We start from the raw sequence: 72,089 nt of genomic DNA, 5'->3' as shown, positions 1-72,089 counted from the left end.
TCAGGGTTTTTATGGGCCAAACCCGCGATCTGATTACGTGGCACGCCGTAGTGGGTGGCTCGATATTAATTATGGTCACCTGGGGTTGTTTCTGCATCCAATGCAAGGTTCACCAGCGTTTTTGTATTTCGTCCACATCGGAATGCGGCCGCTGCGGTCGAACTGGCGTCATCGAGATCAGCAGTACAACGTAATGCGCTTGATAAGGACGAACTCGAATTACCATATGACTATTACCGACCGTGCATACGCACACTCCTTAGCATATAAAGCAGGATATCTTTTCAGTTACCAGTATCCTTTCACTAAATTGCGCGGTAATGGGGCACGTCAAGCAATGAAAAGCGGATGAGACCTTTTGTCGTGGGCCTGGATATCAATGGACGGATGCTTTGTTTGTTCGTAGTCTGAGCTTTCACATTATGCATTAGTAAAATAGAATATGTATACAAGTCATGACTTGTATTAGTTGTATATATAACAGCACATACTGTAAACCACTTTTACGCGACAAATATATACCAGACAATCAAGTGTTTTTTTCCCTCAGGTTTTAATTACTGCGCGATCAACCCTCCCATTGTTGCAAATGAATTCGCTTGGTGTGAGTCCTTGTAGAAGAATAGTTATTGATGTCGTGGAATCATTTATAAGATACGATAATGCTGCCTTCGCATCAAACTCTTGCTTCATGTTACCGGCGTTACATTAAAACGGAAGAAAGCGGAGGCACTCGCACCTCAGTCTCCTCTTTGTGTCCGGTTTTCATCTGCGCTATTAATATGAATTGAGAATCCAGTAAATTATTAGTCCATCTATCAGTATTACATCTCACTGAACTGTCACTCCTTCCTCTCTGACAACTAGAAATATGAAGATATCGGATATCATTTCAAAATAGGCACGTACACCCAAGCGGTAAACAGGTTTGCCCTACTGCTCCACGCAAGCAAAATGACAAAATGAAATAGATGCACACGCTGAAAACTTCAAACAATGCACCGCTACGTATCAAAAAACGGTAGGCGACCCTAATCTTTGACTTAGGTGTCTCTTACTGGCACTCGCACTTTGGTGTTTGTGTGCTGTGCATTAGTGCACGGTAATCAGTGATTTCTAATTATGTTTAATTATTCCAGACACTTCAGTAACTCAACTTGTAACTAAAACGATGCTCTGATCTCATGCCTAAAATGCAACCTATTAATTTTGTATTGTTCTATTTATTTCTATGTTTTTCTTAATTTCGGTTCTGGTCGTCTCAGGAGGTGAACCGGAAGTGATGCGCAAGAAACAAGAGTGTCACTCGATGCTCGTGCCACTAATTAAAACAATAAACGCCGTGCGAGCCTGCAGTGAAGCTAATTTTGACAGCAGAATATGGCGGCTGGTGCTTGGATTGCCCCTCCCCCTGCCCCCCCCCCCCCCCAAACATATGAGCGAGCCAAATTCGAGCGACCCGAATTAAAAACCGGCGGGCGGAATATATCGCTATAAGTTGGAGCTATGCTTTCTCTTTTCTTTTTTTTTGACAGTAGTGCTTTTTTTTCTTTTTGAGGCACGTTTGGCAAGTTGCAATCATTATTATTCATTTCTCTGAGGATACTTTGGAACAACCTTGAGGTTTAGGAACATTCTCATAGGCAGAGGGCAGTGTTGGTCTCTTCTGATAGTGGTTGAGGCAGAAAAATTTTCCAATTCATTTGATGTTTGCTTTCAGGAAAACTTGACAGCTGAACGCTCGAAAAAGGATAGCGTCAGTGTTATTATTTTTTTTTCTCGCAGAGATATGTAGATAGTTAGCGTGAGTTTCCTGTAAACTAAGTCTTTCTTTTCGGATTTCGCGAGTTCTGTAGATAACGCTGTACCAGGTTACATACTGGTTATTCTGCAGTCTACTTCAGCTGATTTTAGAAATCACCGGATGGTTGTTCCCGCACGCACGTGTAGAGTACCGCGCATTAGAAGCAGGCTGCACGGATTGCTTTTAGTAATGGTATACTCTACAGATTTCTTTTCTCTTCGACGTATTATGTAAGGGTATGTCTAAGGCTGTGCGTGTCTCGCCCGTGTATCTAGAAGACGGCAGCATTTGAGTTTCATTTAGTGCGTGGAAGTACTTCTAAATAAGCGCGAATCTTCGTGTAGTCTCGAACGCGTAATTCGCGCATTAATTTGTGCGTTAATAACGGATGTAGAGCACGAACCGCCAGTTCATGGCGTTTGTGCCGCATGATATTTCAATTACCATTGATTTGGAGTCATCCTGCAGTGAAGTGGAGCATTATGGTGTTGTATACCTAGACGCGTAATATTCTGCTCGGTCTTATTTTTTTAGTATAGTACGCTGAAGTTATAAGTACGAATCCTCCTCCAGTCCACTACATTTTCAGGCATGGAGTGGCGCCTCACACCGGCAACATATATACATCGCCGAGAGCTAGCTATACTAGTCAAGGTGCCACCAAGTTAGGAAGGCCCACTAAACTTCCACAAAGTCAGTCCCTCACTAGAACAGGAATTGGCCTCCCTGGTGCAGTATTCAGCCGCTACCTTCATAATGACTAACCCAATTTACCCAGGGCCCTCAGTCCCCAGCGGCTGCGGAGGGAGCACCTGACCAAGGCGGCGATCAGACCTGCGACGCGGCAGAGGGTGCTAAGAATCTCTGGGTCCGGACAGGCCACCATTGGAAACTGTAGCTGGCAACGTTGAACACGCGCAGCCTATGGACTGAGGCTAGTTTAGGAGGGCTGTTTGAATAATTATCAGGTATTGCCAGGGATATTATTGGCCTTAGTGAGCAGAGAAGAACTGGTGAGGCTTATACAGTGCTGAATAACCGCCACGTCCTCTCCTACAGAGGTATTCCAGATAGGAGAAAATTCGGAGTAGGATTTCTAGTCCATAAGGACATAGTGGGCAACATTGATGAATTCTACAGCATTAATGAGAGGGTAGCAGTCGTAATAAAGCTGAACAGGAGGTATAGAATGAAGGTTGTACAAGCCTACGCCCCAACCTCCAGTCAGGATGATGAAGAAACAGAACAGTTTTATGAAGATGTTGAATTAGCAATGAGAAAGTTGCAAACTCTGTATACTGTAGTCATGGGCGACATCAATGCAAAAGTGGGGGGAAAGCAGGCGCAAGCAATTGGCAACTACGGCATCGATTCTAGGAACACCAGAGGAGAGATGTTGGTAGAATTCGCGGAAAGGAATATGCTCCGAATAATGAATACCTTCTTCAGGAAGCGCAGCAACAGGAAGTGGACCTGGGAAAGCCCAAATGGAAAAACAAGGAATGTAATGGATTTCATACTCTCTGCTGATCCCAGCATAGTGCAGGATGTAGAAGTGTTAGGGTAAAGTGCAGTGATTATAGGTTAGTGAGGTCTAGGATTTCTCTCAATTTGAAGAGAGACAGAATAAAGTTAGTCGTGAAGAAACAGGCCAACCTAGACGCAGTAAGGGTAAAAGCAAGCCAATTCAGGCTGGTGCTCGCAAGCAAATATGCAGCTTTAGAACAGGAATATAAAGACAACATAGAGGTAATGAATGAAACCGTAACTAGGTTGATCTCAGAAGCAGCAATGGAAGTGGGAGGTAAGGCACCAAGGCAACCAGTAGGTAAGCTCTCCCAAGGAACAAAGGGCCTAATAAAGAAACGGCAAAACATGAAAGTGACAAACTCGAGAGGTCAGATACAATTCGTTGAACTGTCCAAACTAATCAACAAGGAGAAAGTAAGGGATATCTGAAATTATAACATGGAAAAGATTGAGGAAGCAGTAAAATATGGACACAGCATGAAATCAGTGAGAAGAGAACTAGGCATAGGACAACAAAAAGCTGTGCGCATATGTGACCACGTAAACGAACTTGCGCAGCTCAGGTGCAGGTGCATGCACATCAGTACGGAAACGCGGCGAGAGGTATAATGACTGTAATTGCGTTTACATTTAGTAACAAATGGTCTCGAAGAGAATTGCCAGCCTATAAAGTTCGCGAACATGCACCAATATGCACCGTGTGTGGACTACGCGATGGTGACCGAAGATGAGGAACCTAGTATAGTAGTTGTTGCCTATCACGTATGTGGCTCCTACCCACGGTGGGGGATTGGCCAAGAAATGGGTGGATTATTCCAAATTAATATGGAGGATAAGTTTCATAATACCTATGGAATTAGCATTGAATATCGTAGAACTGTGTGTATTAAATAGAAGAAGAAGAAAACGCCTAGTGCCGTGTTGGCATAGTGATTCACCCTATATTTCTTTTTGACCTAACATGCAACCCCATTTGTTCCATTATCTTTATTATAACATTGGGAAAAAGCTATGACACAACTCATTATTTACCCGTTTATTATATGCACCAACCAGCCCAAATTAGCACTATATTAGATACATTGCAGTATACTGCATTGCAACAATGGGGTTTGCCATCCCCAGTATACGAAACCGGACGCTCGTCTGGTTGACCTGCCTGCCTTTCCTCTCCTTGCTTTATGTTTCTCTTTGTACAAAATGCCCTACCTTGTCGGAGAGAAAGCGTTATCCTCTTTCACAGTTAAATTATTTGTCGAGTAATAATTTTAGTCTTCCAGCAACTATAGCATAAACGCATAAACTGGAAAACGAAACTGATTCTGATAAGTTCTCCGTGCTCACACTCCCGCCACCACCCAAGCCGAAAACCCCAAGTTTTGTGCGGGCCCTGCTCTCCCAGAAGCCGCCCGAGCATTCCGAAGAACCCCCGCAGAAGCAACCCAGGCACTCCTCCCCAGAAAAGGTGAGTCCGTCCTTCACTCCTCTGGGTCGCAGTGTTAGCAAACTTCATAACACCACTACACCTTCAACCACACCTACTCCCTCTTGCGCTGGCCTACAGGAATCAGCACCTCCGGGATACTTTCTCGCATATAAAGCCGAGACGGATGCGAGATTAGAAACCATAGAAAGACAACTTAATCTTCTGCAGAAGCAACAAGTCGAAATGCAAACACAGCAAGCAGAGATACTTAAACAACTTGCAGCGCTCGTACAATCGGTTGAACTCCTCCGAACCGCAGCATCTACGCGCAGGCGCGGTACAGCACGTGACGAGTCACACCCATACAAGCAAGTCAATACCAATAATGGCAACGTCGAATAACTCTCAGTGCGTTCCGTCACAGCACACTGCGGGGATAATTGTCTGGCAGTGGAACTGTCGGGGAATTCGCCGTAAACGTAACACCCTCTTACATTTCATCGCGCATTCTTCGCGTAAGCCCGATGTGATAGTTCTCCAGGAACCATTAGCGTGCATCTCGTTACCAGGCTATACAACCTACAGTGCTCCTAGCATCCCAGTAAAACGTAGGCATGGGACTGAACAGGTCACATACCGAATCATGGCAACAACGCTGGTATCGGACCGACACACGGCTGTGCAGGAACACCTCGACCACCTTAATAATGAAAATGAAGAAAGCGTTTTCTTAAAATGCCGATTTTTCCGAGAGTACGACATGAACATCATCAACACATATCGGTTACCTAATACGAAATTTCAACGAACCCCTTGGCACCACCTCCTTAGGCAGCTTGAAAAGTCAGGCTTGCTGTGGACAGGAGACTTTAATAGCCGTCATGCCTACTGGGGTTACCCAGACTCCTCTGCGGCCGGGAGGATCCTTCTCGACTTGGCCCACACACACCAGCTCTCTCTTCTCAATGACATCAGCACACCGACCAGAACGGGAAATTCTGTGCAGCGCGACACGAATCCCGATTTGGCATGGGGCTGGACAAGAAAGACACCTGATTGGAGTAATCTGGGCGAAACATTCGGCAGTGATCACTGCATCCTCGAAATTACCGTTCCCTTACCTAATCGACAAAGAAGTCCCAAGCGTGGTTACTACTCTATTGCCACGGAACTCACAGACTGGGATGCCTTTCGCAAGGTGACTACAAAATTCCAAACGTCTACGCTAGACGCGTGGAATCACTCCCTCCGCACAGCACATAGACAAACCACCAAAACAGTCCAACGCAACGAGGACAACCCACAAATTGATGGACATCTCGTAACGCTCTGGGACAAAAGGCATGCCCTAATCCGGAGATGGAAACGCAACAAACTAAACAAACGTCTCAGAGCCCGCATAGAGGAGATCACGCAAGAAGCTCAAGAGTACGCGGACAAGGTGGCTACCGACAACTGGCTGGATATCTGCGAGAGTGCAGGTAACAACCTACACACGAGCAAAGCGTGGTCTCTCTTTCGCACGCTGCTTGGACAACCCAAACGAAAGAACCACCTAGAGGTTGTACAACTAAAGAAAGGAATTAACTCGAAAACCTTAGCAGAACAAATCGCGGACCACTTCTTCCCAACAGCTACCATCATTGTAGCACACAACCTCTACCTGTATTGGCAGACCACACTCCTTCCGATCTCGACCGCCCCTTCACAATGGGTGAGCTGAGAATTGCCATCAATGCCTGTAAACGGCAGACAGCACCGGGATGGGACGGGATAACTAACAAGATGTTACGAAATTTACCCGACACTCAACTGCAATACCTCCTCGACACCATCAACCAAGTTTGGGACACAGGCAATATACCCTCAGCATGGAAAATGGCCACGATAATTCCCATTCCCAAACCTAATAAGACCCCACACGAAATTGCGAATATCCGCCCCATTTCACTGATGTCGTGTCCAGGAAAACTTATGGAGCGCATGGCACTATCACGACTACTCTGGAAACAGGACATGACATATCCGGTCGACCCACGTGTAATCGGATTCCGGAAACACATGTCAACGCAAGATGTGATGCTTGCTTTGCAGGATGTGTACACTGAATGCAGTACTTCTCAACTGTGCGCCATAGTTGGCCTGGACATCAAGGGTGCTTTTGACCACGTCGCCCACGAAGCGGTTCTCGAAGGCCTTAGAGAGATCCGACCGGGACAGAAGCTATATAACTATGTCCGAAACTTTCTTACTGACCGCGCTGTTTCCGTGAAGGTAAATGAGGTAGAAGCAGACGCACGGTACCTCCAACAAGGGGTGCCGCAAGGGTCGATTCTGTCACCAACCCTCTTCTCCCTCGCTCTCAACGGTCTGACGCGCCATCTCAGAAGCTGTGCCAGACCTTCATTTTACAATATATGCGGACGACATCACCCTCTGGACCTGCAAAGGTTCACCATCAGAAATACAACACACACTACAGTCGGCCGTTGACACCACAGCTCGGTACCTTCATGAAAGAGGGCTCACTCTATCCAATGCCAAATCAGAGTACATCGTCGTCACGAACGGGAAACTTCCAAAGGCTCGGGAAGATCGGCAGCTCATTACACTCTCCATACAGAATGACCCCATTCCTAGGAAGCCCTACATAAAGGTGCTAGGCTTCTGGTTGCAAGACGACGGCAAGTCCAAGGAATGGCTTCAACATACAACCGAACAATTACAACAAGTTCACCGCCTCTTGAAACGCACTACGCGTAAGCTAAGAGGCATCAAAGAACATCAACTCAGGCGCATGACCCTGGCCCTAGCCATACCCCGCGTCATGTATCAATACCCGTATATGGAAATTACTAAGACGCAAAAATCTAAGCTTGAAACCATGCTCCGTCAAATCTCTCGTACAATATTGGGTACCCCACAATACGCCAAGTCCGCAAGGGTTCAAGATACGGCGATTCTTCCTAAACTCGACGAGCTGGCTCAACTTCACCGTGAAGCACAATTTACCCGCTTAAGCTCTCTGCACAAGGACACGCCCTGCTTAGTGAGTTGGGCTACGATATACCTCCACCATCCGCATTCGAAGCAACCCGGCCCCCATGGGCGACGCTCGACCAGATCGCCGTCGAACCTGTACCACGACACATGGACCCAGACAGACAGCCAGGACGACGACAAGCACGAGCCCAACATCTCCACGAAAACACAGAAGAGTGGATCTTGTACACGGACGCATCTCCTTCTCAGAGCTGCGAGGGCTACCGGACAGGGATAGCGTCCGAAGGAGTACCATTGTCCTGGGGCTTCCATTACAACATTAGCACGCAACGCTTGGCAGAAATCACGGCCGTTGTAGAGGCCGTTACCATGCCCAACCCGCATGCCCGTAATATACTGATACGCACAGATAGTCAAGCAGCCTGTCGAGCCCTCGCGACAGGTGACATTCCAGACGCGCATTACAACGCATGAGCTAACCACTTTGATGCCCACCCTTCCATACGTGTGCGGATACAGTGGATACCTGGTCACTCGGGGATTAGAGGGAATGAAGTGGCACATGCCACGTCCCGCGCAAGTCTCCCGGGCCCTCCCCTGTGGTGGCCGGATTCACTGAACCGTACCGAATTACTTGCTCTGGCACGTTCCGATCGGCGCGAAAGATTAGACGAAATGCGTAGCAAATGCAGAGTTTATCCGAATCCACCCCACTCCATGACGCGACGCGAGGCGGCCCTAGTGCGGCGTGCGCAAACACACTCTCTACTGACCCCCCACATACAGCACTACATACAAGGCAATGACGGGCCTCCCACCTGTGTGGCATGCGGTGGTTTCCCGGATAACGCCCACGTTCTGTGGGATTGTCCGGGTGCCCATGCAGCCATGCGCGGGAGCCTCAGTCAAATACCTACTACAAGAAGACCTGCGACCCTGGAGGAGTGGCTGGCGGACTCCTCCCCAGACATTATGAAAGCACTGCTCGTACACCTTAAACTTCTGGGCCTGTCTGAAGATTAGGCCTCGCTCTTTTTGGTGGACCCGGACTGGGGTCTATGTTTTTTTTTTTAAATAAAGTTGTTCTATCTCTCTCTCTCTCCGTGCTCACAGGGCGCGACACCAGGTGGCACCGTGCTACGGTGGCTAGATGGGTAGGTGTGCCGACCGGCGACTCTGGAGCGTAGTTCACCGCTTCTCCGCGTCATGACGCAAAATTGGCGCTGCGGTCAGTAGAACGGTTCCGCAGCTCGCGTCGTCTGCTACAGGGGGCTGGCGGACTGGCGGCGAGCAAAAAAAAAAAATAAAGCCCGTATTGGAATAGTTGTATGTCGTCTGTTCGTGTCAGTTTCAAAGGTGAAGAGTTCCGCATCTCTCGTACTGTTTGTAAGTTCCTAAGCGATGTGGAACGTTCCAGGTAGGAAAAATGACCGGCGAGATTAGCGGCGGCGTTGCTCCACCAATCAAGACCACCAAGGAGACCTACTGCTTCGCTCCGAACTGCAAGTCGGGCTCTAAATTTGTGAGAAAGACTGCGGAATTGTTCCGCTGTCTGACAGCGGAAATATTCGCCCCGAGCTGCTCAGTAGCTTGCTCAGTACCGGTACTGTGGCTAGATTGTATCGGCGACGTTAATGAGCAAGCGGTACACCGAAAAGCGTACGTCCATGAGCTCCTCAACGTTGGAAATTTGTAAGCCGCACATGAGGTGCTCAGCGCCTGCGACATCGAGCACCGCTGCGCTGCTACAGGGAAAAGAAAAGTGATTCTAGGCTGATATTCTATATAGCAGGCTATGTAGCAAGGAAGTTCCTGCAAAGAACCAAGTGCTCCGATTGCTCAGGGACATTACTGAATTCAACAGAATGAGTAGGTCAGGGCTGTTGCTCCCTTTTGAAGCACTAAAAAAACTGGTAGCATCGCTCGAAGACGCCTTCAAGCTGTGCTTCAGTTTAAATGAGTTACGAAGGAACATTGTATCGCCGACTTTGCATCCTTTCTGCAGCTGAATCCCCCGAATTTGATCGGCTGTAAGCGGCACAAGAAAGAGCTCACAAACGATCAGTGGCGTAGCCAAGGGGGGGGGGGGGGGTTCGGGGGGTTCAAACACCCCCCCCCGAAATTTTTTGCACCCCCCCCCCCCACTAACCCACCCTTTTCTCTCGTCGCTTCGCGCTGACATATTTCAAGAAACCGGTGCTACTTTCACACTTTCATTCCTGGGCGCTTCCGTTTGGGTTGGTAATTTACAGCGAATCATGTCTGCATATGGAAAAAAACTGTCACGGTGTTTGTCAAGGCCTTGACACTCTGTGAGGTTTTGGGCGCGAATGTGGCGTCCGCATTCTGAAACAACAAATGCGCAACAAATGAAGCAACAAATGCGGCCGCCGCATTTTAGATGAAGGCGAAAATGCTCGAGTCCCGTTTACTTAGATTTAGGTGCACGTTAAAGTACCCAGGTGGTCGAAATTTCCGGTATACATTTCCGCCGCTTCCCTTCAGGTGCCGGTTAGGCCGCGTTCGCGTAGGAACTTGGTCTCGAAGCTGTCGGAAGCGGCACAATGTTGCAAAAATCCGCCCGCCTAAGCGGCAAAACAGGCATAAAAACAGGCGGCGAGCCAAATTGGTCTCGGACCGATTTTTTCGCCATGGCGAAGCGGAAACGCGGCGGAAAGTCGTTCTGCTCGACCGGAAGCTACACTAGCATGTAAACTTCCGGTCGTAACATTGAACATGGCACCAAAAGTGTAGGCTGTAATGCTGATCGACGCGATCAAGAACCAGCCCTTGCTCTACGACAAGAGTGGCACTCAAACGTACTGTCAGCAATACTCGCGATAGTATTCAACGTCGCGCGACAGGAGGTGCGGCAACGAAGCCTTGGCGTGACCCAACTTCTTACACTTTTGCAAAGCCAGGCGAACCCACCACTGCCGTTTCCGAGGTTTTCTTGTCTTCCGTTTATTCATTGTCGATTTCTAGAAAACAAGTAGGTAGAAGTATAAAAGCCATTTCTTCTTCCACTTCCATGGAAGACAATAGTTAGGCAGATTCCTCGTTGGCGCTCCATAATTCTCCTCGCACGTGCACGGTATGTTGCAGAAGTCGCAGGGTGCTTTTCTCGTCGCGACGATAGATTGGGAGCGTAGGTCTCACGTAGGACGCGCAGGCTTCGGCGAGCCTCAACACAAGGGCCAGCCCGGGTTTTAGCTTTGGTGTTCCCGTTGCCGCTTTCGTGTCCTGGAGGCACCGAAAATAATACGAAATGATGAAATGTTATTACAACTTGTAAATAAAAGCTATTAAAGAAATATAATCACGCCTATAGGCAGCAACCTGTGACACAGCGCTACTGCTCCCGTGTGAGGAGAATTACAGAACGCCAACGAGGAACTTACCGAAGGTCGCAGATGACACGCGAACTTGCGCAAGATGATCACTTTTGATGACGGGTGGGTCAGTGAATGAACATACCGCTCGAAATAATGCGATAATGAGCGCCACCACGCCGACAAACGTACGCAGACTAGATGGATGTGGACGAAAGCGGCAGCGCGGCCGCGGTGGTAGCAAAACAAATGTGAACTTGGACATGCGCGGAAAAGATTTTCCGGCCGCTTTGGCCTCTCCACCCGCTTGCCGCTTCCCAAATGTGAACGTAGCCATAGTCTGCAGCGCAAAACGTCTCTCGTTTGCGATTGCGCCCCTACGGAAGGCTGGTAGTTACTGTTCTGTTGCTGAATCCCAAACCAGCAATTATGAAAGGCTGGTAGTTGCTGTTGTGTTGTGGAATCCCAAACCAGCAATGTACACACGAAAGGGTTGATGCCAGCACTGAAAGTCCACCGACTCGCAACAGAATGCACGAAACAGACAGCCGACAAGCATGGATTACTGCTGTGCGCAGTACAGCGTAAGTAAACTGTTCTTGCAGGCGCTGACAGTTCTCGTCGGAGTTCACGCGTCCTGAGAAATTGATTATGTGCACTATGCACTGAACAAGACCGGAGTTCATTCCTGCATCACTAGTACACCAATCAGTCGAGATTCTGTGAGGTACAAGGCCACTTCCTGTTTGCACCGGCCTAAGTGAAGCAGAAATGACTCGCACGCACTACTTAAAATGCGTACACATGCCATAACTATGCAGTGCGGTGAAATATTCTGTACAATTCTGAATCTGTTGACGTAAAGGCAAATGACGGCTGCACGCTCGCACACAGCGGAAGACACAGCGGCCCATGCACTTGCGGCAGGAAATGCAAGGCGACGAAAGCTTCGTAAAAAAAAAGCATTACTCGTTTTTGCGCGTATTTAAGTTTTCTAGCGCAAAGACGCAGCGAACAAGCTATTGCTATGGGAGTAGGTATAGCCTGGTAACACGTGCATTTTCACATGTATAGCCGTCCTTGACCTGTGAAACGCACTTCGCCCCGACGAGGACGACGCCATCTACGCTTAACGGAGATTAACAATTAATGATGTCTTCTCCGATCGGGCGGGTCGTCTCAATGATGCGTTTTCGAAGACTGGTCCATTCAGTGGCGCGATGAGAGACGGTTGCTCCAAACGACCACTGTACCTGTCGTACTTACTGTATTTTACTGAGCTTACATTACTTTTTACTTAATTTCTTCACAAGCACACAGTGCCACACACACACGCGAGGGGGGGTCCCATGTCTTTGATATACATGCATAGAGTGTGCTTAAACTACCGATACTTATTATCGATCACGTCACGTAGTGGAAAGCAGACGCTTGCCCCCCCCCCCCCCCCCCCCCCCCCCCCGCCGGTCGGGCCGATGAACCCCCCCTGAAAAAAATTTCTGGCTACGCCCCTGCAAACGATGTTGCGAAGTTCTATATACGATTACACGGCTTTACTTTCTTGTAAAGGGCAAGAACATGGCGCGCGAAAGCAACAGGGAGAAGGGGAAGCACCTGAAGATGAGGTGTGTGCTGTGAACAATGCTATGATGTGGTGGACCAACGTTGCGGCCTTGCTGGCGCTAGCTAATTTATGTTGGTGTGTCTGCTGACTCAAGTTACGAGAGCTTTTCTTGTATTTTAAATATATTCACGAATCTAGTCCAAGACATATTGCTTTATTTTATTACAATGAAACAGTGAACCATATATGCACTTAACAACACAATTCTTCTCGCACCAATTTAGATACCGTAACTGACGCAGCAATAAAACCAATAGCTTGATTTCTCGAAATTGAAACATTAGAACTCGCTAAATATCATGTAAACACGGTTCCACATGCCGTATAAAACCATTGCAGTATTGTTTTATGCATGGAAAAAATGCATTTACGTCTTTAATGCAATTGGCTGGAGCGCCGCGTTTATATCAATAAATGTGACCGATTGCCAAGCTAGAAAATTTACTTCAGCATTTCGTTTTTTTCTGACTAGACGACAACAACAAGTTCCTCATTCTGGCCTGGCCTACACTGCTCAGAACGGTATTATAACGCGCACTTCAAAGATACAATCAGAGGCAAGCGATACTATCAGGCAAGCGATACTATCAGGCACGCAGCTCGTCTACACAGCGCAGCCGCCGTTGCGCGCCGCTGAACCATTCTACTGTCCGCAGCGCCAATTTTGCGTCATGATGCGGAGAAGTGGTGAACTACGCTCGGTCGGCACACCTACGGTTGCGCTGCGCTTCCGATTCCGAAAGCATTTGGGTTTAGGGACAGTGAAGGCAAAATAGACTTTAAGCGGGTAGAAATAACCAAACAGAGGTTATCTGATTTGGTGGATAAAATCAAGGCAGGGGTGAAATTTCACCCACCACAAAGTACAAAATATGTTCATAGTCAGGGCTAGGTGGCGTATGACACCGCCCGATTTAAAGGGTTCAGCCTCATCCATCCATCCATCCATCCGATCTCGATAACAAGTGGTTGACGAAGCTGCAACAATGGATCGACCTTGGCTGCAAATCCAAGCAAATCTGTAGCCAGCCGGCTGGCCGGCTTTTATCGTTATGTCTTGATTTCTACTCAAGAGTGGAGCAAGGCAAGTTGGTTCTTTATTCTATGGCAAGGCCCCAAGGAACAGAGATTGACGCATCGGGAGCGAAGAACAGAAGCGATGGATGGTTACGCTACGCTGCTTGACTCTCGGCATGCTCGAATTGGCAAAGTTCCGAATTCGTCGCTGCGTGATGTGCGCTTGTGTGCTCGTAATGTGCCGTCATAGCGCGGGGATATTTGCGCTGAATGTGTTCCACTTGGTCTACAAAACTCTGCACGCAACGGCACCGAAGAAGTTGTCCTGTGTTCAGGTGCACGTATGTGCTTGGATACGCGATAGCCTGCCCTCAACGGATGTTCAACAGTCTGCACGCGCTCGTAACTTGCTCACGAGCTAAGCCCGTTGTAATTTGTTTTTGTTTGTGTTTGCGTAGCGTAGGTGTTAAAATGATGTGTAGTAAGCCGGCGTCGCGATCAGAAATTTTTTTTCAAAAAGGCCATTAAACGGCTTCTTAGGGTAAAAAGCGCGCGTACTTGGGAAAAAGTATCACATATCAATTGAGCTCAATATCTATGGTAGCGCGGTCGGCTCGATCGCGATCGAATTTTCCGTGTGACGATTATAACCTCTTGCTCACTTGCGTTAAAAACGTAGAATAAAAGTGCATTCAGTTGCGCACATGAGAGCATGCTGTATCCGATCATCGAAACAATCGAGCTAATAGTAGTGGTTCACTACGTGCGATGGTTACTTTTCTGCTTGCATGCGCTTTTTTAATGCTATGCAGCTGTGACAAAAAAAAAAAAATGTTAGCTCTGCTGTGTCTTTCTTTGATGCAACTTATTGCGGTGCAGCTTTGAGTGATGCCTGCCCAGTCAAGGCATTCGTGTCAGTAAGCTAGCCGTAAATGTTGTATCAGTTGCAAAAAAAGAAAAAAAAATGACATACCAGTGAGGCGAATGCAATCATCATAGACTATTTTATAAATACTTGAGTTAAATTGCTTAACGGGAGGGTCAATGTGCATGAAAACCAGATGACTGTGTTGATACTTAGCAGGACCAAGGTTACATAACATTACTAATTCATCATTTTCTTTCACTGAAAGGCTACTTGCTGTTGCCCTGCTGAAGCTGAGAAGAGGTCTGCTGCCTGCCAAGTGCCCATGTCTGTCAAGTTGTTGCAGTATTGTTGCCCGCAAAGTGAGGGCATTTTTTTCTCTTAGCTTTTTACTAGCTGGATCACGACATCTACTTAGCTGTGTAGGTGAGCACTGTTCGCGACATTGAAGTGCTGGTGGACAAGCACCTCTTAAATATTACACGCCTGACGGAGTGCAGCTGTGGCAGTATGCAAAGGTGTTGATATATAAGCCAAATTAGGTTCTTTCAGTTAATATATTGGTGTCATTGAATTGTGGTCTAGCAATATAAAATGCCAAATGGGGAGAAATAGCTTTAATTTGCTCTTGGTAGGTTGTGCAAGCAAATCAACTAAGCTGTTACACATGAAATGGGGCATTTGTAGCTGCATTCCGCAACACTCCAGCCCTGTATAACTTGCGAGTTAGGTGCTACCACTATAATTTCTCTGTAACCCATAAAGCGAGGTTCGGCATTGTAGGAGGCTGGCGTGAACAGAGATCTATGTAATGTGAATTTTAAATGTAAAAATGAGGTGTTCCTGTTTGGGTGTCTGTATAGACTTATGCTTTAGTTCCAGTTTCGTATAAGGCATACTTGGATGGGAAAATTGATTTCTTTTGGGCGTATTGGCACAAATGCGTGGGTAATGCTTGTATACATAGACATTACATCGCGATTGCTTAGCCAAGTGGTGTGCCTGCGTGCAAAAATTTAGAAGGCTCAGATTGAAGACTATCAACGTCTGTCGTAAAATTAACACCTTTTATAGTTAGACATGACAATTACTGCATGCCATCATAGTGTGATTATATTTTTGCTGAATGTGCTTCACTTTGTCTATAAAGCCCTGCACACTCTGGCATCATGGAAAATATAATGTGAAACATGCCATGCAACTTACCGATGTGCACGAATATAACGCAGGTTATTTTTTTCTAGAATTTCTGGCCTTGGAAATGCACGTCATGTTATATTCTTGTTCGTGACAGGGCTGTAATGCAGATTCCTTTCTTTATATTTTCTGGCTTTTTAAACTGGCAAGCCAAACCACTGTGCAACAATACTGTGATTGCTACCACGTGTGGACTATGTTCGAACGCACATGAGCAAAAACAGCTTTGCCTTATTCGATTGTGTTGCGGGCACTTCTGTTTCCAATTACCTTGGTGGCATTGAAGTGCTATCCACTTCCATGCATTATTTTCTGTTTTGTTATTGCATAACGTCACATTACAATTGAAATATGTTTTTGTTCTTTCTCTGAGAGCCCCATAGCTCTGAGGTCTTTCTCTGAGAGCCCCCACCCCTTTCCTTGTGTTGTAATTGTGGTTGCATCAATTATGTGCAAAGGATGGTATAGATGACCAGTCCTCCAAATTTCATTTTATCACAAAGTAAGGCACAAGTACCTAGAGAATTCGGTATATTAGAAAACCAAAGTTGAACTGCCAAACACTACCAAGCAGCCTCAGAGTAGTTTGTCTCAAGTAGATAGATTTCATTGGTCATGTAGAGGTGCACAACATACCTCTTTATTACTTGCTGAACACGTAAGCTGTGAGAAAACTGAATATTTTCGTAGCTTGAGCTATGTGCTATCGACTATTGTTTCTACTCTCTTCAGTTGTGTAAGAATACCCAGCATTTCTTTTTCTAACCCATTTCACTTATTACAGAAGGATTACTGTATGTGTGCAGCGAAAACGAATCATGTGGGCAATGATAAGCCAACAATGTGTAAACTTGGAACATTCATTGTGCAGTTTGATGGCTCAGAATAAGTAGAAATACACCATAAACACTTTTAACTTTTGCTTGACACAAGGCTACAGCATACACTAACTGTACTTGCCTGCTGTAGCCCTGTGCCAAGTAAATTTCAATTGCAATTTAGCTTTCCAGTGTATGCTTCTGTTCTTACATCCTGTTGGAGGGCTGGTAACATGTTTCACATTTCTAGCAACCACTTAGCCCCTCTTGTGAAGGTGGTAAAAATGTACCAACTATATTTTTTAACCGATTTGCTAGAATGTGTAGGCAGTTCGCTTGGAAAACTAAAGCAATAGAACCAGCGCAGTGATGTGACTTTCTGTTCGCGTGTCATAGGTTAAGAAAAGCAAGGTGGGAGCTGTTGCCAGTGTTCTGACTAGAAAGTGAAACCAGTATAAACGGGTTACACACCACTGATCTCTACTATAGGGGGCTGGATAGCGCATTGAGCGCCCTCGACTGAAGCCAACCTGTTCCCGGAAGTTGGCTCTTTATGACTTTGCAGTGGCACTACACCTGCATGGGAGGGCACTGCCAAAGCAGGCCAGAGAAGTGTTTTGAGACGTCCAGAATTTTCCATCACAGGTGCCAACAACATTGCTAACATAAGTGCTGAAAACACTGGTGAATCGCATACGGGTACAGATACGGGTAAGAGCTCTTACCAGACATGTAGAGACATCTCCTGAAATGCAAAAAAAAAAAAGCTCGAAGAAAAAAACTGCAATATTATGTTACTGCATGCACTATTACATGCAGCAAACACCATGCTTCAGGGACAAGCCGCTGCATGACACCACATTTCCACTGCCTTCACCTGCGCCTGCCTGGCTTGGCAAGCCGCGAAGCGGCATCCAGCAAAACATAGAAGAGATCAGTGGTGCGCACCATATTTTGTGTTCCCTTTCTCGAAGCCAGCTGAACACGTAACTGTTTCCAAAGCAGAAAAACTAAGGGCAAGGGCTCTGAACACATTGCATTGTAAAGTGGCTGGTGCTGGGGCATAGCAAATACTGTGGCATTGTAGATTTACCTGAGGCAGTGTAGGAGCTCAAACAGCTTGCTGGCTGTTAGGAAATGACCAACATATTCACTTTATCTGCAAGTCATACCTATCTTGAGGAATTGGATGTTGCCTTTAGAGAAATTGTAGAAGCGAGCTTGCTTGCTGAGAGCAGGCATTTGAAAATACAGAATGAGCTCAACACATTAAACACCAGAACAATTTGTTCAGAATTTCAGATCGGGAATCTTCAAAGCATAATTTATTCAGTGGTGTTGAGATTCTGCTCAAAGTTGTTGACAGTTAGGTTCATATTGTGTTCAAGCATTATGGTAAAAACATTCTTTGCTTGGAGTGCTTAGCAAGGCTGTACTCCACATAAGCTTGTGTATTTTTGCTGCACTTTCAAGAACTGTTTTCTTCAATTGAGGTTTTGAAGTTTGCATTGTTGTATGCATGCAAACATGTTGTGTGTGTTGTATGTAACCCATCCTAACCTAACTGAAACATCTGTATAGTGAACACAACTTGACCTTTTTACTTGATTTTCTTGATTGCACACCCCTGTGGCAACATAATTTAATTTGAAAACTGCTTGCACCTTACTGAAAAAAATTATTTGAAACCATAGCCACCAATAACACTAGCATGACACGATTATGAAAATTGTAATATTGTACTTCGATAGCTAATGTTTTTAAACATATGGTGCTCTGCCTGTAGTGTAAATAATTTTTTCCTAACTATGGTGGAAATAGATGTACAGGCGGAGAAATTTCTGTAATTTTTTTTTATAACCTGTACCTGGATTTTGTGTTTCAATAACCTGATTGCATCATTGCACACGCTACCATTGTATTGTCCTAATTTGTAGCCATGTCGTGATTTGTCGCATTGCTACTTGTCGTATTGTTACTCCTGATCTTCATGTAGTGATTACTTCAGCGTTCTGCATTGTACAAATGACTTGATTGTACTTCTTTCGAATTCATATGTATGCCCTCCCTGCTATGATCTCTTGTGAGATCGGCAGTATTGTTAAATAAAAATAAATAAATAAATGGGTTCCTGATATCCAACCCTGATGCAAGATTTCAAAGTATAAACAGAAGCAAGAACGTTTTTCCTACTTTTCTTCCAGAGAAGCTCACAGCAATTTCCATATGTAAAATAACTGGAAAAAAGTTTACTGAGCTGGGGGGGGCAGAGCAGTGGCTCATTTGAATAGTGCCAGATAGAAAGTTACGACAAACTTTTCACTATATTTGATTGCACTTCTATATAAAGCCCTGTCATTTGTTGCAAGCTGAAATAAGAACGGCCACAGCTCAGTCATGAGTATGGTGTTGTGCATTAAAGTAAAATTGGCATTACCCAGAAAGTCACAAAGCTATGAATACAACTTAAATGGACTCTTTTAGAAAAGAGACATCACTAAGAAAATCATCCTTTTTTATGCAGCATGTGGAGACGAGATTTCTTAAACATGGCCATGGCCCTCAAGAAAGTAGCCGAGACCAGAGCCTGCGGATGTTCATTCCTGTTCTGGCAAAGATAGGCCAGCCTTAACCAGCTGGGTTTTCCAAAGCGAACTCATCGCAGCTTGAGTCGCCCCATGTCACAAGCAGTTGTTCCTACAGGGACCGTGAAAAGGTTTTCTGGAGCACAAGTCTAACTCGGTGCCACCACCCTTCTACTGCAGTTTGTTTACCTACTCTGCTAACCAGGTAGGTTAAAGAAGGCGAAGGGAAAGAGAATGAACAATTTCAAGCGTAGAACTTGCTCAAGCTCAATGCAGTTTGAGTGTAAAATTTTCCTGTTATCATTTACAAAAAAAAGGGAAATAAGTAGATGGTATGGTCTTCATACAGTTACCTCTTTCCCACAAAGAATTGGACATGAAAAAAACTGCTTATGAAGGCTTGAATATTGGTTGGTATGATTTGGCGTAGATAGGATAATGATTATGAACATTTCTGGTGAGCTTAAATATAGATTAGAAGAAAAATTTCACTCCACTGCCAGAATTTTAAATCATCCTAATAATTATTGTGTTAATGGTTTGTGCATGTTGAGCGACAGTGCTTCTTGATGCCTGCTTCTTGCTGGCATCATTCTCATGCTGCGTAATCCACCAGTTTACTTCCCTGTTTCTCCAGTTCAATCAAATTTACATTCATCACAAGAAACCTTCTAGATGATTTCTGTAAACTTGCTGATGAGATCAGAGGGTGGCATGCACCCCAGGCTTTCTTAGATATGCGTTCAAGAGCCTCGGATCTTGCGAATGTTAAAAACATACTCTGGCTGAGCAAGTTCTTGGTATCATCTGCAAGATTATTTGCGAACACGAATTTGCCTAAATTGGGGAAGCAGTCAATCTAAAGCATGTCAAGTGATATTGCTGACGAAGCATACACATACCAACTCAAATAAATAAAAATACAGTACCAATTGCAAGAATTGTTGGGGTGATCTCATTCTTGCAGTGGAATGAAATCTCGAAAACGTTTTGCAGCGCAAGAGCAACATGAACATAAAAGAACACATGGGACGGCAGATGAGTGCAAACTACCAACAAAGGTTTATTGACCACCACACGTGTTTATACTGCGTTCATCACCGTTGCACATGCACACAATACCTTCTAAGAAAGGGCAGCTCTTTATCTGAAAAGTGTATAGAAGGTGTGCTGATACAGGCTGAACCTAATAAAGATATCTTTTCAGCCTCTATTATCTCGCGGGTGAGTCTATGATCCCTTCTGCTGACAACAGTACACAGACCATAAAGAGGCCTACATGGACAGGAGCTGCAGTGCATTACTAACCAATCGTGCCATCTTTACATTGAGCGCGTGTTCATTTAGCCTATCATTCAAACATCTCCCTGTTTGCCCTATGATTGCTTTCCGCATGACAGTGGAATACTGTAAACTACATTAGTAGTACGACGAACCAATGGATGTTTGTGCTGCTTCTTGCAACCTCGTTGATCATGAACGTTCCTCTGACAGCAGAGTTTTATGAGCTTATGTGGGGCTTAAAGAAAAAACATTCACTTTCGAGCAGCCAGCAATCTTTTTGATATTATGAGACAGCTTATGAATATATGGAATGACAGCCTCTTTATGACGTGTTGGGAGATGTAACCTGTGACCGGTTAATCTCCATGTGCAATCGGAGCAGATTCTGCAACAGAACACAGCACATGCAACAGGTATCCAGCTTGTAACAATTGCTCAGACTGGTAGCAAAGACTTGATTGCATCTGATGTGAAAACATAATTTTTAACTGCATTCAGGAAACATATAGTGACGATTCCCCTTTTGACCTGTTTAGAAGGTGCCGAGGGATACGGCAAAATCGGCTTATTAATTCGCGGTTTATAGCACCAACAGATTTTGTCCCATCAAAAAACAATCTTAGTGTCAAGAAACTTAAGAGTACTGTTACTAAGCATTTCATATGTCAATTCGAGGGACTTGTCTTTAAACATGTCAAGAACAACAAAAGCATTTTTCCTGCACCTCATCAGTACTCTTCTCAGGGAAAACGATGTATTCATCAACGTCAGGAAAGACTTTTGCCACACTCTTTCCATCCAAACAGTCCAGCACTGTTCTGTCTAATCTGGCCAAAAACAAATCACTCAGAATTGGTGCTATGCATGATCAAATACATATGCCCTTTTTCTGAAGGTACTGCTTCCCTTTCCACTGAATGTCTGTTGACCTTAGAAGCTTAAAAGTTCCAAAAAATCACTAACCTAAATACCAGAGCAGTTCTGAAACCCTATACATCCATTGCAATCTATGCACTCATCTACGGCAACCAGCAGTTCATGAGGTAGAAAATTAAGCAAGTCCTTAACGTCAATAGAAAAGGCACAAAGTTGTTTTTCGCAGTTAGGGTCTAAGAATTATAAGGCTTCATCTGAATTGTTGACAACAAACGGGCCATAATATCAAAAGTTTGCTGGCCGCTCAAAAGTGAATGTTGTGTTTTCGGCCCCACATAAGCTTGTAAAACTCTGCAATCAGGAACATTCGTGATCAACGAGCTTGCAAGAAGCAGCACAAAGATCCATTGGTTCGTTGTACTGCTAATGTAGTTTACAGTATCCCACTGTCATGTGGAAAGCTATATCTAGGGCAAACAGGGAGATGTTTGAACAATAGGTTGAATGAACACGCGCTCAACGTAAAGGACACGGCACGTGATGGTTGGCTAGCAATGCACTGCAGCTCCTGCCCATGAAGGCCTCTTTTTGGTCTGTGTACTGTTGTCACCAGAAGTGATCATAGACTCACCCACGAGATAATATAGGCTGAAAAGATATCTTTATTAGGTACAGCCTGTATCAGCACACCTTCAGAATCAGAATCAGTTTATTCAATGCAAAAACGGGGTTAATTACATGGTAAGTATATACAGGAGGTCCTGTAGTTAAAAATTGACATGGGACCTCCTATGCATGATGACGATAATTATTAATACAAACAATGGCAACATTAAAGTTTACGATAATACAGGTTTTTAAAAGTCAAGGCATAAATGAAATAAAATGCAGCAGTTCAATGCATAAGAACAAGGCTGCAGATTAGTCAATAATAGGAAGAACTGCAAAAGGTCCTTTCCCAAGAAGATGAAAAGAATGCAGGAAATAGAGAAACACAGTTAAAGTTAAAAAAAAGAAAAAAAAACATACTACACTGAAAAATGAGAGTCGGATAAAGCTAAAAGAAAGTGCTTAAGTTCTGTATGAAACCTGTGAGATTTCAACAATTTTAAAGGAAGTGGTAATGTGTTCCAGAGAGAGAAAGCTGAAAAGTGTAATGACTGCTTGCCGTAGTTGGTGCGAACGCTGGGTAAAATAAAGTTCATATTCTCTACAAATTTAGTATTACTTATATTAATAAGAGACGTTGGTACGATGGTTACTGGAATATTATTGTTTATTGCCCTAAAAGTAAAAATGGCGAGGTTGTATTTAACAAGATCAGTCACATTCAAAATATTATGAGCATGTAATAACTCACTAGCGTTAATGCTACGAGATAAAAATGTTATTAGACGAATAGCTCGATTTTGAATGACTTGCAATGACGTTAGGTGACTGCTATAAGTGTTTTCCCATGATTCAATGGTATAGTTGATATGAGAATGAACAAAAGCATAATACAGCGACATTAGAGTAGAAAATGAGAAATATGGCCATGCTTTAATTAGAACGCGTATTCCATATGCCATTTTCTTTTTTACGTTAGCTATGTGAAGGTGAAATTTAAGGTGGCGATCAAATTCCACACCTAAATTGGAGCAATGATGACCTGCAGTGATTAGGTGATTGTTGATGGAAATGGACTGAAGGTGCTCAGGCGATCTCTGATGCGAGGTAAAGACGACAAAGTTGGTCTTATTATGGTTAATCTGCAGCTTATGTTCACACCACGCGGAGATTGACAGAAGATCTTCGTTTAGTTTACTTGTTAGTGTTTTTACACAATTGTCAGAATTAAATATAGTAGTGTCATCAGCGTACAGAATGCACTTCGATGAGGAGAGGCAACTAGGCAGATCATTAATATAAATTAGAAAAAGTAGGGGACCTAATATGGGACCCCTGGGGTACACCTGTATTAGTAGTAGCTTCTTTAGAGTAGTACCGAGCAATGTTGATGACTTGTTTTCTATCTTGTAATTAAATGCGGATTAGAAGTAGTGGCAGACCTGTTATTCCAATGGCTTTGAGCTTAGCGCAAAGAATTGTGTGATCAGTAGTGTCGAAGGCCTTAGGTCAACAAATATGGAGGCTGTAAATTTACCTTCATCAATTGCTTTTTTAAGGTAATCAGTAAGAGCTATAAGTGCTAGATTAGTTGAAAAACCAGAATGAAAGCCAAATTGATGGGGGGAAAGAATACTAAATTTATTTAAGTACTTTGTTTGACGCTTTTCTTATAATTTTTTCAATAACCTTATTAAAAAATGGAAGAACACAAATAGGTCTATAATTCTGCATGAGCGTGGGATCACCTTTTTTGAAAACAGGAATGACTCGACCGCGTTTAAGTTCACGTGGGAAGACACCGGTTTTAAATATGAGGTTAATGATAGCAGAGATAACGTTAGCAATATGTTGTGCAATTATTTTAATATGGTAAGCGTTAATATTATTGAGGCCAGCGCTAGTGGCTGTAAGGGTCCTAATTATTGAAATTACTTCATCAGGTGTGGTTGGAAAAAGGAAAAATTAATGAGGTAGGCGGTTAAATGGCATGTTACAGCATGAAGTGGAATCAGAAGTGGTATTGAAAAAAGCATCAGAAAAGACATTAGTAATATCAAGCGGATTACTGTATTCCCTGTTATTGTGAATGATCCTCGAAATGACAATCTGGGTGTTACGATTTAAAAAGGTGTTAACAATTTCCCACTTTTTCCTAGTGTTATTACCACATTCTGCAACTTTATGTTCGTTATAATTCCTCTTCGCAATTCTCAGCTGAGCAGAAAGTGAGTTAGAAAATTTTTTGTAATGGGCAAGTAGTTTGGCATGAAAAGGTGTTTTTTTTTGTTGTTCTTTTGTACAAATTTTCACAAGACCGCATTGCTTTCAGAAGGCTATCTGTAAGCCATGGGTTTTGCGGTGGTGCTACCTTTTTTCTGCATTTTTGTTTATGAGAATGGGAGTTGAAAAGCGATGAAAGTGTCAACAGAAACTGTGAAAAAGCTGTTTGGGGGTCATTAGTTGATACAACTTCTGACCAGTCAGTTTTAGTTAGACTAATAAGGAAGATTTCTTTGTCAAGTACAATTCTGTAATATGAAGTGTTCTCAAAGGTTGAGTGATTGCGAAAGCATAGAACCATAGGGTAGCAATTGGTAAAGTCGGTGTTAACGACTTTACCGAGTGTTATTCACTTGTCAGATAAAGAGCAGTCGTTTCTTAGAAGGTATTGTGCACATGTGCCACGGTGATGAACACAGTATAAACACATGTGGTGGTCAATAAACCTTTGTTGGTAGATTGCACTCATCTATCGTCCCATGTGCTCTTTTGTGTCAGTGTTGCTCTTGCGCTGCAAAACGTTTCCCAGACCCAAATTGCCACAATTCTGAATTAAATCTGCCTCCTCATGTTAATCTCGAATCCCTGATAATTCAGACAACTAAATACCTCCAAAGGGGTCGCAACATGAATTATGTATGTTGCATTTATTCCGTATTTTATCCATTGATACAGCTTATGTGCAGAATATTGCACTCCACTTCCGTTGTATAAGTTCATTAGAGAGTTTTAACTTGATCTTAATGTATTACAGCTCTGTACCGACACACTGGCGACAGCTTGCAATAACTACAGCTTTTGGAAATATAATTGTAGCTGCCATATTTTATGTACATACTGGTGCATAGGCGTTCGCAACAGCAATGGTTAGGGTACACTAGTTTCTTCGATTCTGGAGTATGCATCCTCCACCAGATTGCAATGTGAAACAGGGTGTCAATGTGGGGTACACTACTACATAAACTTCATCAGCATTTCTCCTTGTCTATGGCACAGGTCATTGTTGCAACGACTGTAAATGCATGGTGCTTGTCTACAGCACCCGTAGAGAACAATATTGGAGAATCAATAATGAACAGTAAACATATTGAATAATCAAATGGTTTTTAGTATTTTTGAACGAATTCAACACTTTCTGCCTTGCATTTTGCTGTTGGCATGTCTGCACAAAGTTTGGCTGCAGGATGTCATTTTACGTGAAAGAGTGTTTGTGTGCATGACACCTCGTCGGCAACGTTCTGCTGCACAGAATGTCATGAGTTTTCCTTTGTGTCGGTCACCATCTCACAAACTGCTCCTTTTGGAGTTGAAATGCAACATTAATGCAATGCGCATTGGATGTTCTAACAAAATGAATCGAGCCCTCTTATCGCCTTATTCTCCTCACTTGATGCCTAGTGTTAAATAGTATGATTGACACCATGAGATTCAATGTGGTGTTCAATTGTGTGTAAGGGGAGGGCAGTACCTTAATTAATTTTAGCAGCTTTTTCCTACAGTGCCACTATCCGGCTTGCAATGAGCTTGCAAGAGCAAGCCCAACGTTTTAGCAGGACGGGTTTCCCCCAACAAATCATCACCTCCGTGCTAGGAGGCCTCCTCATAGAAATGCAGAGGACCAAAAGCAAACTGCTGCATGAATACTCGCCCAGTGGAACCGTCAATATCATTTTCTTTCATTAAAATAAAACTGAAGCTTTGAATAGCATCTGAACTTAGACTTGTTTGAAAAATGAGCCATTTTCTTGAAGACAGAGGTTCAACAGGAAGACAGAAACTTGAAGAAGTATTGTAGAATGCTGTTTGTTTCTTTCAATCATTGCTGCCACACTTCACTTTTGATTGTTGCAACAACTATAATGTAGTTTGGTAGCTCTCCTGCCAACCTATATAATGTGACAACTGTGTTGAAAAAAAAAACACCTAATGGTTTGCCAGGAACTAAGGTCCATTTTTTAAGCTTACACCTGTAGATGATACTGCTGAATGAATACTCACCCAGTAGAACTGTCGATATCATTTTCTTCCATAAAATAAAACTGAAGCTTTGAATAGCATCTGAACTTAGACTTGTTTGGAAAATGAGCCATTTTCTTGAAGACAAAAAAGCTTCAAGAATCAGATGGAACTGTTTGTCCTTGTACCTGCCCAGAACATGTGTGCTGTTAAATATTGGTGTGCAGTCGCATCGCTTTCAATGGACCATTAAAGGGCCCCTAAACCTCCCAAAGGTCGAAATTTAGTTGTGGTGTTGCAGTTGTGCACGAGTCTACAACGAACACGTAGCCGCGAGAATGTTTTGAAATGTTGCCGTAATAGCGGAGTTACACGCGTTTGATGATCGAAAAACGGCCCTCGCTCATTTCGCTCTTTCCTTCGCTTCTCTCCTCGTCTACTGGTCTCCCCTCCTCGCCGAGTGCTGCTCGAAATGTCACGTGACATACGTCATCGCCAACGCGCTTCTCAAAACACTGCCTACTTCCGGTTAAGGCTTGTCCACGCTAGCCATGCTAGCGGCACATATACGGACGACGAACCGGCCTCCAGTCTGCCGTGCGAGAGGTGTCCAAAGTAAACGGCAGTTCGGCCGGCACTCCGCCCGCTGCCCGATCAACGGGCCAATCGACGACCGCGAAGCTGCGTGCCTCCGCCACCAGCAACGAAAACATCAGCTGCAGCTGAGTGCACGGCTACCGACGAGAGACGACCGGCTCGGCTGTGCCCGCATCGCAGCCGACGGCGCCACTAATATCAGCGTATTTTTCTTCTTTGTGTACAATTATTGCGAAGAGCGATAACAACGATAAGAAAATATTGCGGCTTGTGAGCATCAGTAATTTATTTCGAAGCGCCGTCTGCTTTAGCTTTGAAGGGAACCGGAAAAGGCCTAGCGACGATATCGGCGCTGTCGAGCGATCAGTGGCGGTGAGGCTGCCACACAAATGAGTCCCAGTCTCATCCTCTCTACGAACAGCAAGGAAATCTCGTCGCTCGCGAGCAAAACCGCTGTCGAACGGCGGCCCGCGAATGGCAAACGGCGTGCGGCGAGTTAGCGGCATGGTAACGTGGACGTGGACTCGGCGCTTCTCGGCTACCCGCTGTTGCTGTGGTGCCGGCGTGTGTTATGCGAAGCGTGCTGCTATAGAGGCTGTGTTGCGCGCACGTCTATAAAGGCCAACACTGTCGCACTCTGATCGCGCAGCTAATCAGACCGCTAAGCATGACTGTGTTGGAACACGAGCGATTTGGCACTTGCGTTGCGGGCTGTAATTACCGATGCGCAAGCGCGCACAAGCGAGAAACGTGGCAAGGACAAGCAGGGAGCGCGTGTACTTGCTAGCAGACAAACCGGAAGTCGTAGGTTCTTGTTCGACCAATGGACATTGTTTCCGCAGCTGACATCACCAGATTCCCCCTGCTGACGTGACGACTGCTGGGGTTACCGGAAAGGCGAGGAGAGGAGGACGGCATTGTTTTTTTGGTTTTGTGGCACGCCCGTGGCGCGTAGCGCTGCAGCGTTTGGCATTGATCGTAAAGGCATTCTGAACTCGATGCGCGTGTTTACTTGTAATGTTCAAAAAATATCTGAGGTGGTTTGGGGGCCTTTAAGTGACCGTATCCCCCTAGTGCACACGGTGCTTAGTCAATCTGTCATTTACGCAACGACCACTTGGGCCAATGTAGCATTTGCCACATGACAGGGGGATGTAATAAACGACCACAGTACTACACGCCACGAAAGTGGTAGCGTGCTTCGTGCATGCTGGACCTTTGTGCCCTCGGTTGTTTACTGCTTGGCATATGCAAACCAGCTTTTGCGGCGCTGAAAACAGCACAGGGACACCACATTTGGCAGCCCTGCTTTTCAAGCGGTTTGACAGGTATTGCATTAAGGCACAACAACTGGTCATTTATCTGGCCGAGTCCAGGTGCCCGTTTGCTTTTGGTCCTCTGCACTTCTTTGAGGAGGCCTCCTAGCACAGAGATGATGATTTGTTGGGGGAAACCCACCCTGCTAAGACATTGGGCTTGCTCTTGCAAGCTCATTGCCAGCTGGATAGCGGCACTGTAATGTGATTGCTCGCAAATAAATTAATGACGTAATGGGAGTTTTGTACCAAGAAAAGGTCTTCCACACAAAGTGTATCAGCCTTTTTAATTGATCTGGTTGACTGACTTTATTCTGTTCCAAAACCTGATTTACTAAGCTGTGGGAACTTTTATAGAAGAATCTGACCCCAAGCTTTTATTAACTCCACTGGTTTATCTAGACAGTATCCTTGAGCCCTGTGTGGGATCAATAAGAAGTGGTGCAAATTTTTATATGTCGACCACTACATGGTTTTAAATCGGGGGCTCCTAAGGATATTCAGACAATTTACAAGTGTTCTTGAGGCACTTGAGCGATCTACACCAGGTCTCAGTTTTACTCATGAGATGCCTGTCAACGATTGCTTGCAGTTCCTTGACCTGTCTTTCCCTCGGAGAACATGTGTGCTGGAAGTATCAACCAAGATCAAAGGAGTGAATCCTAATTTACAGTTCGGCTCACTCAAAGGTGGTTAAACGTGGCATAGCTGTCTACTGCTTGTGCTCAGCCCTCAATAAGTTGTGCATACACCAGTGGAAATGAGCTTGCAAGAGCAAGGCCAATGTCTTAGCAGGGCAGGTTTCCCCCGACAGATGATCGCCTCTCTGCTAGAATGCCTCCGCGAAGAGGTCAAGTGCAGAGGATTGAAAGCTACCGGACTCTGCCGGATAAAAAACCGGTTGTTGTGCCTTATGTGTGCCACCTGTCGCACCGCTTGAAAAGCGCAGCCACCAAGTGTGGTGTCTGTGTGCTGTTTTCAGCGCCAGAAAACCTGGATCGCATGTCTTGAGCAGTGAATGACCATGGGCCCAAAGGTCAAGCATGCACGAAGAAGCACGCTACCCCTTTCATTGCGTGTTGTACTGAGAGCTTTTACTACATCCCTCTGTCATGTGGCAAATGCTACATCGGCCTGAGCAGTTGTTGCGTTAACAACAGATTGAAAGAGCACCGTGTGCAAGTCCTGGCACTAGCGGGATCCGGTCACATAGCGGACCTTTCTAAACGATGCCACTGCACACGAATAGTTAAGCACACATGTTCTGCGCAGGTAAAAGGATGAAAAGTGCCGTCTTATTCTTGAAGCTTTTTGTATTCAAAAGGGAAGACGATAAATGTGTCAGTACACTTTCTATTGCTCCATTAATAAAAGAATGCGATTATGTGCATCAGAACCTGTCTACCGTGCATCTTTGATAAGTGTCTTCAAGCATGCACTGCCTGCAGGGGCGTCTGCATCAGCAGGCGTTTGGTGTGTTGCGGCACCACGTACCCGAGCAGACGAGGGTTGGACCCTTCTGCGTCTAACCGTGCGCGGCTTAGCCATGTCCGGGGAAAAGGGGATCCTGGGGGTTGAGCTGATGCCGAGTGTTTGGACCTTTAAGGCCCCTCGGCGGAGGCAACACACCCCTTTGGCCTCGGCTTCACGTAGACGGCACCCCCGGACTGACCCACCCGGTGGAAATCGGTAGTTGCCTTTTCCTGTCTCTCTCTCCAATCTTCGTCTTTCTCTCTCGCTTTTTCATCTTTCCTGTCTTCTACTCTATTCTATATTACTTCCGATCTTGGCAGTGAGGGTTAACCCTGTGTGAGTAGCCAACCTAGGTTATTTCATATTCGGTTATAGTGGTGACGTACGGCTCGCGTCTGCAGGACCTGTGCTTACAGGCCGTGCAGCATCCCCTTGTTGGGCTCCATGGTGGGTGGCTGGCGTTGCTGCCAAAAAATCCATATATCCTTATGGCTAGTTCCTTCCCATCACTCCCTGATCGCCGTCTGAAACGAGGGCACACCGAATACGTGTTCCAGTTCTTTGGACAACAAAGAGAAATCTTCCCACGATTCCATGTAATTCACTCCGAAAAAGCAGAAAAACCAGTGCGAACAATTTCACCTTGTCTAGTTTCAAAGTCTCTGGCTGAAGTTTTTGGTACAGATTATAAAGCATCGAGGATGGCGAGCGGTGATCTCCTCGTGGAGCTCCGAGACCAGAAACAAGACGAAAAACTGCCCAATTTAGTATCTTTGGAGATTCCCAAGTAACAGTAACCCCGCATCGTACTATGAATACCACCCGTGGCATTGTCTCAGATGATGATCTGTTGCAGCTGAGTAAAGCTGAACTTCTGGAGGGTTTCAGGGAGGAGAATGTCATCAATGTTAAACGGATTAAAATGAGGCGAGATGGCAAAGAACTCCAGACCAAGCATCTGATACTTACTTTGAACTCAAGTGTTCTGCCTGAGTCCATCGAGGCCGGGTACATCAAGCTTCGGGTTACGCCATACGTGCCAAATCCTCTTCGATGTTTCAAATGCCAGCGGTTTGGCCATAGTTCCGAGAACTCCCGAGGCCGCCAAACTTGTGCGAAATGCAGTGGTCATGAACACTCCTCTGAGTCTTGTGAAAGCTCTTTACATTGTGTGAACTGTGATGGGGAGCATGCCGCATACTCGCGGTCATGCCCATCCTGGAAAAAAGAAAAGGAAATAGTAACTATTATAGTAAAGGAAAACATAACTTTCAAGGAGGCACGCAGGGTATCGTACCTGCCAAAAACCAGCTTTGCTGAAGTGGCGCGTCATGGGGCAGCACCACAACGGCTCCCGGCGGCTGTCTGGCACACGCGTAGTGAGCCGGCGGTGACACCATCTGCCCCCTCGGCGGGTGCAGCCAGTGCTGCTGCTCTGCCATCTAAGAAGGGCCCATCAACCTCCGGGCTGGTGGGCTCCAAGGTCTCGTCTTTTGAGGCGAGGCTCTCAAAGCCAACACAGTGTGCTCTTGCGTGTCCAGCGCCTCGCAAGAGGACATGGGCACAACACCGAGTGTGAGGGCGCAGCCAGTGTCTAAGGAGCGGCGCGATTCCATCGACCACTCCAAAAAAGAAAAATCTCGTGTCACGGCGCCTGGAAAGGGCCCATGAGCTTACTTTGTATTCTTGAACACACAGCATAAAAATCTATCACAATGAACACACAAATCCTACAATGGAATGTGAGAGGACCTCTGCATAATCTCGATGATATCACAGAACTCCATAAATATAAGCCAGAAGTGCTGTGTGTTCAGGAAACACACCTCAAACATACAAAAACAAATTTCCTCAGACAATATGCTATTTTTCGCAAAGACCGTGAGGACACGGTCGTGTCATCCGGTGGTGTGGCTATCATTGTCGACAGAGGTGTTGCCTGTCGGGAAATAAAACTTCGTACACCCCTAGAGGCAGTTGCTGTCCAAGGGGTGCTGTTTGACAAGCTAGTCACTATCAGTTCTATCTACATCCCTCCCAGTTATCAACTCAATAAAACCAAATTTCAAAACTACATAGATGAACTTCCGGCTCCATACATTGTTGTCGGAGATTTAAACGCACATAACACTTTTGGGGAGACTCGCGTTGCGATGCAAGAGGTCGCCTAATTGAAAACTTTCTTTTTTCCTCAGGAGCATCTTTACTTAATAAGAAAGAGCCAACGTACTACACCGTGGCACATAATACATACTCCTCCGTAGATTTAAGTATTGTGTTGAGTACACTAATTCCGTGCCTGGAGTGGTCCGTTCTCAAGAACCCCTTTGGGAGCGACCACTTCCCAATTATATTAAACTTGACGAAACAAGATATATGCTCAACACACATTCCCCGATGGAAGGTTGACGCAGCTAACTGGGAACATTACCGAGAACCTACATATTTAAGCACGGATGATATTGCCTCCATTAATATAGAAGACACTGTGGCGTCTATAACAGGCTTTATAATTGACGCTGTCACGAAATGCATCCGTCAAACCAACGAACTTGCGAAGAAATGTCGCATTCCGTGGTGGAATGAAGAATGTAAACAAGCGCGGAAAAATAAAAATAAAACTTGGGGACGACTTCGCGACTCTCCAACTGCCGAAAACTTGATTAGTTTCAAGCAAATAAAGTCACAGGGTAGAAGAACGCGTCAACGTGCTAAAAGAGAGAGTTGGGAGAAGTACATCTCCAGTATAAATTCTTACATGGATGAGACGAAAGTGTGGAATCAAGTAAATAAGTTAAAAGGCCGGGAGGTGCACCCATTACCCTTAGTCAGTACTCAAGGTGAGAGCCTGGAAGACCAGGCAGGTTGTCTGGACGAACACTTTGAATATGTCACAAACATTTCTCAGGTTCAAAGAACACGCAGAGCGAAAGCCTCTTGATCGAAAATGTTCACGAAATGAAGATTACAACTGCCAATTCAGCCTAGCTGAACTGGAAGCTTTTCTTAATTGCTGCAACAACTCGGCACCAGGCGGCGATCGTGTCATGTATGAAATGATTAGGCCCGTGCATCCTGAAGCACTGAAAACAATCTCGTCTCTTTTCAATGCCATGTTGGCGGCTGGGTATATCCTGTCCTCGTGGAAGGAGGCTATAGTCATCCCTGTGCTTAAACAAGGCAAAAACCCGTCCCTAGCAAGCAGCTACAGGCCAATAGCGCTAACAAGCTGCTTGTGCAAACTATTTGAAAAAATGATAAACAGGCGCCTAATCTATTTCCTTGAAAATAACAAACTACTAGACCCCTTCCAATGTGGTTCCAGGGAAGGTATGTCCACAACAGACCACCTTGGTCGCGTTGAGTCTTATATTAGAGATGCTTTTATACATAAGCAGTTCTGTCTCTGTGTTTCTTGACCTAGAGAAAGCTTACGATACCACAATGGTGCTACGGCATTCTCCGAGACCTTTCGGTAATGGGTATCCGTGGCAACATGTTAAACACAATAGAAAGTTACCTATCTGATCGCACATTCTGCGTAAGAGTGGGTGACGCTTTGTCTAGGTCATTCACCCAAGAGACCGGTGTGCCACAGGTGGGGTGCTTAGCTGCACACTAGTTATTGTAAAAATGAATTCCCTGCACACAGTCATCCCATGCACGATGTTTTATTCTGTTTATGTCGACGATGTCCAGATAGCCTAAAGTCATGCAATATTGCAATCTGCGAATGACAAGTGCAGCTGGGAATAAACCAATTGTCCAAATGGGCAGATGAAAATGGTTTTAAAGTGAACTCCCAAAAGAGCACTTGTGTACTCTTTACAAACAAGAGAGGCGTAACGCCAGTACCAAGTATACAAATCAAAGGAGATTCGCTCTCTGTGAGTAGCGACCATAAGTTTCTAGGAATCATTTTAGATTCCGAGCTTACATTTATTCCTCATATTAGGTATCTGAGGGCAAAATGCCTCAAGGCAATGAACCTTTTAAAGCTTCTGTCGCGTACGATTTGGGGTAGGGATCGAAAGTGTTTGCTTAACTTATACAAAAGTCTTGTCCGCTCACGTCTTGATTACGAAGCCATAATTTTTAATTCTGCAACGCCAAGTTCATTGAAAATACTAGACCCCGTTTACGATCGAGGTATCTGCCTCGCGACTGGTGATTTCCGAACAAGTCCGATCCAGAGCCTCTTTGTAGAGTCCAATCAGTGGTCACTCCATATGCAGCGTTCATTTAGCAGTTTCACATATTTTCTGAGCGTACGCGCGAACACTGAACATCCTTCATATTCAACCATAAACGATTTGACCGCTGCCACACTCTTCCATAACCGACCGGCAGCGAGAAAGCCATTCTCATTGTGTGTAAGAAACCTTAGTGGGGCAATGGGTATTCCAATTCTTGAACAGTCCCCTATGGCTCCAGTGTAACTGTTACATCCGTGGTAGTGGCAGCTCATCGATTTCGACATCATTTATAGAAGTCGCAAAACACGTGCTAGAGGCACACATTAAAATGCCTTTCCTAGAACTCCAATCTAAATACGTACAGAGTACAGAAATACGTAAAACTCTGTACAGAGGTGTACAGAGTTTTACACAGACGCATCCAAGTGACATGCCGGGGTATCTTATGCAGCCATCGGTCCATCCTTTTCGGAATCCGGTGTACTGCACCCGGAGACAAGTATCTTTATGGCTGAGGCCTATGCACTATTATCGGCTGTGAAGTATATAATGAAATCAAAACTTCAAAAGACTATCATATTTGCGGACTCCCAAAGTGTCATGAAAGCATTGAAGTCACTCTGTAAACACAGAAACCCTGTACTTAATGAGCTCTATTCCATTCTGTGTAAAGCGTATATATCTAACCAGCATGTGTTTATCTGCTGGGTGCCAGGCCATAGAGGCATTGAGGGTAATGTTCGAGCAGACCAAATGGCCACATCAGTTACATCTCAGGCATTACATGTCCCTACAGCTGCTGTTCCTGCAACAGATTTGAAGCCTTTCCTGTGATAGAAACTGTGAAGCCACTGGAAATGCTTGTGGGATGTGGAAAGAAATAATAAGCTTCACTTGATAAAACCAGTTAGGTTTCTGGCCCCCCGTAACGAAAACACGATGAACTGATGTCCTGTTTTGTTGTCTAAAAATAGGACATACATATGGCACCCACAATTTTTTGCTTACTGGTGATGAACCACCAACCTGTGGTAGTGGTGAGAGGCTGACCACCCTGCATGTCCTCGTGGAGTGTCGGGAAGCCGAAACACAGAGAAAAAAATATTTTCCTGAAGTGTACCGGTATCATGTCCCTCTTCATCCCATCATGTTTCTTGGGGAAGAACTGCTTTTTAACGCCAAAGCAGTCGTCGATTTCTTAAATGATGTGGTCCTGCATGTTATTAGCCCAATAAGTTCGTAGCGCATCCTCTCTCCAGAGGATGCCGCTGTGATAGTAGTTTTCATAGTACTACATGCCTCCAGGCCCTTGTGGTTCAAGGGCTCTGTTTAGGCAGAAGTGCTTCTTGCCAATTACTGCATCTTAAATATTTTAAATATCGTGTCATTCTTTCTCAATGCATTCTTCATTTCATTGTACACCTCATTACTCACTGTCATGATTTTAGTACATGTATATTTTACGCACTTTACAGGGATTATTTTTAGGCCTCTTTACAGCCACGCTTCATCTACTTCTCAGAAATCATCGCTCCACTGCACACTCAGAAACACTGACATGGCGCTCTTTGGCCATAACTGGCCCTTGCGCCATAAAACACCACACATCATCATCATCAAGCATGCTCTACAATTCATGCTCTGCCGTCTGTTGGCACATGAACAGTGAATGTATATACAGGGTGTCCCAGCTATCAGGCAGCATGATTAAAAAAAAGAGTAACGGCGTTACGCGAAGCAAACCTATTGCGTATTGTTTGCAGTACAGTGGAGTAGCCGCCAGGAATTTTTTTGTTACTGAGATTTAATTAGGTAATTAATTGTTTAACTCGAGAAGTACTGCCCGAATTATCAAAGTGTCAATGAGAAGATTGTAGAGCAACATGAAAAACTCCCAATACAACTTTCTGTTGCTCAATATGTGCTACGTAAGTGTGTTTTTCCGAGCGTGAAAGAAGCCGGCGAATACACGAAATTGCTTCGAGCGGCCAGTCGCGTGGGAATTCTGCGTGTATTCGCGGGCTTCTTTCACGCTCGGAAAAACACATTTATGTAGCAGGTATTGAGCTACAGAATGCTGTATCGGGAGTTTTTCATGTTGCTCTACAATCTTCTCATTGACACTTTCGTAATTAGGACAGTACTTCTCGAATTAGATAATTAATTACAATTACCTAATTAAATATCAGTAATGAAAAATTACTAGCGACTACTCCACTGTACTGGAAACAATACGCACTAGGTTTGCTTCACGTAACGCCTTTCCTCTTTTTTTAAATCGTGCTGCGTGATAGCAGGGACACCCTGTATATACCCGCACCTTTACATGTACTACAATCAGTTGAAAACCAGTGTTCTACCTGTCCTTGCCATCTTTCCTCTTCCCTTATTTTTTCCTATTTCTTTAAAGCACTGAAAATGCATGAGATGTTGATTTTCCAACTAGCCCAGCCGTCTGCTTTAAGTATTGTGCCTGTTTATCGTACTGCCCCATTTTTATTCACCGCCTGTTCTTTTGTTATTTTACGGTCATACCCAGTTTAATTTTGATCTCCTTATTTATTTTATTTGGCCAATATCGTTTTTTTTTCTTTGTCTTTCGAAAAATTTGTAGTCATAATCTGCCTTTATTTTCCATTTCCACTGATCTTAACGAAACACATCTTAATACAAAGTTTATCTTTCTTAATTCTTCGTTGCTTGTTTTCCAAATGTCCAAACAGCTTGCTTTAATTCCTATTTTGATTTCTGGGTAGACTAGGTCTACTGGATTGAATGCTTGCTTACAAGTGTAGATCCTTTTCTGTTCTGGTCACCCCTACTCCTTTTAAAAACTGACAGCAGTGCCCCTACCCGCTCCATTGAAATCACTGGTAAACCGTGCCTTCCCCAACTTTATTTCAACACTTCGGCTTCTCATGACCTATTATGTGCACCAGTATCTCCCCCAATGAGGGTAGGGGTGAGGAAGCTCTGCATACACAAAAATGCTGCCCTCCATCACAATCACGGCTAAACGCTGCCTTCCCAACTTTATTTCAACATCTTCGGCTTCTCTTGACCTACTACGTGCACCAGTATTAGAGCACTGCACGGGCCCGGGCCGGCCCGGCCCGCGGGCCGGGCCGGGCCGTCCGAAGCGTTTGTCGGCGGGCTCGGGCCGGGCCCGGGCTTAAAGCCGCGTTAAAGCCCGGGCCCGGGCCGGGCTCGGGCTTGAAGCCACGGGCCCGGGCCAGACTCGGGCCCGCTCATTGAAGGGCCTAATTAGGCCTTCGAACACACGCGACCGTTATGCATTGCATGTTTCAATGTATTCTGTGCCAAGCTGAAGTGACACGTGCAAGATGACTGTCATCATCATCATCAGCCTATATTTATGTCCACTGCAGAACGAAGGCCTCTCCCTGCGATCTCCAATTAACCCTGTCTTGCGCTAGCTGATTCCAATTTGCGCCTGCGAATTTCCTAACTTCATCACCCCACCTAGTTTTCTGCCGTCCTGGACTGCGCTTCCCTTCTCTTGGTATCCATTCTGTAGCTCTAATGGTCCATCGGTTATCCATCCTACGCATTACATGGCCTGCCCAGCTCCATTTTTTCCTCTTAATGTCAACTAGAATATCGGTTATCCCCGTTTGTTCTCAGATCCACACCGCTCTCTTGACTGTATATCTTATCAGATGACTATCTTATCAAAGAAAATAGTAAAACAGATGAAGTTCTCATTTTTAACAGCGGAGGTGTTTCAGCCGGGTCTAATGTGTCCGCTGAATACAAAAATGTGGGCCGATCCTGGCAGCAGTGCAGAAAGGGTCCAAGCGCAATAGCACATACACCTGTGAACTAGCGAAGCTGAGCCTGGTTAAGTCTAGCTAATAATGGTGGGGACTAATTGCATATCGATAGGAAATTGATAGCCAATCAATAGCTAGTCGATAATCGATCAATAATCAATAAATTCCCGAAAATGCTGGGGATGACTTTAGCCTAGCCCAAATACGTGGCCAATACCTTACGATAGCCAATCGACAGCCAATCAATAGCTAATCGATAATTGATCAATAATCAATAAATTCGGATAAGTTGGTAGTGCTTAACCTATCCCAAATACGTGGCCAATATCTTGCAATAGACAATAGATAGCCAATCAATAGCTAATCGATAATCAATCAATAATAAATCAATTCCGGGAAATGCTGGGGATGACTTGGTAGTGCTTAGCCTAGCCCAGAAGCCAGGACTAGCTAGGTGCCCATCATCTCCGCTGTCTCTTTAGCATTGCGCCGCCAGTGCAAGCTACGCAAATTTTTTTTTCTTTTCCGCAAAAACGAACATTGTTTCCGCGTAAGGAAAAATAAATTATACAAAGAACCACTCCTGAAACCATTTCCATGTTACCGCTTTTGCGATCGCACTATTACCAGTTTTAATACTATGGCATTATTTTAGCGCTAAGGCCAGTTACTTTTGTGCTTCAATGCATAAAACAGCGTTTTCCTCAAAAGGTTAACTGGAACGCCCATGCATTTCGTCGGACACTTTGAAAGTTAGTATATCGAAACTGGTTCAGTCCTGAGAATTCGTTCGAAGTGGATACGCCTTGCGAACTCAGCGGCTATAATTCGTAGATTGAAAGATGTGCCGTAACATAATTAATTAAAAAGTTAATTCGCGTAATTATGTTAAATATTCAATTAGGCCATCAATGTCAGAATTAGCTTGGAACTACATAAAACAATTAGCATCCTTAGAGCGTCGTCGCATTAATGCGAACACAAGAAATCCTGAGATATGGTCCATTCCATACTTCAGAACACTCTATAAGCTTCAGTCGTTAATACATTACCTACCATTCACTTTGAACAGATACAAAAATGGCGGTAATTTCAGTAAGAAAGAACTCAGGCTGACACTTTGGTCGCTTGTAGTGTATCTGATGTGATTATTATTCTGCCTTTGTGTATGGTTCTGAGTATATAATGTAAATCCTGTTTCGTTTTCTTAGCAAATGTTGATCTTGTAAAATTCAGTCTCATGCTATGTTGTATAGGTGGTGTTGCGTTGTTTTGTATAGCTAGTATTGTTATTGTAGTGTTGTTTAAAATGCATTCTGTTAAAAGTTTTTCCAATTCTGTTAACTCGCCGTGACGCAAATATTCTTTGTCTTTCCGTTCATAGCTATTTCGTCTATGAGGAATTCCAGCGATAGCTGGAAATATATGTGAATTATTGTGCATGTGTGCACACTGTTTGCTGTACTATTGCCTTGCCTGGTCTTTTGGGTCACGTCAAGCTACATCATCATCATCATCATCATCAGCCTATTCATGTCCACTGCAGGACGAAGGCCTCTCCCTGTGATCTCCACTTACCCCTGTCTTCCGCTAGCTGTTTTCAACTTGCGCCTGCAAATTTCCTAACTTCATCATCCCATCTGGTTTTCTGCCGACCTCGACTGCGCTTTCCTTCTCTAGGTATCCATTCTGTAACCCTAATGGTCCACCGGTTATCCATCCTACGCATTACATGGCGTGCCCAGCTACATATGTCAAGCTACATATGTAGCTTTTAGTCCAAAATGACCGTCCAGCATGTAAACTGGACAATAAATTGATTTGATTCGATTGATTTCGTCGGACACTTTGAAAATTATTATCTCGAAACTGGTTTAGTCCTGAGAATTCGTTCCAGGTGGATATGCCTTGCGAACTCGGCGGCTATAATTCGTAGATTGAAATATGTGCCATAAAATAATTATTTAAAACGTTAATTAGCATAATAATGTTAATTCTTCAATTAGGCGTTTTGATTTCTCGTGGAAATAATGGCCACCTCATCGAGTAGTTTAGATCAAGGATTATAATTGCGCTATCTGCCACAGGCAATCTTTAAAAATTTGGTTCAGCTAAAATGAAACGCCCTGTATATTTGCATGCTAAATGACATCATAGAACTATATCGTACAAATCAAGGTAAGTGCAGTGCGCACCACCAGAAAAATAGTAGCACAGGCAATGGGCCGGATTACTGATGTTCCCGTGGGAGAAACAAAGATTTCGGCCTTTTATTGCTTATATACTGCAGCTTATTAAACCTCTAGAAGGTGAGGCTGACAGATACGGCACAATCTGTAAGTAAAAAAAAGAATTTTTTTTTTCTTACAGGCCGGGCCTGGTCATGCACACGCGAGCCCTAGCTAAGCTTAGTAATGAACGCCCGGGCCCGGGCCGGGCCCGGGCTCAGTAACACGGGCCCGGGTCAGGCCCGGGCTTGGAACCACAGGCCCGGGCCGGGCCCGGGCTGGTCTCGGTCATGTACGCCCGGGCCCGGGCCGGGCTCGGGCTTTGTATTACGGGCCCGGGCTGGGCTCGGGCCTCGTAAAGCGGGCCCGGGCCGGGCTCGGGCCGAAAAATCAGGCCCGTGCAGTGCTCTAACCAGTATCTCCCCCAATGAGGGTAGCGGTGAGGAAGCTCTGCATACACAAAAATGCTGCCCTCCATCACAATCACGGCTAAACGCTGCCTTCCCCAACTTTATTTCAACACTTCGGCTTCTCATGACCTACTACGTGCACCAGTATCTCCTTCAATGAGGGTAGGGGTGAGGAAGCGTTGCCTACACAAAATATGCTGCCAAGGAAAACAGTTGCTACACTGATTACAAGTATCTTTGTCGCAATGTCTGCTACAGCAACATCCCTTTTTCCAACAATGCTGATCCATGTTTGTTTTTCTAACGCATAAGTTACTGCTTTGTTGTGCTCTATGATTATCCTTTTCTGTCGCTTTCTTAGGATGTAAATTTACCAGTGCTGTTTGTTTCTCCTAACAGCAGCAAGTTTATCCTTGCAAGGCATGTGGGATCAAGAACAACTTTCACCAGGAAAGAGTGCAAGACAAGTGGTTGAACAAAATAAAGTTGTTTCTATGTTCTAAAGAACTTGACAACTGAATTTTTGCACCAATTTGCATATATTATAGGCAATTCATTCATATCACAAAGTGAAAAGTGTTTTGCCTCTTTAGCTATGTCACTTGTTGGCTAGACAATTTCATCAATAGCAACCTGCTACTTTTAGCTGCCTTCACAACATTTGCTTTAACCCTTTGCGGTCCGAAACTTTTACCCACTTTCTGGCCGTCCCGGTCCGAAACTATTTTGCCAGTTTATAGCGCCGCGATGAAAACGACAAACTGTGGATGAAAAACTCATAGGATATTTATTTTTTCTTTTGCATTCTACAGGCAACTCCTCTACCGATATTTGACCAGCGTGTGATACTGCTCGAAGCATTTTTCTGGTTGCAGGCCAGGGTTGTTACTGAAGGTTTTGCTGAAAAACACAGTTTCACTCCTGTCTCAGTTTCTTTTTCGATCGCTACAAACAGCACAGTCTTTGCTATTTCGGCCTGGGAGCTTGTAGATGAAATTGCTCCTCCCATCTAGGCTTTCCTCGCACTAATTCCGCGCAGACGGGCCCCGATTTTTGGCTCTAGCCCTCACGTCACCCACCAGCTGTTAGAAGAGGTTGTGGCGGAACTGCAGGTGTCGCTGTTGTTTCTCAGCATGATTCTGCAGCTGTGTGCACCTCAAGATAAAGCTATTGACAATGGAAACCTCTAGAAACTTTCACTAAATGTGCCACCGTAAAACGCACGCAATGAAAAAGTGGTCATGCCTCTCGGCAAACCGGGCGAACGTGTTGTTCCGCGCGCAAGTGAGAACAGCTCTGGTCTCCAGAAGCCATGCTGAACATTGTGCTGCACCCTAGTGCAAAGAGAAGTAAACTTCAACAAAGTTTATTTATCCCTCAAGAGATGGCGCATCGTGTATACAAAGAACGCGCACGAATCGCAGTGAGAAAAACCGCGAAATTTAACCCCCGTGTCGGGCGGTGCCCGACAGCGGAACGCTACGGCCGTGTTACGTTGTCGGGCCTTCCCGACACCGGACCGCAAAGGGTTAAAGGATATGTACTATCGGAGACAAAAGGGCCCAGGACGCACAAGCGTCGACCAGATTGCATTGCTGCACCATCAGCCGGGTTCAGCCGCGCTATCATTTGTGTTGAAGACCACAGGAAAAACTTCCCGAACGCAGATGTTGGCGTGGCTGAGCAGTGATAAAATTCTGTTGACGCTTGCGCGTTCTAGGCACTTCTGACCCCGATAGTACATTCTTCAAACAATGAATGCTCTGTAAAACGTAATACGGGAAAAGCTTGTAACGGTTGGACTGTATAGTGCAGATTCAGCATACAGCGTCTTCCGTTTATGTTTACAGGAACACCTGTATTTTAACGGATGAACCGTATAGTAGAGATTCAGCGTACAGAGTCTTCCATTTTCTGAACTTGTGAAGCACCTGTATTTTAACGGTTGAACCATAAGATTCAGCTTACAGAGCCTTCCGTTTTATGAATACGGAATGCACCTGTATATTAACGGTTGAACCGTATAGTACAGATTCGGCATACACAGCCCTCCGTCTTCTAAATACGAAAGCTCTCGTATTTTGTATTACGGTCTCTATTGTACGGCTGTCCATTCTACGGAAATAACCGTTCTTTAGTTACGGAAAAGTGTCTGGTCACAATTTACCAGCAGATTTTGCCCTAAACCAGAGGTATATTTTTTGCAGTGTAGCGGGGTTCAGGGTCATAGCGGGTGACAGCAGTCCACTTGTTAGAAAGCACGCATGGAAATTGCCGCTGTTAAGTTGAATCAGGGAGAAACATCTGAAATAAAATCACTTGACGAAGGCAATGAATTTGAATGTGGAGACTGCCTTACGCTGACTTAGCGTTTCTTCGGAGGTAACCCGCCGTGGCTGCTTAGTGGATGTGGTGTTGCGCTGTTAAGCACGAGGTCGCGGGGTTGAATCCCGACCACGACAGCCGCATTTCGATGGCGGCGAAATGTAACAACACGCGAGTACTTAAATTTAGGTGCACGTTAAAGAACGCCTGGTCGTAAAAATAATTCCGGAGTCACCCAATAAGGCCTGCCTCATAATCAGATTGTGGTTTTTGGCATGTAAAACCCCATCATTTGTTGGTTGTTTTTTTTTTATTCGGAGGAAACTGACTTGACAGTCGTCAAAATTGAAGCCTGAATGAAGTGCAAGTGTCGGTGTACAATCTCCCCTGCTACTGAAGACAACCAAGTGCGAGCTTCGTTCTTTAAAAGAGGGCAATCCGCTTCATATACCACGTATGAATCGGACTAAAGTAGGTGTATTAATGTACTGCGCACTATGTAATCTTGTATAACAAAGCCCTTGGTGGGGAAACTTCGACTATATTTATGTATATAATATTTACAGATTTAACGGAACCCTTAACACGTTGTTCTTAAATGTTCTTTTTGTTTTTGACGTTAAGAAGGCCCCACGTAAACCCGGCATCGTGCCGTAGGTCGCCGAAAGAATGCCTCTCATCATTTTCTTGTAAGAGAGGGGCCTGGACTTTACACCTGAAAGACTCCTTGCTTCATTCGCCAGCATTTTGTCTCCATCATCAACGCTTTTCTCATCAATTCATCATCAACATCATCAATCCCATTTCCCTTCGACAATGCAGAGCAGCAGGTGAGATCCTTTATCTAAATCGGCCGCACCGTTTTTTTCTCGTAAAACGTGCTGGACAACTTTCAATGCTCGACAGGGTTCTTAGCATTCACGTAGAAATCTAAAAGTACTCGAGTGTTTCCCGTTTCGACCCCACCAAAACGCAGCCGGCATTCGAATCCGCTACTTTGTGCTCAGCAGCAAAACGCCAAGGCAATGCGTCACTGCGACGGCTGCATAAATATAATGTAAATAATAACGTTTTGTGCGAAAAAAAAAACATTTCACAGTTTTGCCCGAAGGGCGAAGCATTGGTTTGGCGTAAAGCTCGCACATTTCGGACGGTGTTCAAACAAACAATATTCACCCGGGCCACACAGAAGGCAACTGCTTGCTGCTGGACAAAAGGAATAACACCCTGGCAGCAACCAGGCGTCTTGAAGACGCTGGCGCAATGAGGACGGGGGCGGGCGCCGCTACTCGATAGTGGGAGAGACGAGATTGACCGGAAGCCGTCGATGCTAGTCAGCGCCCAGCGAAATATTAGATAGCGTTAGCTGGGCATGGTTTGCTGTCGGTTCAGCTCACACCTGTGCATGCACTAGGCAGCTCGGCAGGAACGCTAGTGTGCTTTATCGGGTGCGTGTGCTAGAGCACTGCACGGGCTCGGGCTTACCCGAAAGGCGCGGCCGGGTAGAGCAGTTTTTTCACGGGCTCGGGCCGGGCTCGGGCTTTCTGGTGGTGCGCATGTAACGTGCAGCGAGTTATTGTCAGGCGTCTCAACTCTGAAAAACATGTATTTTTCGGTCTCGAGCCGGGTTCGGGCCGGGCCGGGTGGGTAACGTAGATTAGTTCCGGGCCCGGGCCGGGCCCGGGTCTCGCCATAAAAGTTTTGATCGCGCTCGGGCGGGCCGCCCAATGTAAAACCCGGCCCGGGCCGCAAAAATCGGCCCGTGCAGTGCTCTAGCGTGTGCACAACGCAAGCAGCGGAAGGCAAGACCGTGCTGTCCCGGCTCCACCACCGAGCCCATTGAGCAGAGCGTTGACGATGCGCCCACTTAGCTGCTCACTTCGTAGCATGCACCGGCAAAAGCCTGACAGTACGATGGGAGCCGGCATCCGTATATCTTCCATCGTAACACCAAATGACAGTGTACCGGCCGCCATTTTTTTATAGGCCACGGTAGAATGCAGCAGCAGGCGATGCTTTACCCATCGCGACATCGTGCCGGTCGCATTGTCACATGCCGTGCCAGCACGCGGCAGAACTGCGCGAGAGAGAGAGGGTAAGCTTTATTGTCGCTCAGTGGATTAAGGAGTTCTATCGCCCCTATTACAGTGTACTATCTATGGTGCCGCGGCTCGCGGCGGGAATGCCCCTTCGACTGTGGAGAGGTTTGGACACGCCGGCCACTGACCCCGCCATGCGAAAAAACAAAAAAGAAAGCACGAGACAGCACGAGCACGTTTTCGGCAGTGGAGTCACCGAAGTGCAAGTTCGCGACGAAGACGACGACGACGTCGATCACGCGCATGCCACCTGTTCTTTTCGCACAGGACGCAGGAAGCTTTTTCCGAATCTCGAGCCTCGCATCGGTTTTTTTGGCAGGACGGCCTCTCTGCCTACAGTGAGGAAGAAATCACTAGGAAAACTACATGGCTCGTCCCTTCTTTTGCCTACCGCCCTACGAGTTTGCGCTCTCCAATTTCCAAGAATATCAACGGGCCAATGAGCTTGACGCGGCGGCTGATTTGACGAGAAAGGCTTACTTCGCCAAGCGCCGGCTGTCGTCGTTGGAGTGCTGTGAAGAGTGGTGCTCGCACTTTTTCGACGCGCGAGACTTCAATGAGCAGCTCATGAGGGCTATGGTGAGTGGAATTCCTCTTTACGTCATCGACGGTGTTGTATGAGCGCGGAATTCAGCTTTGCGGGCGACTTGGGGTATATTTAGCGTGACGAAAGCAACCCCCTTACCGTATAAGCTTCTTAAGTAAACTCAATTCTCGTAGTCACATGTTTCTAATGCGCAATGTATGCACGGGCGCTGAAAACGGTGTCAAGTACCGGACACACCTATTCATATAGTCATGACACCGTCAGAGCGTGTTGTCCACCGTCAGTATGTCCATTTTCCCGTGCATGGTAAAAGTATAATGCCTATAGGTGCTCTCATAAAAGTAAGTTTAATGCGGACGAAATGCGTCGCATTAGCTTCCCAGCACCCAGAAGGCGCGGGCAGTAGTTGTTGGAAGTAGCACTGTGATATCCTTCAGTTTTTTTTAGGAGGCCTTGCCTTCAGGCACCCTAGGCATCCGCCGACTGGGACGCCCCATAGCGGCAGTGACCAAGCGCTGTTGCCGTCACCTGGTGCCATGCTTTTTATACAGGTGTGACCATGATTAAACGGGGATTGTACGAGGGGTTTTTCGTCTGTTCACTTTTCCTTACTTCCATGTAGTCCGCCGCTGGCCTGCAGCGCGATCCCCTTTGTTTTACTGTGGCGCCTCCGCCACCGCCGTCGACGACATAACAATTGGCGATGAGGTACGTGAAAAGGATTTCTACTGCTGCAAGCCACTACTTCCGAACCTACAATATATATACTGCTGCTTCGGGTTTTTCTTTTGCAATGGATGCCAGGGACGTTGCTGCTACTGAGACGCATGCCTGTTCTACTACTGCTGCTGCGACGCGTCCAAGATGTTGCCCATGCTGTCGGTGAAGAACCCCTGATCAATGCCTCCTAAAGAAGACTTTGCCCTGCTATATACTACTGCGACGACCTGCATTACAGACTTCAGACGCTCCTATGCCAACGCGCCCCTACTGCCTGCGACCATTTCTCCGCTCTCAGAACGGCTGAGACGCTAGCCGGGCGCTTACCCTACTTCAAACGCTGCTGCTGCGACACGTCCACTACATCCACGGACCCCAGGTATGCCTCGTCTGCTGCGACGCTACTGCTGATACCCGCTTGTGTCCTTCCTACTATTGCTTCGGACCACGGACGCTGAATGTTACAGCGCATTTCATTGATGCTGACGTGAACTTATAGGGCCCATTCACACTTGCGACTAGGCGAGGTCGCGCGACCAAGTTGGTCGCAAAGCGACCAGTCGCAAGTAGTCGCAAATGGTCGCTTTTCTCGAAATGCGACCGTTTCGGGCCAGTCGCTCACTGCTCGATTTTTCAGTCGCGCGACCACAGTCGCAGAACAGCTGAACCAATCAGATGCGAAGGAACAGGACGTTCGTATACGCAGACGCTTATTTTACGCGGCGATGACATTTCAAGCAGACGTAAACGGCATATCGTGATACATTTCGATTTAGCGACTCGTCGGTCGCATTTGTAAGTGTGAACATCGTTGGTCTTGAGTAGTTTTCTGGTCGCCAGTCGCAATTGGTCGCGCGACCTCGCCTAGTAGCAAGTGTGAATGGGCCCATACACTGCTAAGACACCAACCGCTTGGACTACTGAGGCTTAGGACACTGCAGTCTTACCCACGACCTACTGAACTACAGACCTGCACAGATCTCCCTGCTCCAGCACGCCTGGTCTAGTTCACCCCTTTTGCCGCTAGGGATAGAACGTACGAGCAGAGTGGCGCTAGTTATAACCTGTTCGCTGTAGTGTGCTTCTGCGATCTGTTCCAGCGCTCGTGCCGCTATTTTGGCAGCCACAGATCGTTTACATTGTTTATAAATTCATAAATTCACGAAAATAAAAAAGAAAACAATATTTGCAAATGATTGCTTCTCATTTCAATCACGAGATGCAGTAGGATGAGCGGTGCAAGGAAGGAAAACGAGTACAGCCGGCAGACGACAACATTTCCTCCCGTTGCCTTCGCAGTAGGGGGAAAAAATCTGATTACCAGAAGATTCATAGGATAAAATAGAGTACAATGGAGTAATAAAGAAATACAATAATAAAGAACTTGATATATTGATATGAACAAGGACATATTTAAAAGAATCACGCAGACGATATGTATACGCAGACCACACACAAACTGCGTGAATCTGCAGACGCTGCAGAAGGCATGTAACTTCAGCCTTGGCTACATGCAGCTTGCTTGAGTTAATTACAGATGGGATAACGTAAACGATCACATTATGGTATACTGCTGTGTGCCATCATGTAAAGCAGAACAAAGCAAGGACTCTAGCATCAGTTTTCACAGTTTCATAAAAGCTTTGCGATGCGTATTTGACGGGCCGAACAAACACGTAAACTAACTCGATCAGTTAGTTTTCTTTATTTTTATTTTTTTGGAGCAGCGCGAAATTTCCGCATAATGGCAAACCGAGAAAGAATTCGTGTACCATTTTACGTGTTATTACATACCACTACAATGAGTACACTTAAACAATTTTGACATACTAGCTGTTGTCTTCACAAGAAATTGTCATATATGCTAGCAGCCCGCAACAGAAGAGCAGGCGCACACATTCGAACGCCGCCCAGCCGCCCGCCGAGTAGCAGATGAGCAGGTTATAAAAGCGCCACCTGTGGCCACCGGTTGAACGAAAGTGGTTGCAAGCGGCTCCCGTAGAAGCCGGATATCTGTGCAAGTCTGGAGTTCCAGTAGGTCGTGGTCTTACCTGCGTACCAGTGTACTGCTACTCAGACGCCGACCATGCTTTGTGGAATTCTGCCGCCGCCTTTCTTGCAGACGCCGGGTCCGCCCCCCCACCGTGGGCGAAGTGGCGGCGCGTTTTCGAAGTCTACGTGGAACTGGCCGCAGACGCCAATCCCGATTGCAGAAAAAGGATTCTTCTGACCGCTCTGGGTGTTGAGGGCCTACATACATATTCCGAGCTCCAAGAGGCCCAGACGCAGGCGGGCAAGACCAAACATTCATCGAAATGGGAGTCCACGGACGTGTACAAGGAGGCACTAAAGATGTTGGAGCGACAGTTCGCAACGACATTCAATGAAAAATCAGCGAGGAAGGAGGAGCACAGTGGTCAGAACATGGAGCGATTTGCAACCACGCAGGCGAATTCAACCGGATACCGCTGCCCAGCAGAACGTGATGGTGGTCGACGGCACGAGCGGCCTCCCCGGCTGCAAGCCGGTAGGAGCCAACAAGGCGCCCACCCGGCCCGACCACCCACCACCTGCTACCGCTAAGGGTCCAGGTATCACCTCGCAAATTCACCGTCCTGCCCAGCTCTAGATGCAGTCTGTTTCAGCTGTGGAAAATGGGGACACATAGAAGCCGTGTGCCGTTCCAGTGGACTGGCATAAAGAAAGGGCGAAGTCGGAACGCAAGACACCGGCGCTCGAGAGACGCCTGCAGCGTTTCATGTACACGGCCCCCCTACGAGTGCCGAGCGTCCCGAGGAGACGCATCCGGGTGCCCATTAGACTATGATTATTCTTACGACACCGTCTATTCCGACGCCGCACCCGCCGTGGTTACTCAGTGGCTATGGTGTTGGGCTGCTGAGCACGAGGACGCGGGATCGAATCCCGGCCACTGCGACCGAATTTCGATGGGGGCGAAATGCGAAAACACCTGTGTGCTTAGATTTAGGCGCACGTTAAGGAACCCCAGGTGGTCCAAATTTCCGAAGTCCCCCACTACGGCGTGCCTCATAATCAGATCGTGGTTTTGGCACGTAAAACCCTATAATTTAATTAATTAATTATTCCGACGCTATCTCTTCAGTCTTACTCCAACAAGGCCTACTCCAATGCCTCATACTCCTAAGCCTGCGATGCCTACGCCCGTGAAGAATACTGCTTCAATGCCTACTTCTCCGAAGAATACTTCAATGCCAATAACCTCCATTACTACCTTTAAGGCACATTCCCCAACCATGTTCGCTCAAGGGGGGAGAAGAGGTGACGCAGTGCACTTGGCTGCCGGACTTATTGGGTGCCAGATCAGCCGAGCCAGATGGCGCTCCTGTGGCCTTCTACTGTGCCGGACTTCTACAGACGCCATGCGGTCTTGTACGACGCAGCCATATCCTCCATGCATCCGCCGACTGGGACGCCCCAAAGCGGCAGTGACCAAGCGCTGTTGCCGTCACCTGGTGCCATGCTATTTATACAGGTGTGACCATGATTAAACGGGGATTGTACGAGGAGTTCTTCGACTGTTCCCTTTTCCTTGCTGCCATGTAGTCGGCCGCCACCCTGCGGCGAGATCCCCCTTCTTCTACTGCGGCGCCGCCGCTGCCCGGGTCGCCGTCGACGATATAACAAGCACCGCTACGTTCTTGTCTTGGTTCCTGTCTAGCGTGGCATCTGCTACGGCTGCGGCAACGCGCGTCGCGTTGGCAGTCCGAGATCGCAGCTATGCGGTTTTAGCTAGGGGCAGACTCCGATTTTTTTGTCCCAATACCTGTAAAATGAAGAGATGATGCTTTCTTTTGCAAGCTGTTCGATTAATTTTTGCCACTACGACCGCTTTTTCTCGCCTTCTTCTCACGCAGCCGAACTGTCACTGCCGCCAGTAGCTACCAGACGCAAACGAGAGCGTATTATTTTCCCGCGTAACAGAATTAATCGAAAATCCCGTATTATATAACACCCGTCACGTTACGTTGGCAGCCCACAAACAGCACACGGACAATGGCAGCCCCCCCCCCCCCCCCCCAAAAAAAAAAAAAGAAACATGTAATGAAACGAAACATTGACAGTACATACCTTTTATTTTAAGTCTTTTCAGACTTATATGTTAAAAGTGGCGCAACAGTAACAGAGATCAAACATGAAAGTGATGCAATTTTATTGGTGCTGATGCGCACTACATCCGGAATCGGCCCAGGAAAGAGATTCGGAAAAGTGACGGTGAAGTGGCTAGGAAAGACGTTGGCTTTAATTAATAAGCCTAAATGAAGTTGTCCGATTGCAGGATTCAAACAGAGGACCCCTAGCACAACAGCTTGTTTTTACTTGGTCACCGTACGTTCACTTCAATTCATACTGCCACTACAGCTACGAGTCTTACAATTCGTGTAATATTCTAAAAGGTTGCTATCGCATTCATTCCTTCGCCTTTATGGCGAAACTGTTATATATTTAACAATAAAGGTTTTATCGTCATCATCATCATTATGTAATCCAAAAAGTTAATTTTTGAGTTGGAACAGATCATAGGTGCATGTATAAGCATGCCACGTAGAACATATGATGCGTGACCACTGACAAGACATCAGGTGCAAAGACAATCGGCACTATGCGACCCACTCTACGAGTTTCCATAGCGATGCTCGTGAACAGCACCAATCGCTCTGATAGTAGCTGTATCTGATTTAAAAACTAAGTCAAGTTAACTCGTGCATGGAAGATGAATCTTCTTACTTGTGTGGCTGGTGAATCTTCGAAGGAATGGTAATTGCGCATAGTAAAGAGATGCACAAATCTCATTTCGATTATAGTTTTGATAACACATTTTTCACTTTGCCGTGTAGGTCGTAGTTCTGTTAAAATGAAGACAATATCTTTCTTCCGCCGTCAACAAAACATGTCATTTTTTAAATAAAGTGATCTTAGTTCAATTGAAAGAAATTTTCACAAGTAGAAATTGAAATTTTGCATTTATTTGTTCTTTCACAATATTTTTCAATGTATTCTTTAACTTCCCTAAATGCACCAAACGCAATCAAAATGCAGTCACTGCCCGAGGAAATCTTTCTTCATTCCCATCTATTTATTCGGAGCTTAAGAATATTTTGCACACTTTAGTTTTTTTGTTGTTTTACATATTGTGCCTATGCATGGAATATTGTCACATGTCGCCATCACTCGAAAAGCGCATGCATGTGGTTGCGCCTTTGGAAGTGACATACCTTGGACGTTCGCCAGCTTCAACTGTACAATGGCAACATTTGCCTTAACGGCAATTAAAAAAACGCCGTTCTCGTGTAATTCTGTACAAGAACAATCGGCATGAGGTGCCTTCAGCACAAAACGTAAACACTGATTGAAATGGCTAGTCATAAGGCTTAAAGAGGGGTAAAGCGGAGAAGTGCAGCACTCGCTGAACTAAACAACCGAAAAGTTAGTGATGTTTCACTTCACGAACGCGGGTTACGCGCAAGCGTGTGAACGCCGCGCACATGGACAGCAAGCACCGTGGCGTCGTAACGTAAATGTAATGGGCGTGAACGCGGTGATTCTCTTGTACACCTGCAGGTGCCTTCCTCCTTCGGCACTCGCTTCCCTTACGGCCGATTTGACAGACAGGGCATCTACGCTTGGGCGTAAAAGACGAGAAAGGCGTGAGGGAGCGTTCCTTTGAACCCTTTTTGCTACCTCAAACGCGAGCAAGCTTTCCTTGGCGTCTCGTATACGCTCTCAAACAACACAGCGCTGCCGTAGAGAGCCAAATTGCTGGCAGGCGCTGTCGCGCGTAGTGCGCGTTTGTTCTAACTGCCCGCGCTTCACCGCACCGTACGGAGCGGAACTGAACAACCGAACCCAAGACTGCACAACAGCTCTTGCTAGTTCAAGTGACCGCGCTGTTGGTGTTGCAGTAGGTGGCCGAGCTGTGAGTTTTGTTCTAATAACGCTGCGTTCCATGGTGCAGATTAGTTAGTGGTAGGTATTGCCAGAACTATACCGGGATACCGACCCATTGTATGATGGCGGGTCTTCTGAACGCGAGCGCACAACGCAGTAGAAAATTGGTCGCATTCGTCGAGTCATCGGTTGTGCTAAAGACACGCTATAGCAAATGGCGCGGCGGACGTCATTTTGCAGTGAAGCTATGTCCGCGAGTTTCGCGACAGTTCTTGCGTGACCGCGGCGGCGTGGTCGTTATCGAATGTCAAAGAGCTGGCATGCAGCAAGGCGTTGGTGCACCGAAGCGGCCGAACCACGCGGGCGTCGGTGAGAACGCGCAGTCGGACGCCTTCGTCTCTAAAGCCGGTGCAGCACAGAGAAACACCGTTTGAATAGACTCTCACCTCACATAATAAAGCATTTGCAAAGTCTCGAGCAGATTTGTGGCAGTATAGTAAACCAGGCCACAAATGCACTCGAAGGGTGTAGGAATGCTCTTTTACGCATTTGCGGTATTTATTGTATGAACTTCTTGAATTTGAATACATCTGGGAAGGTTCCTTTTAGTGTATCCCATGGTAGGCTAGGTAGCCCGGTAGAGCTAACAGCCGCAGTGCAGGTTGGAAGGCCCGACGTTCTGCACCGAAGAACTTATTCCACGGCCGCGAACTATATTAATAAGCTCCTGCTAACACCTCTTGCAACGAGAACAATTTTCCGTTTAATTCCGTACTCAAAAAATTCGGCATAGCCTATCTCACGATGGCTGTCGACGGAAATGCCTTTAGCATTGAATCAATCATAGCGATACAAGGTATTGACATCGTATACGAACGAGTTTGTATGAGGCGTGTGCTGCAGCGGGATTCCTCTTTCGCACTTCCTTAAGAACACTCGGCGCCATCAAGCGCTAAGCGTGCGGATTGCCTCCGAAATGCGTAGCGAACGCTGTTCTGTCTGGATGCGCCATCGAGTGCCACTGCCGAGAAGTCCGCCCATGGGCCTCCGAGGCGGGAAGCGTGGCGCACCAGTGCGTCCGAACGCTGACAATTGTTTCCTCGATTGCCGCACACTCAGCGTGGCACATACTCCGTTACCAAAGATGGCGAGAGGTTCATTGAAAAGCAGCACGTACCCAGTGCATTCATGGCGCAGCTCGCTAAAGCGTCGGCGTGAAAGGCGTTCATTGAAAGCGGCACATATCCGATAAATTTAAGAGTTATCTTTAATCATCGTAGAGCAGCACATACCGAGTGGCACATGCGTATATATTTCCTCAAGTTGGCGTCAGAGAAGTTTATTGAACAGAGGCACACAGTGACTCGCACGTATCCAGTGACCTAAGTTGACATCAAAAATGTTCATTGAAGACTAGCACGTACAGAGTGGCACATATCCAGTGCTGCAAGTCGGCGTCAAAACGTTTCAGCGAACAACAGTACTTAGTCAGTCCCGCAGCTGCAGTAACCCAAGTCGGCGTGAGAAAGGTTCATTGAAGAGTGGCACGTGTGTACACATTGACACATATTCAGCGAGCCAAGTTTTTCTGATGGTCAGTAGTTTGCAACTCTCTTACCTGAGCACAGCGGCCTGGTGCATTACCCATTCCACCACGGACTACCCAGGGAGCGAGTAAAGCGGTTACATGCATACATACACACATACATAGCCCCGGAAAGTCCGTGATGTTTAAATATTAAAACGTTACTCAAGTATTATAGCGCAACAAAAGACGCGGACATGAGAGAAGAAGAATGCACACCAAGCGCAAAAGTGTGCGCTTGGTGTGTGTTCTTGTTCTCTCACGTCCGTGTCTTTTGTTGCGCAATAATACTTGAGTAATATTAGGATTGCCAATTTTCCCGGAATGCTGCTCACATTAAAACATAGTGCTTGCCGATGCGCACCTGTCACCAGAATGGCATTATGTGCAATAATGGGCGCGACGACATGCTCAGTGTAATATGATCCGCCTCGTGTGCGGTCCGAAGAGTGTCTCTCTCTCTCTCGACGCGCTGACGCCTGTGCTGCCGTCCTTTTTTGCATTGACAATTTAGCGACGTCGGGGAGACCGAGTGGCTTGCTTTTTCGGAACTCACATTTTCTAACTGGATATAGATGAGGGTATATATTGTCACGTTGTAGTAATTACGAAGAACAAGACAGCAGCAAAACTGTGACCAACAAAAACTAACTTTTTATTAAACGGTGATGCTTGAAAATGGTCACCAGGCAACAAAATGTCCGAGAATGCGCGTGACGACGTGTTTCGGCCAGAGCATAGGGAAACTCCCAGCCACTGTTAAGGTCTCTTGACAGACCTTAGCGTCTTTGCATTATGATCCGCCACCTACGAGGCCCGAAAGGCCCTGCTCTCGCTCAACGGACTTGGGCCAATGGGGTCGCCGTACATTTTTTCATTGACAGTTTAATTGCGTTGCGGAAACAGGAGTGTTGGCTTGTTTACGAACTTACCGCTTTACCTATTCATCCAGTTAACGATCAGTTAAGAATCTCTTGGCCGGCGATGCCAGGTATACCGCTACCATATTTGCCGCTTGCTTATGCTTTTGACATGTGTCGGTATAACACGCAATTGTAAAAACGACAACAGATTAGCGACTTGAAGTAAAAGGGACAATAAACCTCTTGTTATGTCATAGTACTGCAACAGCTTTGAAATTTTGCACTGCAGTTTGCAGCGCCTTATCCTCTAAGAAAAAAATTGCCGGAAGTTAGCTTTCGAGAACGAACTGTTGTTGCAAATGAGAGTCGTCAGCCTAAATACTTTTGCTGCATAATAAACATATTTGTAGAAAACAGTCTTGCCAAACAAAACATGCGTCATGAAGTTAGCGTCGATGAGTGACCGGGTGGTACGTATCAGTAAAGACGGCTGTGATACATAGATCGAGTCTTGACGAACGTTGTCTGCAGCTTTTTGGCTGATACTAGTTGAGCCTATAGCCGTTCACTTCAGTGGGTAATGCCTGATCGGCGTCCATTTCCATGTGCTTGCTTTCGTGCAGTGCAGAGAAGCTCCGACACAGGAAGAAAAAGCAGCTTTCAAACTTGAGAGCCTCTTCAACCACGTCCAGCGGCAGTTCCAGGCAAAACTCCCGGTAGTGCCAAGCAGACTGCAGCCACTACACTCTGCCATCGGTGGAGCAAGGCTGGCAATACTTCTACGGTGCACAAGGACGCAGTGCACAGTGTGCCACCTAGTAGGACACTTGGAGCAAATCAACGACGTCATATGGTTGCTCGACTTCGAAATGAACGAAGTCATGCCAGGCAGGCATGCCATAACCAGTGTCGGAGTGTCCGAGTTTCTGAAGACCTACCAGAACGATATGGTATTCGCATACGCGGCCATGACCTTGCTGCTTCTCCTGCACGCACACAGCTGCATCGAGCGTTTTGAGGTATGGCTTGCTCGTTTTAGGGGCGAGGCTCCTTAGGGTGTGGGTCTGTCCCTCCTCTGTAGTATGTAGTAGTAGTAGTAGTATGTGGTAGTAGTAGTAGTCGTCGTCGTAGTAGTAGGTAGCCACGTCTACTTTTATGAGAAAAAAAATTCCGAAAGTTGTGTCCATAGCGCGGAATCAAACCAGGGACCCCTCGCTTCCGAACGCGCGACGCTAACCACTACGCCACGAAGCGCACATGGACACACGCACCACGATGACAATAAATACCCAACATTAACGAAAGACTGCGCGTTTCTAACGCGTTTGTGCTAGCACGTTACGGCCCGTGTAAGAAGCTGGTGTAAGACGCTGTGGCCTCTCTGCCTTACCCCCGTATTCATAAACGCTCCTCGACTTGAACTTGACTTGCCACCGCCTTGGGCAGCGCGTTCGACACGCGTTGAAGGCGGTGGCAAGTCAAGTTCAAGTCGAGGAGCGTTTATGAATACGGGGGTTATACTCTCTCAGCAGTCATGTGACGGCGTCGGCAAACGCGGTGCACGTTCCGGCATGTCTAAACGGCTGCGTAAGACGCTGTGGCCTCTCCCCTTACTAGAGAGTACTGCACGTTTCTAACGCCTTTGTGCTAGCGTCCCCTTAAACGGGAGATGGTGCAATTATAATGAAGGGCGGTGTTATAAAATAGGAATGACGTCAGATATGGCGCGTGTCATTGGTGGAAGTCAATCGTTCGATTTAGTGCGGCGAGACTGGGCGAATTACACGGAAGATTCATGGTTTAACGATGATTCCCTCCGGAGCTTCGCCCACTCATCATCATTCACCCCGTGGATATGCGGTTTTTTTTTTTTTCATACACGTATTTAGCGTCCCCTTAAACGGGAGATGGTGCAATTATAATGAAGGGCGCTGTTATAAAATAGGAATGACGTCACATATGGCGCGTGTCATTGGTGGAAGTCAATCGTTCGATTTAGTGCGGCGAGACTGGGCGAATTACACGGAAGATTCATGGTTTAACGATGATTCCCTCCGGAGCTTCGCCCACTCATCATCATTCACCCCGTGGATATGCGGTGTTTTTTTTCATACACCCCTTCATATATAAGTCTGCCAATAGAACGCATGAGCATTTCATTTCATGTCTTATCTTTTAGAATGTATCGCTAATGTACTATATTGTGCCCTGAGTCCACGTCAAGAGTTAGAAATTGACAAACCAGTTAGCCTGCCCTCTGTGTCGTACAAATGATAGAATTTTGGATCATAAAACAAGTAGAATGCCTAATTTGCATTAACCTTGAGAATAGGATTGCTTTAATAAATAACTCAAACCATTAACCTATCATTGGTCCTTTACATATTGCGTTATCAACGAAATATAGCCGTCGCTCTATGTGACATTCTAAACGAGCAAAAGGAGTCTTATACTAGTCATGGCGAAAACAAAACGTAGAGGGGCATAAGTGCTTGTGTTGTAGTACGTAATAACAGTTTTTATAGATGTCATACTTGTTCACAGGTGAACTGGTTCACAGGTTGGGCTAAATTACATTTCGTTCTTCAATTGAATGCAGCAGAAATCACTGATCTCTGTTTACTGGAAAGAATGAAGGGCGCAAAACAACAAGGCTTACGTATGCGATTGCGTCGCCCTGGTGAGTGCCATAGAAAACATGACTGAGGGCATACAGCGATAAAGTATAACCCCCGCATTATAGAACGTGGCAACACTCAACATTGCACCTAGACTCCAGGAAATCCATGATAGCGCCGCTCCTAGCCAAGAATAGTCATTGCGCTCAATTAACACCACATGGCAATTCTTGAGAAGAGTTGCGCCTTCTTAGCCGAAGGGCGACGCTTGCTCCACTTGGAGTGGAGGAAGTGCTTTCAGTCGGAGCTCGTATTAGAGTGCGGGGCCAAGGATGCTTGGAAGATGTAAAATACTATAGTAGTGCTGAATACCTGCTCAGTGAACAAGGGTTTACTATTTGTAACGAGACTGCTGAAGCAGTGAACGAATTTACATTTTCATAACAACATTTGCTGTGTGTACATTCCATGCTGCTGACCAGAAGAAAAAAATACTTGCACTAATGATGTGATGTTCCCTGAGATTTAAGCAGCGCTATTGTGACAAACACACAAGTACGTAGCGTTGCCGCCACCGGCGAACAATGGCGGGTACGCTGTTTCGCAAAATTCCATGTGTCCCACGTAACTTGTACTAAGACTTCTAAATATATAATTGTCAAGTGACTGGACAGAATCAATATTGTTAGGCGAAGGACGAGTCAGTAAGACTACCAACTATTTACAGGTTGTATTTACAAGAGCGGTTGCAGCGCTGACCGGTTAGATTCACAGCGCGAGCCCAGCTCCTTCTTCCTGTTCTTTTCTCGAGTGATGGCGCCCGCGCGCCTCGTTCAAACAATCAAATACCACACGCGTGTAGCATAATCTCCCGGCGGCAGAAGCGACGTCCCGGAGCGTCTAAATGTCATCACTGGGAGGGTGATACTGCTTCAGTCGTGTAACGTGCACGATATCACTGGACTGGGAAGCAGATGGGGCGTCAGGGGTGATCTCGTAGGTGACGGGAGTCACAGCACGAAGCACTCGGTAGGGGCCTGTGTAACGAGACAGCAGTTTTTCTGACAGGCCGACCTGACGCGATGGAGACCATAGAAGCACCAAAGAACCAGGCGGGAAGTGCGCGTCGCGGTGTCGCTGGTCGTACAAACACCTTTGACTCTCTTGGAGTACAGAAGGCGGTCACGGGCAATTTCCCTTGCGTGGGCAGCGCGGGCGACGGCGTCAAGTGCATATTCACTGGTGGGTGCTGCGTGAACAGCGAGGGTTGTATCGAGGGGCAGTGCTGGTTCTCGGCCGAACAGAAGGAAAAATGGCGAATAACCGGCTGTGTCGTGGCGCGAGGAATTATACGCAAAGGTGACAAACGGTAGAGCGAGGTCCCAGTCAGTGTGGTCGGAAGACACATACTTCGCGAGCACGTCTGTGAGAGTGCGATTAAGACGCTCCGTGAGGCCGTCGGTTGTTTGCCGTCGGTTGAAACAAGTCAATATACTTTTTTCATATTTTACCTAATTACACAATTACTTATTACAAAATAATCAACTTGATTAAATAGTATATTCAGAGCAAAAGTGTGAATAAGAAGATTGTAGGCCATCCTAGAAAATTCTCGATAAATGTTTCTGCTGCTCAATACGTGCTATAGGAAAGCTTTTTCCAAGCATGAAAGAAAGGCCACAAAACACGAAGAAGCTGCGTAGGACTCGTCATTGATTTATGTACAGGATCGAGCTTATTCAATAGTGATATAAAAGGCAAGAAACATTTCTCATGTGACCACGTCATAACGCTTACGTACAAAAACAATTTAACCCATAAATATTTTGCGCAAATAAATCAAGGGAATTTTTTACCAATTAAAAAAGGGATTCCAGAAATTAAGTTTTGTTTCTAGTGATTGTATGGCGTTTTGCCACTTTCACTAAACTTTCTGGTATAATGCACTCGAACATTGAACTTTTACAAGGACTCTATACAAGACCATATCTTGAAAACAAACTTTTCATATAACGTTCTTGTGAATGGCAAGTGCCGTATCACATTTATATGTGCGTACAAGTACGCATTTATAGATATCACCAGCTGTTGAACAACTAAAGTCTAATAAGCACTGCTACGCTATTTCAGGTCGTCGACCTGTTCGCTGCCGAGGCTGAATTTGACCGGATGCTTTGTGCGAACATCGGAGCGAGCGATTCGCTAACCGGCCTTGGCATGAGCCGATGCGAAGTTGGCGAATCTGCTTCACACACGCTCGGGGAAGCTCTCGGTCATTTGCTGGCGCTCTCTGGTGAGAGGGAGGCGTGGATGAATCCGCTTGCAGAAGGCGTGGCCAAAGCGGAGAATCTTGCCAGGATCAGGATCACGGGTCTCTATATAAACGTGAGTAGTGTTTAAACGGGACATTACGTGCATAAAGCCGACTGTGGCCCAGTGCGCTGTTAGTGCGAGGAGGGACGGCAGTCAGAAATGATCAATGTTCCACGCAGGCCTTATACAGGCGAGGTCCTTCGCTTGCTGCCGCCATACTACTGCGAACAAATACCGCATGTTAAAACTGCATTGCTTGTAAAATCCCAGAAAAAAAATTAGTTTCATGCGTTGTTTCGTTTTAGGGAAAGGTAGAAATTGATCCTTGTTGCTACGAGACACTGCCAGTGAAGCGCGAAAAAATAGGGACACAAGGGGCATGTTTACTACCTAGCGCATGTGGTCCACCCTTTTCGGTCCATTTTATTGCGATAGCAATTATATGGACACTTCAACCGGATTTCTGCCGTCGGCGTCGCCGTCGTCGTTGCCGTCGCCGTCGCCGTGAGGTTCCCTATAGATAAAATCTTCGCCGCGAGCCGTATGCCCGAGCGGAAGCGTGCGGGGACGCGCGCTATCACGGAGAGCGAACGCACTCAATCTCCCACGCGCAAGCAAGGAAGCGGGTAGCCAGCGCCAGAGTGACCGGGGGGGGGGGGGGGGGTTGCGCACTTCCACTAGACTGTACTAGAATATGGTCGAGTGGGACGAGCGGCTGGGGCGGCGCATGCTTTGCAGTGAGGCGCCCGACGTGGAAAAATACTGAGGCGGCGCTGCGGTCGAAGTGGATTGGGCCGCGGCAAGGTCGCGCCGTTGGAAACTGCTGGCGATACTGCTCGGCAGGGTCATTCGCACTACTTCGCGCGCTGGTATTTGCGTTCAGACCGATCAAATGGGGTTCATAATTGCATATGACATGTATTTATGCCTTAAGAATAAATTCCCTTCCTTTCTCTTCTGTATTTATTTTTTATTATTTTCTAATGCCGCACGGTGATTGCGCGTGCATTGCGGCCGCAGTGTCGGCTTTCATTCTACTATGTTATTCTACGGTTCCCTTTAGACAGGCAGACAGACAAAGAACTTTATTAAATAGGTCCTGAGAAGCCCTGCCCTAGGGCAGAGCTGCGGGCCGCTCCCACATGGGGACGGGTAGGCCGAGCCTAACGTGGGCTCTCTGGACAGCCCAAGTTTGTCGTGACAGGTCTGAGCTCTGTATGGCAGAGCTCCATTCTTCTTCCGTGATGCGACTGGGCCCCTGTAACGAGGGGCATCGCCAGAGCATGTGTTCTAGATTGCTAACAGCCGCACAGTCGGGGCAAGTAGAGCTAAAAGCCTCTGGAGTGATCGAATGAAAAAGGGCCAGGTTGGGATAGGACTTAGTCTGAAGCATGCGTAAAGTGGACGACAGAGGCCTAGCGAGTTTTCTATGAGGTGGAGGATAAGTTCTCCTACCCAGGTCCCTTTGGAGAAAAAATATTTTTCTCGTTCGTCAAGCAGCCTGTATCTCTCGTGTGTATTGTTGCGCATATAGTTTTCTATCAGTAGGTCTTGCGAAACGCAGACGGAGAAACACATGTAACCTTCCTGCTTGCCGCTTCAAACAAGTATACAGCATATCTGCCCCATCCGGTGCCTTGTACTCAGATTTACGGCACGCATTGTTATAGATTAAAAAAAAGACTCCGCCTTCCTCGCATGACAGAATGCGGAGTAATTGGTACGGGGTCATTTATTACGGTAGGACCTCGAGCGCCGAAAACAGTTTTAGTAAGTCATTCTATATGCTCATCTTTGATCGTATAAGCCGTACGTGGAAAATTTTCCCCTGTCAATACTTTAAAAAACGAAGGAAAGAGAAAGCTGGCACGGTAGCCTAATCAGTGGCTATATAGTGGATACGGCGTTGGGCTGCTAAACTCCATGGAACTCGCAGGTTCAATCCAGGTCATGGAATTCGACGGGAGCGAGATGAAAAAACACTCGTGTACTTCTATTTAGGTGCACGTTAAAGAACCCCAGGTGGCGAAAACTAAACCGGGTGCTTCATAATGATATCGTGGTTTTGCCACTTAAAACCCAAGAATTTGCTTATATGAAAAAAAGCAAAAGAAAAAAAGCAGGTGGCTGCGTTCTTCGGCTTATTTCTGAGAAAAACATGTTACTCTGATTTCCGACTCTGATTTCCGAGAAAAACATGTTACGCTTATCCTATATTTCATGCGTAAATGTAATGTCGTTCCCAAATGTATGACCGTTCAACTCTGCCGCTTGTATATTATAAACGGCTCCGTTCAGTTATCCGGTGCACTATCATAACGACCATAATGAAACAATTAAAGAAACGGCATGTCTCACATACACGTAGAGATATGTGCAGATCTGTTGCGTTCGTTGAAGAAGATAAGTGTGGTACCACATGGGGCACTCAGTTTTGATGGGTTGCAAACATGGTGAGACTGTCAGAAGTTCTTGTCTGAATCAAGTTAGTAGACTTAAAGGCTGCCCCCAAACGGGGCGTTTATATTGAATTAGAGTTAGGAACTTGTTAAGCAGGTCTTATTAACACCCGTGTGTTAATTCTCTCAGGAACGAGATCTCCGGCAGTCATGACTCTCCGGCCGCAAAATCATTCGGAATAACAGTCCTCACTTGCATGCAGTCACTCACCTTTGAGATTTCGATAGTGCTGTTATGGGTTACATTCGAACGGAAGTGACTATTCGGTGTCGTACAGTATATCACTAACACTTACACACACACACACACACACCACACGCACACGCACACGCACACGCACACGCACACACACACACACACACACACACACACACACACACACACACACACACACACACACGCACGCACACACACACACACACACGCACGCACGCACGCACGCACACACACACACACACACACACACACGTATATATATATATATATATATATATATATATATATATATATATAAGATGGTTTTGCCTGCTATGAATATTATTTCTGCGAATGAGAGTTTTCTTTGCAGTATTCACAAATAAGTGTGTTTGTTACTGCAAACACGAGCGCTTATTCCGGTCGGGAGTTCTCACTTTTTCAATTATTGCATTTAGAATATTTTTTTATTTTTCCCCTTACATATATATATATATATATATATATATATATATATATATATATATGTCTATGTACCCTTTGATTTACTTACCTAGAAATACACTGATCATTCTTAGCGCCACGCAGTTAATAAACCTGGTTTATTTCACTCTAATATTGTTCCTTCTGCAACGTGATTTATTCACGTGTAGACGTCAATGAATGCGAGAAACGTCAGGCGAACGTCAAGAAGCGGCGAGGCGACCAGCAGTCCAAAATCCGGGCAAGCGCAAGCTCGGGGCGCGTGGTTAGCACCAACACTGTGGCTTGCTTGCTGACTGCTTCGTCGTCGTCTTGTCTTCTTCATTACATTGGCCCCCGGGAAGTAGCGTAGCCATCCTGGCGACTTAAGGCGTTGACAGTATAGAGGGGTCATAATAGGGCTTGAGGCGACTCACGTGAACGATTTCTCGACCACGACAGCGTAAGTCTTGAGACGGTGTCAAAGGCTCAACGTCATAATTGACTGGAGATGTCCGAGCGAGGATGCGGTAGGGCCCATGATATCGGGCCAATAATTTAGACGAAAGGCCAGGCGTACTCGGAGGAATCCAAAGCCAAACCAGGGCACCGGTCGCGAAAGTAGTGAGAGATCGGTCGGTGTCGTGCCTGAGCTTCTGGTGACCTTGGTCCTCGGTTGTCAATGAACGGGCCAATTGACGACAATCTTCGGCGTACTTGGCGACATCAGAAATTGCAGTGTACTCAGATGAGTCAGGTGTGTAGGGAAGCATAGTGTCCAGCGTGCATGATGGCTCACGGCCGTACAAGAGGAAGAACGGCGAGAATCCTGTAGTCGCGTGCGTAGCTGTGTTGTACGCATATGTGATGAATGGAAGGACGGTGTCCCACTTTGTCTGGTCTGAAGCCGTGTACATCGTCAGCATATCCCCCAGAGTGCGATTAAATCGCTCAGCGAGGCCATTAGTTTGCGGATGATATGCACTGGTCATGCGATCAACGATGTTACACTGAACGAGCAAGGCTTCAATAGCATCAGACAGGAAAACACGTCCCCTGTCGCTTAAAAGCTCACGGGGAGCACCGTGGCGCAGTACGAAGTTCCGTAAGATGAAAAACGCAACGTCTCTTGCCGTGGCTGTAGGCAAAGCTGCAGTCTCGGCGTAACGCGTGAAGTGGTCCACGCCGACAATTATCCACCTATTCCCAGAGGTGGTCGAGGGAAGCGGGCCGTATAAGTCGACACCGACGCGGTCGAATGGACGGGCCGGGCAAGGGAGAGGCTGAAGTGTACCGGCCGGGCGCTGAGCTGGAGTCTTGCGCCGCTGACAGGCAGTGCAAGCACGTATGTACTTGCACGCAAATGCATACATTCCGCGCCAGTAGAATCGCTGCCGCAGGTGATTATGGTCTTGAGAACGCCGGCGTGAGCGCTTTGTGGGTCAGTGTGGAAAGCAGCGCATATGTCCGTGCGCATGTGGCGAGGTACGACTAGAAGCCACCTCCGGCCATCAGATGCGTAATTCCGGCGATAAAGGAGATCGTCGCGAATAGTGAAATGGGCGGCTTGGCGACGCAGAGTTCTTGAGGCGGGATAAGTGGATGGGTCAGTGAGAAAGTCAAGGAGTTGACAAATCCACGCATCCTTGCGTTGCTCCGACGACATGTCTGTAAAGTCAATAGGCGACAAGGGAGCCGAAGAGGCTGACGGAGAAGCCGTGTCAGACGCTAGCGGCGAGCGGGACAGTGCATCAGCGTCCGAGTGTTTGCGGCCGGATCGGTACACAACACGGATGTCGTAATCTTGCAGGCGAAGCGCCCAACGACCGAGGTGTCCCGAGGGATCTTTCAGCGACGAGAGCCAGCATAGAGCATGATGGTCCGTGACGACGTCGAAAGGGCGGCCATAAAGGTACGGACGAAACTTAGCCAAAGCCCAAATTATAGCGAGGCACTCTTTCTCGGTGACAGAATAGTTACACTCGGCCTTCTTGAGCGTTCGACTTGCGTAGGCAACGACGTATTCTTGGTATCCTGGTGTTTTTTGAGCAAATACCGCACCAAGGCCAACACCACTGGCGTCAGTATGGATCTCCGTAGGCGCATTAGGGTCAAAGTGACGGAGTATTGGTGGCGACGTTAGTAAGCGCCGTAGCGTTCGAAAAGATTCGTCGCATTCTGTTGACCAAGCAGACAGGCCGTTAGAGGCGGTCAGAAGGTTGGTAAGAGGCGCGATGATGGTAGCAAAGTCGCGCACAAATCGACGAAAATACGAGCACAGCCCAATGAAACTTCTAAGTGTTTTCAAGGAATTGGGCTTGGGATATTCAGCTACGGCACGGAGCTTCGCGGGGTCCGGAAGAACTCCCTCCTTGCAGACGACGTGGCCTAGTATCGTCAACTGGCGTGCATCAAAGTGGCACTTCTTTATGTTAAGTTGAAGGCCAGCAGAGGTGAGGCACGTGAGAATCGCACGAAGACGAACAACGTGAGTTGGAAAATCGCGAGAAAAAACGACGATGTCGTCAAGGTAGCAGAGGCAGGTATTCCACTTGTAGCCACGAAGGATGTTATCCATCATCCGTTCGAAAGTAGCTGGGGCGTTTCACAATCCGAACGGCATCACGTTAAACTCATACAGTCCGTCAGTAGTGACAAAAGCCGTCTTAGGTCGGTCAGGGTCGGCCATTGGAACTTGCCAGTAACCCGAGCGCAAATCCAGTGACGAGAAATATTCTGCCCCTTGCAAACAATCGAGAGCATCATCGATGTGGGGCAACGGGTATACATCCTTCCGAGTTATCTTATTGAGGCGGCGGTAGTCAACACAGAATCTGATAGAGCCATCCTTTTTGCGCACAAGTACAACAGGAGAGGACCAGGGGCTCTGGGATGGCTGAATGACACCACGCGTAAGCATATCATCCACTTGTTCATTGATAATACGCCGTTCTGCCGCTGAAACTCGGTATGGTCGTTGGCGTAAGGGCGCATGGGAACCGGTGTCAATGTGGTGCGTGACGCTTGTTGTACGACCTAACGATGGTTGAGCGCAATCGAAGGAGGAGCGGAAGTCTCGAAGAAGGGCCAGGAGTTCGCTGCGTTGTGTTGACGGTAGATCGGCAGCAATAGAAGGGTGGAAACTGTCTGGACCCGAAGGTTTGGGAACAGGTGATGTCATGGCATTCAGTTGAAGGTGGGGTTGGTCCTCTGCAAACTCGAGGGAGCGCAGGAGATCGGCACCTTGAATGTGACCCAAAGATTCTCCACGAAGTAATGTAACGGAGGATGGGAGCCAGTTGGAAACTAACATAGTAGTAGCACCCGATTCAACCGTAAGTACAGCAAACGGCAGTCGTAGGCCGCGACGGCGGAGAAGTACCTCCGATGGGGCAAACAGAACAGTTCCGTCAGGCGCGGCCGTACAGGACAGAGGCACAAGGGTCGACGTTTCAGGGGCAATATCTGTGTCCGCAGCAACGACAAGTTTGTAAGCGTCGGGATGATTATCCACCGAAAGAGAAGTTTGCAATGGCGTAAGGGCCACTTCTGCACGGGAGCAGTCTATGACGGCGCGATGACGTGAAAGGAAGTCCCATCCAAGAATAACGTCGTGGGAACATGACGGCAGCACGAAAAACTCGATGACATAAAGTTCACCTTGAATAGCGACACGGGCGGTGCAAACAGCTGAAGGCGCAATGCACTGTGAGCTGGCAGTGCGGAGCATTAGTCCCGAGAGCGACGTGGTCACTTTTTTTATCTTACGGCATAGGTTTTCGCAGATAACCGAAACAGCGGCCCCCGTGTCAATAAGCGCTAATGCGGCGGTTCCTTCAACGTCGACGTCGATAATGTTTTGCGGCGAAATAGATGGAGGCCTTGGGCAGTTCGACGCGCATGCAGCTCTTGCCTCCGGAACTGCAGCGATCAGTTTCCCTCCTCCGTAGGAGGTCGGCGACGCATGGGTGATAGGGAGCGTCGTCGCGGAGATAGGGACCGGCGGTTAGCATAGGCTGGCTGATCGTCAGGGACGTACCTTGGTGGCGACCGGGCAGACGAAGGAACAGACCTGCCCATGACGTCAAATGGCGAAGGTGGACATCGGCGACAGTGGCGGGCGACGTGTCCAGCGACACCACAGGCGAAGCAGATGGGCCTATTGTATGGCGTTCGCCACGCGTCGGGGTGGCGGAGGAACGGAGCCGAAGGTCTCGCGAAGGCGAGTGGCGCAGCATTCGCGGTCGTCGGCCAGGCATGGGTCGGCATCGCAGGTCGAGCATACGGCGCAGGATGTTGAGGGGGCCGAGCCGCGACGGAAGCGTAGGTAAGTGGCGCAGTGACGGGTGGTTGGTGAGTCACAGGCGGGAGGGCCTCAGCAACCTGGGTCCGAATGACGTGTTGAAGGTCCGGAGCCAAAGACTGCGAAGGCTCGTGCGTGAGAGGCAATAATGAAAGCTGACGCGCTACCTCTTCCCGGATAAAGTCCTTGATGGTAGAGAGCAGCGGCTGTTCATCGGCAGAGTGGGCAGCTAGCTGCAAGCTCGATAGTGTGTCTGGCGTCATGAGGGCTTGGCGGGCGATCGTGCGCTGCCTACGCAACTCGTCAAAGCTTTGACACAAGGAGACGAGTGCCGCGACCGTGGTAGGGTTTCTCGCGAGCAGCATCTGAAAAGCGTCGTCCTCGATGCCCTTCAGTACACTCTAAGAAAAAAAGGACGAAATGGGGTATCGAGGTTAGTCCTTTTGGGGAGTAACTGACTTGCCACAACCATTCGTCCTTTTGGGGAGTAACTGCGAGGGGATTAACTGTTACTCCCCATGCGGTTACTCCATCAAGGGGACTAACAGTTGCTCTTTTCCGAGCCCCTCAAGGGAGTAACGGTCATTTTTTCTGATGCTCCGCAAGGATGCAATTGACGAAATTAGCCATTTACACGCTGATAAGAAAGAAAAAAAAAAGCTATTGAGGTGACAAAAAAAAAAAAAAAAAAACGCACCCGCAGCAGGATTCGAACTCACGTCCTCTCCCTCTAGAGTCGTGTACCCTACCCACTACACCACGGCAACTCGCTTGACGAAATTGGATACTGAGACACGGTTATGGATCGAAACGCAGGTGTGGCAATGCAACAGACTCGGCATTTTGTGCATGCTATGCGGGGAGAGTCTAACGCTCTGTGTACTTGCAACCATGCGACTGCAAAAAGAAAGTTGCCCGATTACGCGATGAGACATTACGCGGTGTACGTACATACGTGTAGCGAGCGTATACGGGGCACGCAAGACGACAGAGAAGGCGAACTTATCTGTCACTTGGCGTGCCCAGTTTGAGCTACATATCGCTTCACTTCAGTTCGTAATCTCCTTGGAACGGTTGGAACTTAGGTACTATTGACCAAGAACATGTGGCAGTCCATCGATGACTTGCGCGTTTAATGTGTATCGTTCACTTATGGCTTGCACATGACTTCCATGTGTCTTCACACTCCACATTTTAAATTTCACACAATTTTCTCAAGAAGAGACAAAGGCTTTGCATGTAGTTCAATAGACAGCGCACGAACTTCAAAATATTCACGATTTGTAGACAATACGGTTTTCGGCGCACCACTCCACGACACGGACGAAAACAGCGAAATGCTTGGGGAGTAACTGTTGCCGTTCGTCCTGCCGTTGCTCTCTTTTCGACCAGGGACTAAACACTTACTCCCCAAAATTTGCACACGACACGCACACTCCTGCAGTTAGTCCTTTGAGGGACGAAAGCGCACTTTTTAGGACTAACAGCCCAGTTACTCCCGTTTTCCCCGGGATTTTTCTTAGAGTGTATGTGCTTGATTTTCTCGCCCTCTGGCATGGTAGGGTTGACGCGGTTGCAGAGATTCAGCACATCCTCGATGTAGCCCGTGTAATTCTCCCCTGGATGTTGCGCACGTTCACGCAAGCGCTGCTCTGCGCGAAGCTTGCGGGCCGTAGGCCGACCAAAGACGTCCGAAATGGAAGTCTTAAAAACGGACCAAGTGGGTATGTCGGTCTCGTGGTTGCGATACCACAGTTGCGCGATGTCCGCGAGATAAAACATGACGTGACTCAACTTCGATGAATCGTTCCATTTGTTACTGGCGCTGACCCGTTCGTATGTCGACAACCAGTCTTCAACATCGGAGTCACCTGAGCCATTGAAAATGGGCGGATCCCGCTCACGGTACACGGCGCTGCAGGAGGCAGGCGCTGCCGAAGGGTCAGTCTGAGTCGAGGTGTCGTTGACCATCATGGGTGCAGGAACCGAAGGGAGCGTCCGGGAGCGGAGTTCCAGGTTGGTGCGGGGGACCCACGCAGCCTCCACCAAATGCAACGTGATTTATTCACGTGTAGACGTCAATGAATGCGAGAAACGTCAGGCGAACGTGAAGAAGCGGCAAAGCGACCAGCAGTCCAAAATCCGGGCAAGCGCAAGCTCGGGGCGCGTGGTTAGCACCAACACTGTGGCTTGCTTGCTGACTGCTTCGTCGTCGTCTTGTCTTCTTCATTACACTTCGAGTATTGTCCCTGATCAATATCCACCAACAAGATTCGCGCGTAAAATGACACGATATCAATAATAAAATTTTCTTACGTAGCCTTCATGGTGCGGAGATACCAGTTACTTTTAGAGGACAGTGGTAAAAACTACATTTGGCATCGGCCGTCAAGAGTCATGGGCGCACCGAAGCAACTAAACCATTAAAAAATGTACTGCACAGAGGTTCTGCGAGAATAACTGGGTGTCCGCCAGCGTCCGCGTAGCGAACGCGCGCTCGCTAGCAGACGACGCGCTTGACAACGACAACAAAATTGACGACGTCGCGTTGTGTAATCTATGCCGCAAACATATATGTTTGGCGAAATAGTGTAAACATAAAGTTGCAGTTGAAATAAAGCGCTATTTTAAGAGCGTACTATGCGCAATCGGCCTCGGCGCCCGCAGCGAAAGTACGTTGAATATGCCGCGGAGCGAGTCCCCGCCCCAATCCAGTTCGCTCGCAGCGCCCTCGCACTATTTTTCCACACGCGGCGCCTCAGCGGCAGAGCGCTGTTCGGCCCACTCGACCATTGTCTAGTACACTCTACTTCCACTCTGCCAACAACCGTGCTCGTCGCTCGCTCGCACCGTCTCTTATCTCCACACGGCTCTGACCTTTATGCGCCGTGCATTCGCCGCTCAGTTTCCGTTGAAGCGATAGACCGCACGTACATGTACGTTCGCCGCTGCGGCGTATCCGCTTGCTGCCAGAGTTTTGACGGTCGTTGTCTGCAGTCATTCAGTGTGATCTATTCATGTTTGTTTGTGCGCGCTCACACCACGCTTGTTCATTCAGTTAGTAATAGTCGGGCCAGATTTTCCAACGCACGCTACACATGCAATGCTGCCCGGATCGGCAGTGCAGCGCTACAGGTGTGTCCCTTCGCACGCGCTGCCCACGGGAAGCGCTTCTCACCAACACCACCGTTTCACACGCGCCTTCTCGTGGTCATCGAGTCTCTCTTCATGTCGGTCTACTTACGCCGCAGCACACCTGCTTACTTAATCAGCTCATGTTTACTACAATTCATATTACTACCAAAGCCGCTCACCTTACTTCGTATGACATTGCTGTCTTGCTATCGCATTCATTGCTTCGCCCTTAGGGCGAAACTGTGACATTTTTTTTCTTTTTTTTCATTTGAGCTTCACTTGCGGCATGCAGTTTAGTTTTCCTTACTTATCTTTTTTTTCGAAATATCGCTCCAGTGGTTTTCCAGATGCCGCACGCGAAAAGCCATTACTAAAACCTTATTTTGAAGAATATGCTGTAACAGTGGCATTATGTTTGACACAGTGTTATTTTCTACCGAAAATACGGCACAACCGAATGACGCAGTGCCTTGTCTTGCCTTGTCTGTGTCGTTTTCGCGATAAGAATGATAAATCTCATGCTTCTTGTTATGTACTCTGGTGGCTGGCTCTTGTATAGAAAGAAATATTCAACATATTGCACACCCAAATCCTGCGCGTTCAGTCGCCGTAAAAGGTACCTGCATGAGCATCCTGCACAATTAATTGTGAGAGTGCCAGCTTCGATGCCTGCAGCACTAGCATAGAAGTTGGCAACAGCACTGTTGTTGGTCGGTTAGTCTGTCATATATGACAGACTAACCGAAGTCGTAGGTTCTTGTTCGACCAATGGACATTTTCACCGCCGTTGACCTCACCAGATGCACCCTGGTGACATCGTGACGACCGCTGGGGATAACGAAAAAATGTCGCAGTTTCGCCCGAAAGACGAAGCATCAATTGCGATAGCAAATTAGCAGAGAGCTATTCGGAGTAGGGATAGTAGTGTTATCGGCTGCATAAACTTGGACACATCGCTTACTAACTGAATTAACAAGCGTGGTGTCAGCGCGCACAAGCAAACATGAATAGATCACACTGAATGACCGCAGACAACGACTGTCAAAACGCTGGCAGCAAGCGCAGCCACCGCAGTGGGCGAATGTTCGTGCGGTCTATCGCTTCAACGAAAACTGAGCGGCGAATGCACAGCGCATACAAAGGTCGATCAGAGCCGTGCGGAGATAACATACGGTGCGGGCGACCGCCACAGCCGTCGACAAAGTACGAGCGCAGTAGTTGGCAGAGTAGAAGCTGCGCCCCCCCCCCCTCCCTCCCGCACTGCCTTCCCGCTTTCTTGCTTCCGCGTGGGAGATTGAGTGGTAAGTTCCCCTTACGGCCGGTTGCAAGATACGCCTTTGGTGCGGGAGCACAGCGTCGCCCTGCTTCCGTCCCTCCCATACCCCCACCGCCTTTTGCGCGACGGTCGCGTTTGCTTTCCGCCGTGCGTTCGCTCTCCGTGATAGCGCGCTTCCCCGGCGCGCTTTCGCTCGCGCATACGGCGCGCGGCGACGCTATTATCGTACTTGGACTTCATACGGAACCTCACGGCGAAGGCGACGCCGACGGCAGAAGTCCGGTTGAAGTGTCCATATAATTGCTATCGCAACAAAGGGTAATGCATGAAGTGTGCGCGGGTTGCCTGTGCACATAGCATTTAAATTTCTTTATCTTGAGGAAATTTAATTGTTCGCATGTTAACGGCATGTGAGTGGCTAACAAAATACGGTAGGCACCACGGCTTGTTTCAAATTGGGACCAAAATGGCGCCTTGCCAAGTTTGGTGGTTGTTTTTGCGGACCATTAGGCAACATTCGCCGCAAATGTCATTACTCTAAGAAGACATATTATTCTGTCAAAAAGAAGAAATGAAAAGAGAGAATAAAAAATAAACGCCAACGGCATTAGTGGAATTTGTACAACTTCAAGAGCGATCAGATACCTCTTACCACATCATCCGATACGTTGGACCATTTTTTGGACTCGAAGGCAGCTTAAATTATTTAAAGAAATAATTGAAATCTGGGGTTTTATGGGCAAAACCAGCGATAGGTGGCTCAATATTAATTATGGTCACCTTGAGTTTTTTCGGCATCCAATGCACGGTTCACGACCGTTTTTCTATTTCGTCCACATCGGAATGCGGCCTCTACGGTCGAACTCGCGTCGTCGAGATCAGCAGTACAACGTCATTCGCTTGATAAGGACGAACTCGAATAACCGCATGGCTATTAACAACAGTGCATACGCACACCACTGTGCATGTAAGGCAGGATTTCTTATCAGTAAATATCATAGGGCGGAAAGTTTTCATTTTTGCGGGGGGCGGGGGGG

The 72,089-nt window shown here is 46.8% G+C and overlaps 1 long non-coding RNA gene across 2 annotated transcripts; it reads left to right on the top strand.

The window, feature by feature from the left end:
• The first annotated feature begins 13,749 nt into the window (after nucleotides 1–13,749).
• Nucleotides 13,750–40,730, top strand: LOC119435812 (uncharacterized). 2 transcript variants are annotated; one of them, XR_005188897.2, is made up of 3 exons: nucleotides 13,750–17,556; nucleotides 19,141–19,406; nucleotides 40,623–40,730. It is a non-coding gene; the product is annotated as an uncharacterized LOC119435812 (long non-coding RNA). The 2 variants fall into 2 exon arrangements; XR_005188898.2 differs by having other exon boundaries at nucleotides 13,751–14,963.
• The last annotated feature ends 31,359 nt before the right edge of the window (nucleotides 40,731–72,089 follow it).

Source organism: Dermacentor silvarum, unplaced genomic scaffold, assembly GCF_013339745.2.
Source record: "Dermacentor silvarum isolate Dsil-2018 unplaced genomic scaffold, BIME_Dsil_1.4 Seq927, whole genome shotgun sequence".
Classification (NCBI taxonomy): Eukaryota; Metazoa; Arthropoda; class Arachnida; order Ixodida; family Ixodidae; genus Dermacentor; species Dermacentor silvarum.
The sequence above is the reverse complement of the archived record's forward strand: the minus strand, read 5'-3'. Positions and strand labels throughout refer to the sequence as shown.